The sequence below is a fragment of the Mobula hypostoma genome, chromosome 3, assembly GCF_963921235.1.
Source record: "Mobula hypostoma chromosome 3, sMobHyp1.1, whole genome shotgun sequence".
Taxonomy (NCBI): Eukaryota; Metazoa; Chordata; class Chondrichthyes; order Myliobatiformes; family Myliobatidae; genus Mobula; species Mobula hypostoma.
This window is the reverse complement of record NC_086099.1, coordinates 135,474,200-135,546,288: the sequence shown is the minus strand read 5'-3', so window position 1 is coordinate 135,546,288 and position 72,089 is coordinate 135,474,200. Positions and strand designations below refer to the sequence as shown.

The 72,089-nt window shown below is 40.7% G+C and overlaps 1 pseudogene; it reads right to left on the bottom strand.

Moving 5' to 3' along the window:
• Positions 1 to 38,483: 38,483 nt before the first annotated feature.
• On the bottom strand, positions 38,484 to 52,987 carry LOC134343557 (anterior gradient protein 3-like; annotated as a pseudogene).
• Positions 52,988 to 72,089: the final 19,102 nt, after the last annotated feature.

The window sequence follows — 72,089 nt, the reverse complement described above, 5'->3', positions numbered from 1 at the left end:
GGAGCCTCAAGACCAGCTATTACCCCTGAACCATCAGGCTCTTGAACCAAAATTGATAACTTCACTCAACTTCACTTGCCTCATCATTGAAATATTCCTACAACATATGGACTCACACTCATGTCATATTCCCAATATTTATTGTTTATTTATGTATTATTATTTATTTATTTTAATATTTGCACAGTTTTTGTTGTCCCTTGCACATTGGTTGAATGCCAAAGTTGGTGAGGTCTTTCATTGTTTCTGTTATGGTTATTATTCTATAGATTTATTGAATATGCCGCAAGAAAATTAATCTCAGGGTTGTACAGTATATAGTGACTTATGTGTACTTCGATAATAAATTTCCTTGGAACTTTGAAAATTTTAACTGAAGTGACTGTCACTTCCGATGTGAAAGCCCAGATTGATACTATTTCCTCTGCTCTAGTGTGCAGAGAAATTCACACCATGGTCAAGCTGTACATAAAGAGCTTTTCCCCTCTGTTTTTGCCAAACACTTCAAATCAGAACATCCAATAACTGGAAAAAGTGTACTTGAACCATCTCATTCAATAATTTACAAGGTTATTGCTTACTAAAAGGAAATCAATACATATCAAAATCCACATATACGTGAACATTGTGTTGAATACAAAATGAAGGTGAAAATCAGAAACAGGTCTGTCTAGTTTGAGTTTGGCAATCCTGTAACCTGACCTCAGATGCTTGACTTGAAGCCTAGGGGTTTTTTTTTTATTAACATTTCTGGTGTAGGGCTTCATTTGCAGGATTGGGGGATCTGCTTTGTTTTTCCTTCTGAACATCCGGTCTCTGCTCCAGGGTGTGAAGTTCTGTGTCAAAAGAAGGAAAAGTTGAAGTTTATATCAACTCTAGCTAAGTTGCATTAACTATTTAAAATACATTGTAGTACTTTTAAATCATGTTTCTGCTAGTGTCAGATTACTGGTTGCTGAATGATCTTATGTAATTATAATGTAGTGGAGAAAAACTTGACGTTTTGCAAAAGGTTACTGTTGTAGTATAGAGCCAGTGAAGGGACCTGTAAGTATAGTTTTCAGTTTGCACTTCCTGGTACTTTACCATACAAATGCAAATGGTTACAAATGTCTTTTTATCTGAATCTGAATGTGTTTTGACACAATATCCATTTGAGTGCTATTCTTCATTTAATAATTTTTTACGAATAATGGTGAAAACCTAAATGGTTGAGTGCAATATTAATCCTGCTTATTTTATTTCATTCTTGGTTGCATAATAGAAAGAGGCCATTTGGCCCATCAAGTCTAGGTGCTCTCAGAGCAATCCCATTTGCCCTCTTACTTCCTTGTAACATCTTCCATCTCAAATATCCATCAACATTCCTTATTCTCGTCCCAATCTCTAGAGGTAATTTACGGTGTCCCGTTAAACTACATCACTGGGATGAGGTGGCAAAGCAGAACGGTCGAGAGAACGTACAATTTTCGCACAGGTGGTACTGAAAGTCAAGATGGAATCCAGGTTACTGAAGATGCTATTCCTGGTGTGGCACTGTGCTGCCCTTCTTTATGGCTCACTATAATAACCATTCTAAGTAAACAGTCTTGTGTGGTTTCTTTATAGAGAGTGGGGTTTGGCAGTTAACCGTTGCAAGACAGGCCCATTCCTGTCTTCACCTACCATCCAAACAAAAAAGTTTTTAGCTGAAGATTTTGAGTAGTACCTGATACTTTTTTTCAAATCCTGTGAATCCTGGAGCCAATTAAAAGGCATAAAAATGGATACATCTATGTAATTACTAATTTTCTATCCATTGAAAAAATACATCAGAATCAAATGTTAAAAAAAAATATTCTGACTGGAACACAATATTTCAAACAATATTCTCAGTCATGTATGTTCTACATCATGAACAGGATAAAAGTGCCCAGAGTTAAGCATCAGATATTCTGTGCCAGATTAGCAGTCACCTGTCATTGACCATCTTTGGGTTTTAAGAGCTTACTGGAACTACTTGATTTGTTCTTGACTGGTCCTATGACACCATGATCATAAATTTTGCCAAACTCCTTTGTGGCACTAACATGGCCACGGAATTCCAGCCTATCTAGTGTTAGACTGACAGGTATGGGATGAGTGAACAAGATGACACAGGACAAAAATGTGAGAAAAATGCCACTTCAGATCCTGAAGGCTTCATTTACATTGACCAATATCTGGTATCTCCCTTACACCGAACTGACACCATTTCAGATCAAGCTGTTAGATTGGAATAAAAAGATTTAGGTGCCAGAGACTGGCTTTGTGATTGCAATGAATAATGACAAATAATGAAGAGGCAAGTTGGTACATGGAAAAGTATTTAGGAGGACCACCATCAGTAGTATCTACAAGAGGTGCTGCTTCAAAAAAGTAACATCCATCATTAAGGCAGGAGATACAGAAGCAGGATGTTTCACACCACCAGTTTCTTTCCTTCAATCATTCAGTTCTTGAACTAATTGACAGAACCCTATTCACTAACTGTACAGCAATCCTATGACCTCTTTGATCACATTGTACTTAAATAAATGTTCTATGTTCTTTCCTTGTAAAATTATGTATAATTTATGTTTATTTCCTTGTGAACGCCGTTTATAAGATATTATGAGCCTGTGACTCTGAGCAGGTTGACTCTGTTGTTAAGGAGACCTACGGTGCATTGGCCTTCTTCAACCGTGGGATTGAGTTTAAGAGCTGAGAGGTAATGTTACAGCTATATAGGACCTTGGTCAGACCCCACCTGGAGTAAATGTACTCAGTTCTGGTCACCTCACTACAGGAAGCATGTCGAAACAATAGAATAGGTGCAGAGGAGATTTACGAGGATGTTTCCTGGATTGGGGCTTATGAGAATAAGTTGAGTGAACTCGGCCTTTTCTCCTTGGAGCGACGGAGGATGAGAGGTGACCTGATAAACGTGTATAAGATGATGAGAGGCATTGATCGTGTGGATAGTCAGAGACTTTTTCCCAAGGCTGAAATGGCTAACACGAGAGGGCACAGGTTTAAGGTGCTTGGAAGTAGGTATAGAAGAGATATCGGGGATAAGTTTTTTACGCAGAGAGTGATGAGTGCATGGAATGTGCTGCCAGCGATGGTGGTGGAGGTGGATACAATCGGGTCTTTTAAGAGTCTCCTGGATAGGTACATGGAGCTTAGAAAATAGAGGGTTATGGGTAACCCTAGGTAATTTCTGAAGTAAGTGCATGTTCGGCACAGCATTGTGGGCCAAAGGGCCGGTTTTGTGCTGCAGGTTTTCTATGTTTCTATGTGATGCTGCTGCTTGTGCATACATGCACAAGAAACTCGACTGTCTTTGATGAAATTATATTGTATTGAGACCTTCAGTTCTTCCTTTATTTGCTAAAGACGGTTTGAAAGAGCAAGAACAAAATCACAGATTTAAATGAGAGTTAGCATTGAAATATGCCATCGATGATATAATGTTCTTTGGGGAAAAGAAACTTCTTTCTACTGAAAATGTGATTTTTTTTTGTTATTTTTGCTGAGTTAAACTTTAAGGTTCTCATTTTACCTATCCAGGCAGCTAAAGAAAAATTGGAATACTTATTAGGAGTGCAGTAGAAGGCTTCACTAAAACTATTGATGATGCTGTCCTTATTCATGATGGAAATAAGTAACCCTCATGTAACAAATCTTCTGACATATCACCAGAATTTCAATATAGATAGATACCATTGACCCACAAATACCAACAATCACAACTGCTTCCAGGTTACATCTGTTGATGCATTCATGTTGTAGAACTGGGGATCCCAACCTTTCTTATGCCATGGACCCCTACCATTAACCAAGGGGTCTGTAGACTCTAGGTTGGGAACCCGTTTTCTAGAATGAAGTGGCTGACCCCCCACTAACGGGATGTATATTCACTGAAGGAAACCTGAACATGAAATCTGGACAAGTTCAATTCAGATTTTTCCTGCAGAATTCTTAGTATTAAATACATCCTGGATGTGTGGTTGACGATATTTCCTGTCACTAGTGTAGTTGATTAATTGAGAACGTTAGAAAGAAAAGAGGCATTTGATATGGAATTTCATACCTGCAAATATCAGACGGGATGAAAATTCAGAGTGTTTGATAATATTGATGGACACTGGCAAGACAAACCCTTAGTAGAAAGTGATTAGAAAACCTACAGCTCAATACAGGCCCTTCGGCCCACAATGCTGTGCCGAACATGTACTTACTTTAGAAATTACCTTGGGTTACCCATAGCCCTCTACTTTTCTAAGTTCCACCTATGTCACCAGCAGACAATTCCACGCATTCACCAGTCTTTGTGTAAAAAACTTACTCCGACATCTCCTCTGTACCTACTTCCAAGCACATTAAAACCGTGCCCTCTCGCACTTGCCATTTCAGCCCTGGGAAAAAAAGCCTCTGACTATCCATTGTTGATCTGTTGCTGACAGCATGAATTTCTCAGTTCCTGTGCTAGGATCAACACAATGCTGGGAAAAGACCAGATAGTACTTCCTCAATCACGCTCTGGTGTGGATTTTGGATGAGCTAGCTGTTGTCTCTGTACACAATATTATGTTTTAGATGTGCATAATTCTCCTCCATGTCAAAAAGTGGCAATAATTGTATTTAAAATATACCTGAGAAAGATATTCTCCCATAGTAGGGGTCACAAAAACATATTAGATCATAGGTTTAAGATGAGAAAAAAAACTGTTTTAAAGCGGATTTGGAGGAAAAGATTTTTACATAGAGAGTGCTTGATTTGGAAAATTGTCAAAAGAGGTGGTGGAAGCAGTTACCATTGTTACATTTAAGAAACATTTAATGATTACCTTAATGTTTGTTTTCAAAATAATTTGGATGTTCCATAAACCTAAAGAAAAATTAAGGTGTTGTTAGGATTGAATTTTACAACTCTCTCAAACTATAGCTAACAACCCAGCTCTTTTAATTAAGTTCACGCTGGGAAACTTTATTGACATTTCTGATCAGACTTGATTATACCTCTTGCCCATCACCATCGCAAACCATTACCCATCCCCTCCTCAACCCACTTCCATGGCATTTCACTCCTTTCTCCTTCAAAGATTCAAAGTACATTTATTATCAAGGTACGAATGCAGTATACAACCCTGAAATTCATCTTCCCTGCAGACAGTCACAAAACAAAGAACCATGGAAACAACCCATTCAAAGAAAAACATCAAACATCAAATCCCACCTCCTCCCACAGAGATAAACGTGCAAACAGCAACAAAAAAAAAACACAGATTATAAAAACACAAAATCAAAAGGCATACAACAGGAATTCTGCAGATGCTGGAAATTCAAGCAACACACATCAAAGTTGCTGGTGAACGCATCAGGCCAGGCAGCATCTCTAGGAAGAGGTACAGTCGACATTTCAGGCCGAGACCCTTCGTCAGGACTAACTGAAGGAAGAGTTAGTAAGAGATTTGAAAGTGAGAGGGGGAGGGGGAGATCCAAAATGATAGGAGAAGACAGGAAGGGGAGGGATGGAGCCAAGAGCTGGACAGGTGATTGGCAAAAGGGATATGAGAGGATCATGGGACAGGAGATCCGGGGAGAAAGACGGGGGGGGGAAACAGAGGATGGGCAAGAGGTATAGTCAGAGGGACAGAGGGAGAAAAAGGAGAGTGAGAGAAAGAATGTGTGTATAAAAATAAATAACGGATGGGGTACCAGGGGGAGTTGGGGCATTAGCGGAAGTTAGAGAAGTCAATGTTCATGCCATCAGGTTGGAGGCTATCCAGACGGAATATAAGGTGTTGTTCCTCCAACCTGAGTGTGGCTTCATCTTTACAGTAGAGAAGGCCGTGGATAGACATGTCAGAATGGGAATGGGATGTGGAAATAAAATGTGTAGCCACTGGGAGATCCTGCTTTCTCTGGCGGACAGAGTGTAGGTGTTCAGCAAAACGATCTCCCAGTCTGCGTCGGGTCTCGCCAATATATAGAAGGCCACATTGGGAGCACCGGACGCAGTATATCACTCCAGCCGACTCACAGGTGAAGTGTCGAAAGGCATATTTCAGTGCAATGCCTTAACAGGAATCTTTCAAAGAATTAAAAGAACACAAGAGGCTGCAAGTGCTGGAATGTGAAGTATCTGCACCAAAACCTGAGCCTGATTGAAGGTAGATTCCTTGGGCATTTATTTGTTACCAACTTGGAATACTTGTGGCACAGTCTTTCAAAAAGTTACTTTGTGATTGTCAATAATATTCTTAATATGTGTTAGTCATAGTCATAGTCATACTTTATTGATCCCGGGGGAAATTGGTTTTCGTTACAGTTGCACCATAAATAATTAAATAGAAATAAAACCACAAATAGTTAAATAGTAATATGTAAATTATGCCAGGAAATAAGTCCAGCACCAGCCTATTTGCTCAGGGTGTCTGACCCTCCAAGGGAGGAGTTGTAAAGTTTGATGGCCACAGGCAGGAATGACTTCCCATGACGCTCTGTGTTGGATCTCGGTGGAATGAGTCTCTGGCTGAATGTACTCCTGTGCCTGACCAGTACATTATGTAGTGGATGGGAGACATTGTCCAAGATGGCATGCAACTTGGACAGCATCTTCTTTTCAGACACCACCGTCAGAGAGTGTAAATATTTTGATTATATGAAGACGCAATATTGACCAGTGCAGATGGAACTGGCAATATAGTTGTTTTAAACCACTGAGATTCAATGACGACTATGCTTGTTCACCTTTTGAATCCATTGTCGTTGGGATTGCTTTCAGTTATTTGCAATTTTGTTTTGTTTTACCTGATGAAAGATGCTACAAGCACTGCGAGTGTGCTGAGAATTTCAGCAATTCCTTTGTTGGTAACTTCATTTTTAGATGGGACTGGGGCACTGATTTCAACTTTTACCTTGGATACTAGAAAATCAGATGTTTCCAGTTTTAATATGTAGATGTTGAACCTGGAGCAACAAACATCGGCTGGAGAAACCCAGTCCTGAAGGAGGGTCTTGGCCCGAAATGTTGACTGTTTATTTAGAAACATAGAAACATAGAAACATAGAAAATAGGTGCAGGAGTAGGCAATTCGGCCCTTCGAGCCTGCACCGCCATATATTATGATCATGGCTGATCATCCAACTCAGAACCCAGCCTTCCCTCCATACCCCCTGACCCCTGTAGCCACAAGGGCCATATCTAACTCCCTCTTAAACATAGCCAATGAACTGGCCTCAACAGTTTGCTGTGGCAGAGAATTCCACAGATTCACCACCCTCTGTGTGAAGAAGTTTTTCCTAATCTCGGTCCTAAAAGGCTTCCCCTCTATCCTCAAACTGTGACCCCTCGTTCTGGACCTCCCCAACATCGGGAACAATCTTCCCGCATCTAGCCTGTCCAATCCCTTTAGGATCTTATACGTTTCAATCAGATCCCCCCTCAATCTTCTAAATTCCAACGAGTACAAGCCCAGTTCATCCAGTCTTTCTTCATATGAAAGACCTGCCATCCCAGGAATCAATCTGGTGAACCTTCTTTGTACTCCCTCTATGGCAAAGATGGCTTTCCTCAGATTAGAGGACCAAAACTGCACACAATACTCCAGGTGTGGTCTCACCAAGGCCTTGTACAACTGCAGTAGTACCTCCCTGCTCCTGTACTCGAATCCTCTCGCTATAAATGCCAGCATACCGTTCGCCTTTTTCACCGCCTGCTGTACCTGCATGCCCACTTTCAATGACTGGTGTATAATGACACCCAGGTCCCGTTGCACCTCCCCTTTTCCTAATCGGCCACCATTCAGATAATAATCTGTTTTCCTATTTTTGCCACCAAAATGGATAACTTCACATTTATCCACATTAAATTGCATCTGCCATGAGTTTGCCCACTCACCCAACCTATCCAAGTCACCCTGCATCCTCTTAGCATCCTCCTCACTGCTAACACTGCCACCCAGCTTCGTGTCATCCGCAAACTTGGCTATGCTGCATTTAATTCCCTCATCCAAGTCATTAATATATATTGCAAACAACTGGGGTCCCAGCACTGAGCCTTGCGGTACCCCACTAGTCACCGCCTGCCATTCTGAAAAGGTCCCGTTTATTCCCACTCTTTGCTTCCTGTCTGCTAACCAATTCTCCACCCACACCAATACCTTACCCCCAATACCGTGTGCTTTAAGTTTGCACACTAATCTCCTGTGTGGGACCTTGTCAAAAGCCTTTTGAAAATCCAAATATACCACATCCACTGGTTCTCCCCTATCCACTCTACTAGTTACATCCTCAAAAAATTCTATGAGATTCGTCAGACATGATTTTCCTTTCACAAATCCATGCTGACTTTGTCCGATCATTTCACCGCTTTCCAAATGTGCTGTTATCACATCCTTGATAACTGACTCCAGCAGTTTCCCCACCACCGACGTTAGGCTAACCGGCCTATAATTCCCCGGTTTCTCTCTCCCTCCTTTTTTAAAAAGTGGGGTTACATTAGCCACCCTCCAATCCTCAGGAACTAGTCCAGAATCTAACGAGTTTTGAAAAATTATCACTAATGCATCCACTATTTCTTGGGCTACTTCCTTAAGCACTCTGGGATGCAGACCATCTGGCCCTGGGGATTTATCTGCCTTCAATCCCTTCAATTTACCTAACACCACTTCCCTACTAACATGTATTTCACTCAGTTCCTCCATCTCACTGGACCCTCTGTCCCTTACTATTTCTGGAAGATTATTTATGTCCTCCTTAGTGAAGACAGAACCAAAGTAATTATTCAATTGGTCTGCCATGTCCTTGCTCCCCATAATCAATTCACCTGTTTCTGTCTGCAGGGGACCTACATTTGTCTTTATCAGTCTTTTCCTTTTTACATATCTAAAAAAGCTTTTACAGTCCGTTTTTATGTTCTCTGCCAGTTTTCTCTCATAATCTTTTTTCCCCTTCCTAATTAAGCCCTTTGTCCTCCTCTGCTGAACTCTGAATTTCTCCCAGTCCTCAGGTGAGCCACTTTCTCTGGCTAATTTGTATGCTACTTCTTTGGAATTGATACTATCCCTAATTTCTCTTGTCAGCCACGGGTGCACTATCTTCCTTGATTTATTCTTTTGCCAAACTGGGATGAACAATTGTTGTAGTTCATCCATGCAACCTTTAAATGCTAGCCATTGCATATCCACCGTCAATCCTTTAAGTGTCATTTGCCAGTCTATCTTAGCTAATTCACGTCTCATACCTTCAAAGTTACCCCTCTTTAAGTTCAGAACCTTTGTTTCTGAATTAACTATGTCACTCTCCATGTTAATGAAGAATTCCACCATATTATGGTCACTCTTACCCAAGGGGCCTCTCACGACAAGATCGCTAATTAACCCTTCCTCATTGCTCTGTTACGAGAATACACATAAAATTAAGATGTTTGCTGGCCTGGGCTAGCATCAGTGGCATCAGCAGTTGGTCTGCCACCTGCCCTCAGGGGAAGGAGAGATAAGGAACAATGGAGCAGCGTCTGGAGATGTGTAATGAAGGAATGTGGGAGAGGGAGCTGTCTGGAGCGGCTCCCCCTTTGAACCCTGAACTGTTTGAAGTGATGTACAGGCGATACCCCAGCAGGGGGATAAAAAGGGACAGGTTCGCTAAGACAGACACGCACGCCACCCGAGGTAACGAGACCCTGGAAGCGGTGCGCTTCTCACGAGTGGGTGAGAAGTACCAGACAACGACAAGGGTGGAAAGGTACGATCAGCAGGAACCCGGTGTGTGTCCGCCCTTGCCTGGGTGCCGGGTTCACTGCAGAGGATCGACCGCATCTGGAGGAGGGGTCACAGTCGGTGACCTCAGGTGACATCACCAAGGACCCGCCCAAATGCTGTTTGTGAGCCATCCCGCTGGTCTGTGAGTGAAGCCGTTCTGAATGATCAGTTGTTCCTATTCTATCTCTCTCTTCCCCCACGTTGTCCACCGCCATGGCAATGATTACTGCGAACTGAACTACTAACTGGACTGAACTTTGAGTAATTTTGAAATTGGTCATTTACCCCTAGACAACGATAGAGCTTGATTGATGCTGTTATCTTAATTCTGTGCACATGTGTGGTTATCATTGTTGAATTGTTGCATTTATTATCCTTTCGATTACTGTGTTGCTTGTTTCTTTAATAAAACTTTCTTAGTTCTAGTACTCCAGACTTCAACTGAGTGATCCATTTCTGCTGGTTTGGCAACCCAGTTACGGGGTACGTAACAGCTCAAAACCCAGTCCAGAATAGCCTGCTCTCTAGTTGGTTCCTAGTTTATTTCCATAGATGCTGCCTGACATCTGTTCCTCTGGTATTTATGTGTGTTGATTTAGATTTCCAGCATCTCCAGACTTTCTCATGCTGGGAATGCTCAGTGGGTTCAGCAGATTGAGTTCTGATGCAAGGTATCAACCCAAAGCATTGACAATTCTTTCTGTAGATGCTACCTGACATGTTGTGTTTCTCCAGCAGATTATTTGTTGCTTCTGTTTCGATATGTTCGCTATGTCTTCTTTGCTGTCAAAGCAAAACTTGTGGCTGATTTGTCTTGTTGTTTTGTGCATGAATTTGCATTGTTTTTTTTTGTGAATTGTTCCAGTCATGATCTTGGCATTCAGCCAAATGACCGTGGTACCAGCTGTAGAAGGTACAGCTGATAAAACCGGAAATCAGTTGAGCTTATTGTATAATGGTGCAGTCTAATGTTTATATACCTGCAATATCCGGGATGAGCTCTAAATCCTCTGGCTGTTTCTCTATATGTAAATTATTGTTCGATTCAACTGCCAATTACAGTACCTACATGTTAGCCCTTGTTTCCCAATTTATGAATTTGTTCATGTTGCATTAATTTTTTATGCTTTTCAGTGAACAACTTCAAACTGAATGGAAAACATTTCTACTTTTGGCATCCCATGTGAAATTTATCATTCACAGGTGTAAAGCAGCCTGTTGTGGTGTGAAGTTGATAACTTTAATAATTTTTAGTTTCTCATCCATATCACCAAACTTTGATGCGATATTCATTGAATTACAGTACAGTAACAGAGCATTCAGCGCAACTGTTCCATTCTTGTGATCATGATTCCCACAAATCTTCTTCCACCAATCATCTTTGAGTTTTTTAATCTCTTTTCCCTCTTATGATCATCTAGCATCCATTTGGATCTATACCATGCTGCTTTGCTGATCACTCTGTCCGAAACACTCTATTGCTGCTCTGATGAATGGAACGGCAGTGGGACAAGGATCACTGAATGGAGTGAAAATGGAACAAGTACCTATGAATGATCATCGGCTAAGTCCCACAACTCTGATTATAATTTTATAGTTATACTATAAAAACTATAGTAATTATAGTTTTTGTTCAGTTTATATCCAGTTTTCCTAACTCTGAAATAAGCAATCTGTTGAAGTGTGCTCATAGCCTTTAACACAAAATATTCAGAGAAAGCAATTGGGTCCTTATAACGTTCCTTATTCATTGAGGTTATTAACATTTCCCTAGGACTGAGTTATAATTTGTGGGATGACTGAGACTTCCCTAACATTGGACATACTGCTTTGGATCATCTGCTTTAGAGGCCAACTCTGCTTTGGTCTTAAGTCGAGCCATCCTTCTCTGTCTTAAGCAGGCAAATGATAATTCTTCCATTGTCTCTGCATCTGATCTAGTACAGACCTCTAGACACCTTCACTTCATTCACACTCCTCCATCTTTCATATAAAACTTTTCGGGTGATACTTGGCAGTTAAAGATGTTCTACCAGAGCGTATAACAGCATAACAGAGTGTATCTTACTTCATGCTTTTAGTCAGAACCTCCACTTTTCAGATGTATAAATCTCAGTAAACCCTAAGACCTGAAGAATGTACAGGCAAATATGGAATTCCAAGATTTACTGAGTAGCAGATACCAATCCATGTTTCAATTACTCTTTTTGATCATTGGACAGTTGAGTCCCTATAATTTCATAAGCAAATGTTTCAGTAACAGATGCCACTGCTCCTGTTACTCATTTGGTTGTTGGGCTTTGTGAAAATGGATGGTTTTAAACTAAAGCATTACAAACTGGTAAATTGATTTCTTATTGTCACATATAGATGGATGCTTTATTGATCCCAAAGGAAATTACAGTGTCACAATATCGTCACAAGAGCACAGATATACAAATATAAAAATATTAGGAGAGAAGTAAGAAAGAATAAAAAATAAGTTACCTCAAACAGTCTAACAGGAGGGGTTCATCACTTCCCTGGCTATAGGTTGACTCATTATAGAGGCTAATGGCTGAAGGTAAGAATGACTTCATGTAGTCTTCTTTGGAGCAGTGCAGTTGTCTTAGTCTATTACTAAAAGTGTTCCTCTGTTCAGCCAAGGTGGCAAGTAGAGGGAGAGAAACATTATCCAGAATTGCCAGGATTTTCTGTAATATCCTTTGTTCTACCACAGACTCAGTGTGTCCTACAACAGAGCTAGTCTATCTAATCAGTAAATTGAGCCTGCTGGTATCACCCATGTTGATGCCATTACCCCAGCACACCCACCGCATAGAAAATTGTACTGGCATCAACAGACTGGTAGAACATGTGAAGGAGAGGTTTGCATACTACAAAGGACCTCACTCTCCTCAGGAAGTAGAGGTGATTCTGGCCCTTCTTGTACACAGCCTCTGTGTTGGTGCTCCACTCAAGTCTGTCATCCAGGTGCACCCCCGGGTAGTTGTAGGTCCTCACCATGACAGTGGTGAGGGAACAGTGCAGGCTTAGTCTTCCTGAAGTCCATCATCATCTCCTTTGGACCGAGGTACAGTGAAAAACTTGGTTTTGCATGCCATCCCTACAGATCATTTCATCACATCAGTGCATTGAGGTAGCACAATGGGAAACAATAACAGAAGGCAAAATAAGGCGTTGCAGAGAAAATGCAGTGCAGTCAGACAATAATGTGCAAGACCATAACTAGCATGGACAAAGCAGTGGCTGATTGGCAGGAGGCAAAGAGTGGTAAAAAAGGGAGCCTTTTCTGGTTGGTGCTGGTGACTAGTGGTATTCCACAGGCATCTGTGTTGGGACAGATTCTTTTTACGTTATATGTCAATGATTTGGCTTTGATGCAAAGTTTGCAGGGGATACAAGGATAGGTGAAGCGGCAGGTAGTTTTGTGGAAATAGAGAGGCTACTGAAGAACTTAGACAGATAAGGAGAATGTGGCAGCTGGAATACATTGTCAAGAAGTGTATGGTCATGCATGTTGGTAGAAGAAATGAAAGGGTTAACTATATTCTAAATGGTGAGAAAATATGAAAATCTGAGGAGCAAATGGATTTTGGAGTCCTCGTGCAGGGCTCCCTAAAGGTTAATTTGCAGGCTGAGTCAGTGGTGAGGAAGGCAAATGTGATGTAGGTTTCATTTCAAGAGGACTAGAATATAAGAGCAAGGATGTAGTTTTGAGACTTGATAAAGCACTGGTGGGCCTCACAGAGTATTGTGAGCAGTTTTTGGTCCCTTATCTTAGAAAGGATGTGCTGAAACTGGAGACGGTTCAAAGGAGATTCACAAGAATGATTCCAGGATTGAAAGGCTTGTCATACTCTATGAAAACCTAAGCCCATTGTAACCTATTGAAGAGCTTTTAATGATTGCGGGCCTGGATTCACTGGAATGCAGAAGAATGAGGGGTGATCTCATTGAAACCTATCGAATAGTGAAAGGCCTTGAAAGAGTGGGTGTGGAGAGGATGTTTCCTATGGTGGAGGAGTCTAAGACCAGAGGACACAGCCTCAGAATAAAGGAGTGTCCTTTTAAAAAGGAGACGAGGAAGAATTTCTTTAGCTAGAGAATGGTAAATCAGTGGAATTCAGTGCCACAGGCAGCTGTGGAGGCCACGTCTTTATGTATACTTACGAGGGGAGATTGGTAAGTTCGTGGCCTAAAGTAGAAGGAGTCAATTTTAGAAAACCTAGCACATTTATTTTTCCTACATTTACACACTTAGTCCAGCAGTCGTGGAGCATACAGATTCCTTCTTAGTAGAAGTCAGCATCTAGGAACTCCAGAAGTGGTCCACAGCAGGGGTGATTGATAAGTTTGTGGCCTAAAGTAGAAGATGATGAGGAGAAACTTCAAACTTTCTGCATTTTCACTCAAAGAGTTGAACTGCACGTGCATATAACAAAAGCTGTATAACTTATCACCTTCTACCTTAGATCACGAACTTATCAATCACCCCTGCTGTGGACCACCTGGAGGTCCAAGACGCTCTTGTTACATGCACGTGCAGTTCAACTCTTTGAGTGATAATGCAGAAAGTTTGAAGTTAATAACTCATGTCATTCTACCTTAGGTCACAAACTTATCAAACACCCCTGCTGTGGACCACTTCTGCAAAGAAGGGATCTGTATGCTCCATGACTGCTGGACTAAGTGTGTAAACGTAGGAGGGGACTATGTTGAAAAATAAATGTGCTAGGTTTTCTAAAATTGACACTTTCTACCTTAGGTCACAAATTTATCAATCACCCCTCGTAATTGAGGTTGATAGATTCTTGATTAGGCAGAGCATGAACTGATATGGGGGGATATTGGGGGAAGGCAGGAGATTGGGGCTGAGAGGAAAATTGAATCAGCAATGATGAATCGCAGAGCAGACTTGATGAGCCAAGTGGCGTAATTCTGCTCCTATACCTTATGGTGTTACGGTCTTATAACGAAGTAGATTGTGAGATTAAGGGTTCATCTTGTCATACTAAGAGACCACTCAATAGTTTTAGTGGGACAGGAGCTGTCCTTGAACCTAGTTATGTTCAGGACAGAATTTCAGTGATAGCCATTTAAATGTTTATCCTTGGAAGGCAGCACTGTACACATCATACTGCAGCTTTCAATCAGCAGGGAATAGAGGAGAAGATAATGCTCAGATTGTGTTGGGTTGGTTCAACCAGCCACAAGCACCCTCACAATCATCCAAAGCCCATTTTTTATCTGATGCAGAAGATCTAATTCACTGACCCTGAGAATGAAGGTATTGGACAGGTGCAGGGACCCAAACAGCACATTGGAGGACTGCAGTCCACAAAATCTTTGAGAGTCAGTGCAGATCCACTGCCAACTTCACTCACTAGCTTTCTGAATGTCTCTGAGATGGCGGAGGTAAAACTGAACAAATGGCCCTATTTTACAGTTACATTTTTCCATGAAATTCAAATTATATTTGGGTAGACATACGCTGCAACTATTGCTGCATTAAGGCCTGATTAAACTTTGCTATGACATCTGTGATATGAAGTGTTTAATTACTCTGGAATAGAAGTTAAATTGACCTGCATTGTCATTTTAAGTCAGTCTATTTGAATAGGCATATGCAAGCTTCAAGTCTCATCTGTCCTTCTCTGAAATCTGTGAAGTGCCATTGACTCTGATGACCAGCAATGTGAAAGCAAGATTCTGGGTTCTGGGAGATTCCCATTCTTTTATTAGTTGGTCCAGGAAATATCATACAATATTCATTCATCGAAGATCAAATTCACTCAATGAAGAAAACTGCTGGTGGTTTGCAGTTGAAGTGTTAGAGAAGTAAGTTATTAGATTGGATGGATAGTGTTGCCTGCTGCTAACAAATTCACATACTTACCAATGATTTTGATGCGAAATTTAGTGCAATTACTTCAGATAATGTTTATATGTGAATATGTATGTTTATTATATATAGATCTGGATTAGAGAGCATGTCTTATGTGGCTAGGTTGGACAAACCAGAGCTTTTCTCTTTGGAACGAATGAGGATGAGAGGTGACTTGTTAGAGGTGTACAAGATGTTGAGAGGCATAGATAGAGTGGACAGCCAGCACCATTTTCCAGGGTGGAAATGGCTAACATGAAGGAGCATAACTTCAAAGTGCTTAGAGGAAAGTGTCGGGAAGATGTCAGAGGTAAGTTTTTTACTCAGAGTAGTAGGTGCATGGAGCATACGGCCGGGGTGGTGGTAGAGCAGATACATTAAGGACATTAAAGAGTATTTTAAATAGGCACATTAATGAAAGAAAATGGAGAACTATGTGGGAGGCACGTGGCCAAGTGGTTAAGGCATTCATTTAGTGATTTGAAGGTCGCTAGATCGAGCCTTGGCTGAGGCAGCATGTGTGTCCTTGAGCAAGGCACTTAACCACACATTGCTCTGCAACGACACCGGTGCCAAGCTGTATCGGCCCTAGTGCCCTTTCCTTGGACAACATCAGTGGCATGGAGAGGGGAGACTTGCAGCATGGGCAACTGCTGGTCTTCCATACAACCTTGCCCAGGCCTGCGCCCTGGAAACTTTCTAAGGCACAAATCCATGGTCTCATGAGACTAACGGATGCCTATATAAATGTGGGAGGGAAGAGTTAGAGAGTGGAGCAGTAAAGGGGCAGTTCCTCATGTGACAGGCAGCTGTAGTGTAAGCCACCATTGCTCTGAGTGCTGGTGCGTGTTTAGAGGAATGCCTCATTAATTTTGGTATTTAATTGAGCCAGTGCATTCTTTTCCTTCAATAACACATTAATTTTAATATGATTTATTTAGTTTAAAACAAGTAGGGCAGTAGAATAAGTATATAAAATGCATAAAGCACTTGGTGACAGCACTTACAGTATTAATCAAAATGTATAAAGATTTGATATCTATCTGTCATGTGAAGGTTGCCATTTGTAGATTTGCCTCAGGCCTTCAACTGACATGATGTCAATACTGCTTGGTAAGCTTACTCGTTTCATTTCCAAAATGAAAGGGCCTTGTATTTTGACAAAGCTTCCTTGCATGAATCACCTTTAAAAATGCTGCAGGAGGAGGATGGGGTATCCTGGACATGGTGGTAAATGAATAAGAGTATTGTGCAGTGTGCAATCAAGTCTAGCTATTAGCTTGACAGTGTAAAAGGAACTTTTGACCCAAATTAAAACTGGTAAATGCACAAATGCTACATTATCCTGCATAACAATTGACTTACATCATTTGTGGAAAGACTCCTAATGACTGTCTATTTTTCTTTCATGATGCTGAGCTAACACTCACCTAGGTAAGATTCACAAAATGTATTAGTTCCTTGTCAATAAAATCACAAGTATATCAAGGCATTTTGAATAATCAACAGACATTGGGGTAGCATCATTACATCACATATATATTACAAACAAGAGAAAATCTACAGATGCTGCATAGCCAAAGCAACACACACAAAGTGCTGGAGGAACTCAGCAGGCCAGGCAGCATGTAAGGATGAAAACACATATACATTATCAGAGCATTTGTGGAATTATGTGTATTTTGATGAAATTTCTTGAATCAAGATTCTTAAGACTTCCTATGATAATATTATAGTTTTAGTAGAAGTTATGAGCAAAGATGACGTTTTCCTGTGTGAAGTGACAAGTACCAACCCAATTAAACTTACTAGAGTCATAGTCATAGAGACATAGAAAAATACAGCACAGAATAAGGCTCTTCATCCAATCTAGTCCATGCTGAACTATTTAAACTACTTACTCCCTTTGTCCTGCACTCATATCCCTACCATCCGTATACCGATCGAAACTTCTCTTAAAGGTTGAAATCGAGCTCACATGCACCACTTGTGCTGGCAGCTCGTTCCACAATCTCAGGACCCCTGTGAGTGATGAAGATTCCCCTCATGCTCACCTCAAACATTTCACTTTTCACCCTTAACCTATGATTTCTAGTTGTAGTCCCACCGAACCTCAGTGGAAAAAGCCTGCTTGCATTTTCCATATATTTTCATACATTTTCCTATACGCCTCATAATTTTGTATACCTCTATCAAACCTTCCCTGAGTCTTCTACATTCCAAGGATTAAAGTACTGGAAAATATAAGTGATCAGGGGACTTGAGCAGAATTTGGAAAATTAATATTCTACAAATTCAGCGAAGAGCATAGAACCTCTTGTAGCAGAACATTTTATTCAGTAGAGTGAGTTAAGGTCATTCTCTAATCCAGGCAAAAACCTGGTAATACTCTTCTGCAACCCCATTCCAATTCTCCACATCCTGCTTATAAAGGAACAACTGGAATTGAATGCAATACTCCAGATGTAGCCAAACCAGAGTTTTATACAGCTGCAACATAACTTTCTGAGTCTTGAACTTAATTCTTTGATTAATAAATGTTATTGACCTTCTTGATCAACTTATAACCTGGGCAGCCAGCTACTTCCAGGGATGTGTGGACTTGGATTACGTGTCCCTCTGTACAACAAAACTCCTGTTTATAAATTGGTATAGAAGAAGAGGACTTGGCAAAGATTACAGATGAATGTGGGAAGAGAAAGGACAATGACGTGATTGATTTTCTTCCTTTTTCTCTTTCTGTGTCCTTTGACTTGCCTTATTTATTGCTTTATTCCAATTCTTGTCATTGATATAATGCTTCCCATTTGACTAGCACTGATGCATTTTACCTTGGCAGTCATCCAAGATATATTTTCCTACTTGCTTAGTCCATCTATGAATCTTTTGTCTCTAGCTAAGATAATATCACATGTTAATTTTCACTAGAATATTGTTCAATTTGATCACAACTTCTCCTAACTTAATGAAGTTAATGAGATAGAGGACAATAGTTATACTGTTGAGGACAAGGAAAATTTTGGCGGATAACCATACATGTATCTTAAAACAGAGGCCTCACATCAAAAATTTTCCTCTACTTATCTCCCATTGATCATTCTGCATTTTCTACTAAAGAATTATTACAAAACAAAATGGTGGAAATCCCATATATATTTTAGTATCTATGCTATTTAAACTGATTAAATTACACATACTTTTTACCACTTCCAAAATTTCTGTCCCAAGAGAGTCATTGACTCATGAAAAGAATGTTTTGCTCTTGACTTTCAATTTTTCTGAATATATGTTCCTTACAACTTTGTATTCATTTTATGTGAATATCTGGTAATTTAATGGAGAAAATAATCTTTAAAAGGCAAACTAAGTACAGAAATCAAAGCCAAAGGGAGAATATTTGTTAAGTGAAATTACATAAATTGTAACAGCTAGTTATCTGGGTACGTTATAGTCTACGATATCTTATAGCGAAAATTCTATACGTGTCAAAGATCCCAAAGATCAGTACTGTCATAGTGACAAAGTATAAGTTAAATATTTGTAAATTATTATTTTGATATTAGTATTAACACAATTCATCTGAAGGCCAATTAAAACTATATGCAAATAGCTAAGAAATTTAATTTATTTTAATGCTGAAGCAGAAAGAATAATATTGCACTTGCTTTTCCACTACAGCTATTCTTTTTTGTGCAGAATGAGAACACAATGGTGACCTTCCTGGTGCAATTCTGTCCTCAACCCAAAGGGGGGAGGTAGTTGCATTGGAAAAAAGGGAAAGAGTTTAGCAGTAAAATTTGCTTGATTGCATTAAATTTATTGTTATATATCTGCTTATGTATAAAGAAAAAAAATTATACACATTGCTTTTCTTCTAATGATTTTATAATTCTCTAAAATATAAATAACACTTTTGAATGTGAAGGGTTAATAGTATAACAAACTACTTCAACTTTTTGAAGCAGAAATGTAAATACGCAGAGGCGTATATTTTTCTAACGCAATGAAATTAATTGCATAGGAGTCCTGCTCTACATCTGTCACAGATGCCCTTAAAACCAAGATAAAGCACATCCGTAGATAAAGGATGACTGTCCTTAACTATTCATGTGATTGGTTAAGTTTGTTCCCATATCCTACTGGTTGATTAAAATTTAAGGTGTGTTGTTACTTGCTGCTGGATTCCTGCCAGATTGAGATTGAGTAATAAACAGAAACTCCTTTTTTTAAAATGCATTTGGTTCTAAAGATTAAATTACAATTTGATTTCCTGGTTATTTGCCTATTGCAAAGTCATACTTTACAGAAAAAGGTTATCTAACCTTAGATATCTGCATGAACCATCAATCATCCATTAAAACTAATTTATTTTGTTTTCCCCAAATTCCACTTCCTTCAGATCCTATACTTATCGACACTGTCAGAAACTGGAGCACCTAGAAGAAGCCTGCAGAGCCACAGGGAGAATATGCAAGCTCCTTGCAGCCAGTCTCTGAGGTCAGAATTGAACCTGGGCAGCTTCATTGGCTCTTCCATTGTGTTATTTTCCAAGAAATAACCTAGACCATAAAACCATAAGACCCTTAGATAGAGGAGCAGAAATAGGCCATTCGGCCCATTAAGTATATTCTGCCATTTCATTATGGCTGATCCATTTCCCTCACAGCCATAATCTTCATAACTCTTCTTGCCCTGACTAATCAAGAATCTATCAACCCCTGCCTTAAATATTCCTAGTGACTTAGCCTTGACAGCCACTTGAGGCAAAAAAAATCCACACATTCAACACTCTTTTGCTAAAGAAATTCTTCCTCATCTACATTCTAAATGGACGTCCCTCTATTCTGAGATTGTGTCCTTGTTCTTAGCCTCATCCACCTTAGGAAGCATCCTCTCTGCATCGTCTCTATTGATGCCTTTCAACATTCTGGCACTTGTGCAGTGAGATCCCTCGGGCACCATTTTCAGATAACTAGTCTCTTCAATCATTTCACTTTTTCTATGCCTTCTGCTTGTTCTTTTTGTCTTGTTTGTGCTCCAGAAGCTGTCGAGGCATGTGACGTGTAGTTTGGAACTCAATCCAATGATCTAGCGCTCTGCTGTGTCTGAAGAGCTGCCTCATGGAGATCAGAGACAGGGAACTGAAAAGGACCGAGAACATGAGCTGATTCCTGGGAAAGACCAGAGATGGGGCTGGTTCATGAACGACTCCATCTTGAAGCAGCGAGGAAGATTGAACCAGGAGGCCATCACCACCGGGGCGACGATGATCAGCAGCCAGGTCAGAGGCACTTGGACCCGGGCTGGCGGCGTTCAGACCTGGTATGGTTGCTCTTCACGGAAGGATTGAGTTCGTGTGGCCACTCTCCTCATATGCTGATGGAAAGATATTTTCGATATCCTGAGATTAATGTGATTATTGGACTGTACTTTAAATCGATCTCCTTCAGTTTTTCGACATTCCGTTCCTTGAGGCCAATTGGCAGGCGGCTGATCTGTTGGTTTTTTGTTTGTGTGAGAGGGTTTGGGGGTTTTGATGCTCGTGAGGGAGTCAGGAATTGTATTTGTCGCTGTTTCTTTTCTGCGGGGGAAGGGTTGAGGATTTGTTGCTATTGTGCTGTTCTTTTTCTGCAAGCGAGAGGTTTGTGAATTGTTATTGTCGCTGTTTTTTCCTGCAGGGAGCAGTTGGGGATTTGACTATTGTCATTGTGTTTTCTTTGGGGAGGGGGTGGGGGATTTTGGGGTTTATGAATTTTGTTTCTTTTTCTTTTTCTTGGCGGGGGGAGATGATTCTGTCTCTTTCAACAACTCCCATGGTCTTTCTGTATTGCATGGTTACCTGAAGAAGACAAATAACAGAGTAGTATTGTAACATACACACTTTGACAAAGGAAAATTCTTTGAAGCTTTATTTGATATGTTTCAATGAGACGTCTCCTCGTTCTTCTGAATTCCACTGAGTACAGGCCCAGAGCTACAAGTGCTCCTCATATGATAAGCCTTTGAATCCCAGAATCATTTTTTGTGAACCTCCTTTGAAACTTCTGTAATGTCAGCACATCCTTTCTTAGAAAAGGGGCCCAAAACTGCTCACAGTAGTCCAAATGAGACCTCACCACTGCCTTATAAAGCCTCAAAATTACGTTCTTGCTATTATACTCTAGTCCTCTTGAAATGAATGGTAACATTACATTTGACTTCTTCACCACCAACTCAACCTGCAAAATAACCTTTAGGGAATCCTGCACAAGGATTCCCAAGTCCCTTTGCATCTCGGATTTTTGGATTTTCTCTCCATTTAGAAAATAGTCTGCATTTTTGTTCCTTTTTCCGAAATGCATGACCATACACTTCCCAACACAGTATTCCATCTGACCCTTTTTTGCCCATTCTTCTAATCTGTTTAAGTCATTCTGTAGCCTCTCTACTTCCTCAAAACCACCTTCCCCACCACCTATCTTTGTATCCTCATCAAACTTGACCACAAAGTCATCACTTTTGCCATGCAAATCATTGACATATATTGTAAAAAGAAGTAGTCCCAACACAGACCCCTGTGAAACATCACTAGTCGCCAGCAGCCAAACAGAAAAGGCTCCCTTTATTCCTATCCATTGTTTTCTGCTAATCAGCCCTTGATCTATTCATGCTAGTATTTTTCCTGGTTTTCCATGGACTCTAAATTTGTTACACAGCTTCATGTATGGCACCTGGTCAGAGGCTTTCTGAAAATCCAAGTACACAACACGCCAATTCTCCTTTGTCTATCCTGCTTGTTATTTCGTCAAAGAATTCAAACAGATTTGTCAGGCAAAATTTCCCCTTAAGGAAACCATGCTGACTTCTGCCTTTTTTATCATATGGCTCCAAGTATCCCGAAACCAATTCCTTAACAATTGACTCTAAAATCTTCCCAACCACTGAGGTCAGGCAAATTGGCCTATCATTTCCTTTCTTCTACCTCTCTGCCTTCTTGAGGAATTGAGAGATATTTGCAATTTTCCAGTCCTCTGGAATCTTGCCAGAATCTATTGATTCATTAAGAATTATTACTGAAGCCTCCACAATCTCTCAGCCACCCCTTTCAGAACCCTAGAGTGTAGACCACCTGGTCCAGGTGATTTATCTACCTTCAGACCTTTCAGTTTCCCAGGCACCTTGTCCTTAGTAACTACAATTTTACTTATTTTCCCCCGACACTCTTGAACTTCCTGCATACTATTGGTGTTTTCCATAGTGAGGACTGATGCAAAATACTTGTTCAGTTCGTCTGCCATTTCCTTGTTCACAATTACTACCACGCCAGCATCATTTTCCAGCAGTCCGATGTCTACTCTTGCCTATCGTTTACTCTTTTTATACCTGACGAAACTATTGGTATCCTCTTTAATATTTGCTTGGATAATCTCATTAACAGAGGATAGAATGGAAAATGCTGGCCCATGGACATGATCTCATCCTAATTAAGCAAATTTACAAATGACTAGAAAAAATGTTGTACTTAGGAGCTTAGCTTTCTATTCCATAATTTCCTTCTTTACAACTTGTAATTACCTTCTTTTGGTTTTTAGGAGCTTCCCAATCCTCCAACTTTCCATTAATTTTTGTCCCCTCTTTGGCTTTTATGTTGTCTTTGACTTCTCTTGTCAGCCATGGTTGTGTCATCCTGCCTTTAAAATATTTCTTCATCTTTATGATATATCTATCCTATACCTTCCGAATTTTTCCCAGAAACTCCACCCTTTGCTGTTCTGCCATCAATTCCATCAATTTTGGGCGGTTCTTCTCTCATGCCTCTGTAATTCTCTTCACTCTACCGTAATACCGATATATCTGGCTTTAGCTTCTCCTTCTCAAGTTGCAGGGTGAATTCTATCATATTATGATCACTGGCCAAGAAAGGCTCCTTTACCTTAAGCTGTCTAACAATTCCAGTTCATTACAAAACACCCAATCTGGAACAGCTGACCCTGCCACGTGTTTGGCCATAAGCTGCTCTATGAAGCTATCTTGTATGCATTCTACAAATTCTGCTCTCGGGATCCAGCACCAACTTGATTTCCCTAATCTACCTGCATATTGAAATCCCCATGACAATCATACCATTGCTTTTTTGACATGTATTATCTATCTCTCTTTATAATTTGCAGCTACATCTTTGCTACTGTTCAGAGGTCTGTATATGACCTTGACGTTTCTAGCTAATGTTGTTGTGGAAAGGTGTAGGGAGAAACCAATCTTTAAAATACAGAGATTATTTTAGCACCTGTTCTTAAGATTAATGCTCAAACCCAGACAGAAAATGTATTTTTCATTGGTCCAGATAATTGAATGCTTGATTGACACTACAGTATATATCAAATAATCATGAGGTTTGCCAAATGATTTGCTTAAGCTTCTAAGTCATTTCCATTACTCCAACACTGGCCAATCATTTATTTAATAACTGTTTATGAGAATTTACATGACTGATGATTTAAACTGTTTTTTTAATACTCAATGGAGAAAGATGGTGTAAAGTAGTTTAACAGCAGCATACAATAAAATGATAATCTGTCAGACACCAGGATAGAGGCTTTGGACAAGTTACATAAAAAGGCAAACAAAAATATCTTTTCTAACCTTGAAAGAAGAAGTTTTTTTGAAACTTTATGGAATTTTAAACTTTTTTATGATGATGAGCAACATGCACAAAATGCTGGAGGAAATCAGCAAGCATCTATGGAAAGCAATAAACAATTGATGTTTCCATCAGGACTGGAAAGGAAAGACAAAGACACCAGAATAAAAAGTTGGGGGAGGGGAAGGAGGACAAGGTAGAAGGTGATAAGTGAAGCCAGGTAGTTGGACAGGGGTGATGAAGTAAGAAGATGAGAGTTGATAGGTGGAAAAGGCAAAGGCTGGAGAAGAACGAATTTGATAGGAAAGGACAGTGGACCATGGGAGAAAGGGAAGGAAGAGGAGCCCTGAGGGAGGTGAAGAGAAGAAGGATGAGGTCAGAATAAGTAACAGAAGAGAAAAGGGGATGGGAAAAAATTACCAGAGAGAGAAATCAATTTTCATGTCATCAGGTTGGAGGCTACCTATATGGAAGTTGAGGTGTTGCTCCTTCACCCTGTGTTGCCTTAAGCCATGGGAATTAGTAGGTTTATAAAAGATATTAGTAGACAGTATGTCTCCAGATATGAAGACAGAGATGTCAAGGAAGGGGAGAGAGGTGTTAGAAATTGACAAATTGAATTTAAGGGCAGGGTAGAAGTTGAAGGCAAAGTTGAAGAAATTGATGAGCTTAGCATGGATGCATGAAGCAGCACCAATGCAGTCATCATTTTAGCAGAGTAGGAGTCCATGAGCATTACCAGGGAAGGCTTGGAACATGAACCGTTCCATGCAGCCAATGAAAAAGCAGGAAGTGATGATGGGTCTCAGCCCAAATCATTGACTGTTTATTCATTTTCATAGATGCTGCCTGACTTGCTGAGTTCCTGCAGCATTTTGTGTGAATTGCTTTGGATTTCCAACATCTGCAGAATCTCTTGTGTTTGTGCTTATCATGATGAATCCTTACCTACAAAGAACGTTAGACCAACCACCCAATTAAACCTTTGAGTGTCACAGTGTGTCATCTGCCCTGGATGAACTCAGGCACCTGGACAGACAGCTGCTAGTGCTTCATTCTGGTGTGACAAATAAATGCACACAGCACTGGAGTGTCTAGATACACCTGTTGCTCCTCATACACTGTGTCCCAGCAATTGCTGAGGACAGTCACAGGAGACATTGTCATAGTGGATAGAGTTAGAGTGGAGATTCTGAAGCTTTAGATCTTTGAGGCTTCAGTCAGGGAAGACAAAAACAAAAAAACTGTTGTTAGAGTGTTCTCCCCCTTCTTTACATTTGATCAGTTAGAACAGTAGAGATGTCAGACAAGATAGTGGAATGCTCCTCTTGTGGGATGTGGGAAGGCAGGGAGACCTCAAGTGTTCATACAAACTACACCTGTAAGAAGTGCTTCCTTTTGCAGCTTCTAACACTCCACATTAAGGAGTTAGAGCTGGGACTGGATGAACACTAGATCATTTGGGATGCTTGAAGGGGTGATAGATAGAACGCATAGAAACTGGGTGACAGTCAGAAAGGGGAAAGGAGTTCAGGAGCCAGTGCGGAGTACCCCGCGGCCATTCCCCTTAGTGACAGGTATATCACTTTGGATACTGTCAGAAGCGGATGACCTAGACAGGGACAGTCAGAGCGGTCATGTCTCTGGCACTGAGTCTGACTCTGTGACTCAGAAGGGAAGGTGGGGGGCGGAAGAGGCGAGGAGTAGTGGTAGGAGATTCATTAGTTAGGGGGACAGAAAGGTGGTTCTGTGAGAAAGAACAAGTTGCCTTCTGGGTGTCAGTATCTGGGAAATCTTGGATTGAGTCCTCAGCATTTTCAAGTAGGAGGGAGAGCAGCCAGAGGTCATGGTTCATATAGGTACCAATGACATGGGTAGGATGAGTGAGGAGGCTCTGCAAAGGGAGTTCAGGGAGGTAAGTTCCAAGCTGAAGGACCTCTGGGTTGTGATCTCAGGATTGCTACCCGTGCTACATGCTAGTGGGGCCAGAAATAGGAAGATTATACATTTTAACATGTGGCTAAGAAATTGGTGTATGAGAGAGGACATGGGATTTTTGGATCATTGGACTCTCTTCCAGGGAAGGTGGGACATGCACAGAAGAGACAGTTTGTACCTGAACTGGAAGGGGACTAATATTCTAGTGGGATGGTTTGCTAATGCTGCACTGTGGGGTTTAAACTAGAGTTGCAGGGGGATGGGAACCAGAGTGCCAGAGATGTTATTGGAGAGGTTGTAGAGACGGATGTTGGTAGGACCTCAGACAAAGTCAGGAATCAAAAGGTTGAGCATGGTGTGTCTAGTGTCCTGAGTTGCCTATATTTCAATGCAAGAAGCATTATAGGAAAGGCGGATGAGCTTAGGGCATCCATCAACACCTGGAATTATGATATTGTAGCTATTAGTGAAACTTGTTTGCAGGAAGGGCAGAACCGGCAGCTTAATATTCCAGGATTCTGTTGTTTTAGATGTGACAGAGTGGGAGGGATTAAAGGAGGAGGGGTGACATTACTAGTAAGAGAAAATGTCATGGCAGTGCTTAGTCAGTATAGACTGGAGAACACGACTAGTCAGGCATTATGGGTAGAACTGGGAAATAAGAAAGGTACGACCACATTAATGGGCTTATATTAGATACCACCCAACAGTCTGAGGGATTTAGAGGAACAAATTTGTCGAGAGTTTGCATACTGTTGCAAGAAACATAAGGTAGTTAGAGTAGGTGATTTTATCTTTCCACATATTGACTGTCAAAGGACTAGATGGGATACAGTTTATCAGATGTATTCTGGAAAGTTTCCTTAATCAATATGTAGAAGTCCCAACAAGAGAGTTTACGATACTGGATCTGCTATTAGGCAATGAGCCGGGACAGGTGACAGAAATTTGTGTAGGGGAATGCTTTGCATCCAGTGACCACAATGCCGTTAGTTCTACAGTAAGTATGCAAAAAGATGGGTCTTTTCCACAGGTTGAGATTCTAAATTGGAGAAAGGCCAATTTTGATGGTATCAGAAGTTGTCTAGCAAGTGTGGATTGGCACAGGCTGTTTTCTGGCAAAGGTGTACTTGGTAAGTGGGAGGCATTCAAAAATAAAAATGTAAGAGTACAACGCTTGTATGTGCTTGTAAAGATAATAAGTGTAGGGAACCTTGGCTTTCAATAGATATTGGTGTCCTAAGAGAAAAAAGGATGTGCATAGCAGATATAGGCAGATAGAAACAAATGAGGTCTTATGGAATATAAGAAATGCAACACTTGAGAAAGAAATCGGGAAGGCTTAAAGAAGTTGTGATGGTGCTGTGGTCGACAAGGTGAAGGAGAATCCTAAGGGATGCTACAGAACCAAAAGGATTGCAAAGAACAAAGTTGGTCCTCTGGTAGATCAGAATGGTAATTCATGTTGTGGAGCCAAAGCAAATGAGGGAGATCTTAAATATTTTTTTGCATCTGTATTTACTCAGGAGACAGACACAGAATCTACAGAAGTGAGGCAGAGTGGCATCAGCTTCGTGGACCAATACAGATTACAGAGGAAGAGCTGTTTGCTCTGCTGAGGCAAATCAGGGTGGATAAATCCCTTGGGCCTGACAAGGGGTTCCCTCAGACCCTACAGAAAGCAAGTGCAGAAATTGCTGGGGCTCTTGTAGATATATTTAAATCATCCTTAGAGACAGGAGAAGTACCAGACAATTGGAGCAGAGCTAATATTGTTCCATTGTTTAAGAAAGGCTCTAGACATAAAGCATGAAATTATAGGCGGTGAGTCTGATATCATTTGTGGGAAAATTATTGGAAGATATTCTAAAGGACCGGATATATATGTATTTGGATAGACACGGACCGATTAAAGATAGTCAGCATGGCTTTGTGTGTGTAGGTCGTGCCTACCAATGTTATAGATTTTTTTGAGGAAGGCAATGGTTGCTGTCTACATGGACTTTAGCAAAGCATTTGACAAGGTCCTGCATAGCATGTTGATTAAGATCATTCAGTATTCAGCTTTCAAGATGAGATAGTAAATTGAATTAGACATTGGCTTTGTGGGAGAAGCCAGAGAGTGGTAGTAGATGATTGCCTCTCTGACTGGAGGCCTGTGACTAGTGGTGTGCCACAAGGATCGGTACTTGTTCTGTTGTTGTTTGTCAACTATATCAACAACCTGGATTATAATGTGGTTAACTGGATCAGCAAATTTGTAGATGACACCAAAATTGGAGGTGTAGTGGATAGCGAGGTAAGCTATCATGGCTTGCAGAGGGTTTTGCATCAGCTGAAAAAATGGGTTGAAAAATGGCAGATGGAATTTAATGCAGACAAGTAGGAGGTGTTGCACTTCATTTGGACCAACCAGGGCAGGTCTTACACAGTAAATGGCAGGGCACCGAGGAGTGCGGTAAAACAAAGAGATCTGGAAATACAGGTCCATAAGTCATTGAAAATAGTGTAGCAGGTAGATAAAGTTGTAAAGAAAGCTTTCTTCACTTTGACCATAAATCAATTTATTGAGCACAGGAGATGGGATGTTATGTTGAAGTTGTATAAGATGTTGGTGAGGTCTAATTTGGAGAATTGTGTGCAGCTTTGATAACCTGTGACAGGAAAGATATAAATAAGATTGAAAGAGAATAGAGAAAATTTACAAGGATGCTGGAGGAGCTGAGTTATAAGGAGAGATTGAATAGGTTATGACTTTATTCCTTAGAACATAGAAGACTGAGAGTAAATTTGATAGAAGTATATAAAATTATGAGGGATATATATAGGGCAGATGCAAGCAGACTTTTTCCACAGAGGTTGGGCGAGAATATTACCAGAGGTGTTGCATTAAGGATGAAAGATGAAATATGAGGGGTAACAACTTCACTCAGAGGGTCGTGGGAGGGTGGAATGAGCTGCCAGCACATATGGTGCATGCGAGCATGATTTCAGTGTTTGATAAAGTTTGATAGGTACGTGGATATTAGGGGTATGGAGGGCTATGGTCCTGGTGCAGGTTGATGGGAGTAGGCAGGTTAAATGCGTTCGGCATGGAATAGGTGGGCCAAAAGGCCTGTTTCTGTGCTGTACTTCTCTAAAACTCTATAACGCTGTATTCCCCTATTACCTTACAACTTACAGGAGCTCCTTTTAGACCATCAAGTCAATGCTGACTCACAGAGCAATACCTTTCCCTACTAATTTTCTCTACAAAGTATTCTACATATCCACCCCTTCTAGAGGTGGTGAGGGTGCCCAGAGTTTGCCACTGCATCCTTCAACATTGGGTGAGAGAGTGTGCCTTCAGAGCTATGCTGGTGGGCTATTTAGTGCAAACTTTTCATAAGCACACTTGTGTATTTGTTTTTAGTGAATATGAGCTGAAGAGTTATGTTGATTAAATTAATTACTTTTATTACTGCACAGAAAAGTCTGTTTATTGTTTATGTAAAGTTTTAAAACTTTTTATACACACGGTATTATCAATTAGGTGAACGGTTGAAATGAGAGGGATCATGTCTCTATTACTTGATCTCATGCACATCACGGCACTGTATCAGGTACTGGTGGAGAACATACAAAAGGGCCCCAGGCTTCAGCAGGACCAAAAAAGACTGTTGCAGGTTGTTAAGTTATGCCAACAATGGTTGTGTCATCAGCAAATTTATAGATGGCATTTGAGCTATGCCTAGCCACACACCCGTGGGTGTAGAGAGAGTAGAGCAGTGGACTAAACATACATCCTTGACGTGTGCCGGTGTTGATTTTCAGCAAGGTGGAGATGTTATGTCCAATCTGCACTGACTGTGGTCTTCTGGTGAGGAAGTTGAGGATCCAGTTGCTTTTTGAGGTACAGAACCTAAAATTCTGGGGCTTTTTGATCAGACCTGTAGGAATGATTGTGGTAAAAGCTGAACCATAGTCAATAAACAGCAGGCTGACATAAGTGTTAGAATTGTCCTGATGATCCATGGCTGTGTGAAGAGCTGATGAGATTGCATCATCCACTGTAGATCTATTGTTATGACAGGCAAATTGCAGTGGGTCCAGGTCCTTGCTGAGGTAAGAGTTGATTCTAGCCATACCCAACCTCTTAAAGCACTTCATCACTGTAGATGTGAGTTCTACTAGATGATCATCGTTAAGGCAGCTCATCCTTCCCTTCCTGGGCACTGGTATGATTGTTGCCCTTTTGACGCAGGTGGGAATTGTTTTAGATTAGATTAGATTAGGTTATGAGGACACTCAGTCCTCATTTATTGTCATTTAGACTTTAGAATTTAGAATTTAGAATTTCTGACTATACCAATGAAAGATTGAAAATGTCTTTGAACATCCCTGCCAGTTGGTTGTCACAGGTTTTCAGAGCCCTACCAGGTATATTGGATCATTCCTGCATTTTAGGCTTTCAGTCTCCATTGCCATGCAACATTATATTACTCCTTGGCCTCAGAGCCTCATAAGTACCATCACTACAAGAGCGGGTCTGAGTCTATGAGTTAGTAACCTCTTGTTACCTGAACATATATTCACAATCTACAAGATACAGCACAAACAAGGAGTTTGATGGAAGAATCTCCACATGTCTGGATGATTGAAGCACCAGCAATTCTGAAGAAGCACAACACCATCCAAAACAAAGCAATCTACTTGAATAACATCCCACTTATTGTACTAATCATTCATTTGCTCCACCACTAGTGCACAAAGGCTGCAGTCTGTATCATCTGCAAAATACATTGCAGTTTCTCATCCACGCTACCCCAACAGCACTCCTCAAATCTGCAATATTTACCATGAGGAAGGAGAGGGGCAGTAGAGAGCACCAATGCCTGCAGGTGACCTGGTCCTAAATCATCTTGACTTGAAAATATATCACTGGCCCTTCACCAGCTCTAGGTCTAAATCCTGGAAATTGCTGCCCAACTATCCTGTGCAAGTATCTTTACGAGATCGACTGTGGCATTCAAGAAGGCAGCTCATTACAACATTCTGAAGGGCTATAAATTCTGTCTTTGTTGATGATGCCCAAATCCATAAATGAATATGATAAAGGCATAGTGAAACACGTTCATTTCTATTCTGTGATAAACTTTGATATAAACAAATTCTGATACGGTGGCATAAAGTATCGGACACAGTTACTGGTCTTTGGGAGAAGCCAAGGAGGGGCATGCAGTGAAGCGCAAAATGTCTCAGTGGTGATAAGAAACGAAATAGGTTGAGGAATGTATAGACATCTAGCTGTTAAGCATTGACTGAAGTTAGGGTTCTTCAAGATTTGAACAACCACTGCCTGATATCTACTGTAACATTACAAAAAAGGTAAGCAGCAGTTGTGATGAATCACCATAAAGATGCAAGAAACAATAATTCAGCAGATGCTGGAGGATGAGCCGGAAAGCTATAAGCTACAATGCAAGTATTAGTAATTTAATATTTACAAAGAAATGTCAGGCACTTGGACATTAAGCCAATACATACATGACATGTAGACTTAAAGCCCATGAGTAATTCCTCACTGCACAAAGAAATGATTGCGAAACACAAAGCTGCACCTTGTTTTAGGGCAGCAGAATTCCACAACTGTGGGAAAGGTCACAAACTGAATATATTGCAACTTTCTAAAGCAATTCCTATACTGTTACCAAGATTTTCTTCAGCTGTCACTGCATTTAAGTTCCATCCTCAATTCTTTAAAGCCGAGTGACCTGTCTGAACTTGATGCCTAAATTGTTTAAGACCACTTTAAACAGAAATTTGAAATCTATTTCAAATTTGTACCAAAATGCAGCATGAGTTTCATTTTTTTCAATGGACATTAATGTTAATATGCTAAGTCAGATCTAATTGTCTTGATAAAGGACCCCTTAGGGGCCATAGATCATAATATGTTTGAATTCACCCTGAAATTTGAGAAGGAGAAGCTAAAGTCAAATGTATCAGTATTACAGTGGAGTAAAGGGAATTACAGAAGCATGAGAAAGGAGCTGGCTAAAATTGATTGGATGAGACGCTAGCAGGGCTGATGGCAGAACAACAGTGATTGAAATTTCAGGGAGCAATTCAGAAGGCGCAGAATAGATACAGTACATCCCAAAGAAGAAGTATTCTAAAGGCAGGATGACACAACCGTGGCTGACAAGAGAAGTCAAAACTAAAGAGAGGGCATATAATAGAGTAAGAATTAGTGGGAAGTAAGAGAATTGAAAAGCTTTTAAAAACTAGCAGAAGGCAATTAAGAAAACCATGTAGAAAGAAAAGATGGGGATACGAAGGTAATCCAGCCAATAATATTAAAAAGGGCACCAAAAGTTTCTTCAGATATATAAGGTGTAAAAGAGAGGCAAGAGTAGCTACTGGACTGCTGGAAAATGATGCTGGTGAGGTAGTGATGGGAGAGAGGGAAAAAATGGATGAACTGAATAAGTATATTGCATCAGTCTTCACTGTGGGAAATATGAGTATCTTTTACTCTTGAGTAGAAGACACAAACCCTAGAGAATACATACCATCAGGTCCATGAACAGTCTCTACCCTGCTGTTATAGAACTATTGGATGAACTCTTGATCTCCCAATCTACCTCATCATGGCCATTGCAATGCAAGTTTTTTTTCTGTAACTTTGCCACGATATTCTGCATTCTGTTTTGTTTTCCTATCTGTGCTGCCTCAGTGTATGTGTGTATGGACTGACCTCTTTGGATGACACACAATCAATAGCTTTTCACTCCATCTCATTACATGTGTCAATAATCAATCTATTCCCAAATACCAATTGCAGCTTTGCCGACTCGATATCAAATTCTATAGCATTTCTACATTGGGCTGCATATTAGCGTGGCAGTTAGCATAATACTATTGCAGAGCTAGTGACATGACTTCAGATCTGCTGTTGTTTGTAAAGTGTTTGTACAATCTCTCCATGCCCGTGTGGGTTTCCTCCAGGTGCTCTCGTTTCCTCCTGCTTTCTAGCATACAGGTTATTTGGTCACATGGGTGTGCTTAAGTGGTACGTGCTCACTAGGTCAGAAGGACCAGTGCTATAAATCGAAATAAAAAGACAAATAACAATTTGAGTCCTGACGAAGGTTCTTGGCCCGAAACGTCGACTGTGCTTCTTCCAGTGGATGCTGTCTGGCCTGCTGAGTTCCACCAGCATTTTGTGTGTGTTGCTAACAATTCTATAATTCCAGCTGATTTGCCTTCTCTGTTTGTGTCAGGATAACAGACATCCCACCCTACAAAAAACTCATTTCAGGGAGGTAGCACCATCAATTTGCGGGGGACTGCTGGAACTTCCGGGAGAGATGGGATGTCTGCAATAGAGTAGCTCCTTAGCAGCTAGCCAGCAGTTTAAATAATGTTAGCTATGCTAATGAACGAATGACACCTGTTAAACTCACCTCAACATGTCTTTTACAGTCTTAACCCACCATGGGCAATAGAAAAGTCACTGTTGCAAACAGTGCAGCGAGCAACACTCTCATTATTTTTGACCCCTATTAGGCAGGGGTACACTTTAGGGTAGTCTGGGGTGATGTACGTTTTATATTTTATATTATACGTGCCTCTGGTGAAGAGTAAACCTGCAACCTCGAGGACAGTGAGGAAATGGACGGAGGAGGCTTATGAGGCGCTCCAGGGTTGTTTTGAGGTGACAGACTGGCAGGCACTCTGTGAGTCACATGGAGAGGATATTGATGGGCTCACAGAGTGCATCACTGATTACATCAACTTCTGTGTGAACTGTTATGTTCCGACAAAATCTGTCCTTTGTTATTCAAATAACAAGCCATGGTTAACAAAGGACATTAAGGACATCCTGAACGCTAAAAAGAGGGCGTTTAGAGATGGAAATAGGGAGGAGCTGAGGGCAATACAGAGGGACCTGAAAGCCAGGATCAGGAGGCTAAAGATAGGTGCAGGAGGAAGCTTGAGTGGAAACTCCAGCAGAACAACATGAGAGAGGTCTGGAGTGGGATGAGGACCATCACTGGGTTCCGGCAAACTAGCAACAGAACAGCTGAAGGCAGTGTGGACAGGGCCAACGAACTTAACCTGTTCTTTAACATATTTGACATTATGGCCCCTGCTCATCCCCCACATGAGTCATCTGTTGTCGGCCCCCAACCAACACGTATTCCACTCTCCCCTCCTACCCTCCTCACAGTCCCCCACCCTTCTCTCATGACTATACCCCTTCCCTACATGAAACCACCACAGTGCGCTTCACAGCTGAACAGGTGAGAAGACAGCTGAAACGTCTCAACCCAAGCAAGGCTGCAGGACTGGATGGTGTCAGTACCAGGGTGCTCAAAGCCTGTGGCCCTCAGCAATGTGTACTTCGCCATGTCTTCAACCTGATCCTGAGTCTCCAGAGGGTTCCTGTGCTGTGGAAGACGTCCTGCCTTGTCCCTGTGCCGAAGACGCCGCGCCCCAGCAGCCTCAATGACTACAGACTGGTGGCTTGACCTCCCACATCATGAAGACCCTGGAGAGACTTGTTCTGGAGCTGCTCCGGCCTATGGTTAGGCCACACTTAGATCCCCTCTAGTTTGCCTACCAGCCCCGACTAGGAGTTGAGGATGCCATCGCCTACCTGCTGAACCGTGTATTCGCCCACCTGGACAAGCCAGCGAGCACTGTGAGGATCATGTTTTTTGACTTCTCCAGTGCGTTCAACACCATTCGCCCTGCTCTGCTGGGGGAGAAGCTGACAGCGATGCAGGTGGATACTTTCCTGGTGTCATGGATTCTTGATTACCTGACTGGCAGACCACAGTACGTGTGCTTGCGACACTGTGTGTCTGACAGAGTGATCAGCAGCACTGGGGCTCCACAGGGGACTGTCTTCTCTCCCTTTCTCTTCACCATTTACACCTCGGACATCAACTACTGCACAGAGACTTGTCATCTTCAGAAGTTTTCGGATGACTTTGCTATAGTTGGATGCATCAGCAAGGGAGATGAGGCTGAGTACAGGGCTACGGTAGGAAACTTTGTCACATGGTGTGAGCAGAATTATCTGCAGCTTAATGCGAAAAAGGCTAAGGAGCTGGTGGTAGACCTGAGGAGAGCTAAGGTACTGGTGACTCCTGTTTCCCTCCAGGGGGTCAGTGTGGACATGGTGGAGGATTACAAATACCTGGGGATACGATTTGACAATAAACTGGACTGGTCAAAGAACACTGAGACTGTCTACAAGAAGGATCAGAGTCATCTCTATTTCCTGAGGAGACTGAGGTCCTTTAACATCTGCCGGATGATGCTGAGGATGTTCTACGAGTCTGTGATGGCCAGTGCGATCATGTTTGCTGTTGTGTGCTGGGGCAGCAGGCTGAGGGTAGCAGACACCAACAGAATCAACAAACTCATTCGTAAGGCCAGTGATGTTGTGGGGATGGAACTGGACTCTCTCACGGTGGTGTCTGAAAAGAGGATGCTCTCCAAGTTGCATGCCATCTTGGACAATGTCTCCCAACCACTACAGAATATACTGGTTGGGCACAGGAGTACATTCAGCCAGAGACTCATTCCACCAAGATGCAGCACAGAGCGTCATAGGAAGTCATTCCTGCCTGTGGCCATCAAACTTTACAACTCCTCCCCTGGAGGGTCAGACACTTTGAGCCAATAGGCTGGACCTGGACTTATTTCCTGGCATAATTTGCATATTATTATTTAACTATTTATGGTTTTATTACTATTTAATTATTTATGGTGCAACTGTAAGGAAAACCAATTTCCCCCCGGATCAATAAAGTATGACTATGACTATGACTATATTTTCTTTTTTTGGAACACTGCCATGGCGCGCTCTCTCTCTCTTGTTCTCTCTCTCGTGGTCTCTCTTGCGCTCGCTCTCTCTCTCTTGTTCTCTCTCTCGTGGTACTTTTTTGCTTGTGTTATACTGTTATCTGCTCATGTATTTGTGGGTCACCCTAACTGTATCTGGGGTGTGTGTTGGTCACCTCCCCCATCAGTACGTAACTGAGTTGTTCTCTCTCCGGGTCTTGGTACCTGGTCTGTTTTGTGTTTACCACAATAACAGCCGTTGTTGAGATTAAAGAGCTTCCTCATCTGTCATTATGGACCAAATGCTTGCCACAATATGAATTCTTATTGTCTCTTTACTTCTTTCTGTGGGATGTGTTTTGGATTTTCGATATGTGGACCGTGAATTCTAGGTTTCCGCGAAAAGAAGGAGGAGGGAGCATGCACAATGTGAATGAAAATGTTATTGACTGTGTGGCTGATGCCACCATGCTCAGGAGAATCTTACTGTGGAGTATTTAGACTCATTTCCCTGTTGGCCCTAATTGACATAGGTCTGATCATTGTTCAATGGGAAAAGCAGATACTTACACACAAAAATCAGCATAAATGCATAAGGTTTTAAGACATCACATAAATGATTTTACTTCTATAATCTGCTTCTGGTGATTATCTCTGAGGATCTAACCTGGACCCAAGATATCAACGCAGCTACAAAGAAGGCACTACAGTGGCTATATTTTATTAGGAGCTTGAGGAGATTTGGTATGTCCCTAAAGAAACTCGCAAATTTCTGCAGATGTACCGTGGAGAACATTCTAACTGGTTATTTCACCGTCTAATATGGAGGGGGCCACTGCACAGGATTGAAATAAGCTGCAGAGGTTTCCTCCAGGTGCTCTGGTTTCCTCCTGCTTTCTAGATGTACAGGTCAATTGGTCACATGGGTGTGTTTAAGTGGTATGTGCTCAGTAGGTCAGAAGGACCTGTTACTGTGCTGCAATTTGAAGTTAAAAAAAAAATAAAAATTCTATAATTCAGGCTGACTTGCCTTCTCTGTTTGAGCCAGAATTGGACATTTCTGCTATGAGTCATCATGTCTGTGAGATTGGCTCAGCTTTCCTCTCTTCATTCGTGCAGTCTCACCTGCTTGAGCATGGCTCAGAACCAGGCTTTGAACAACCTTTCATATTCTATTGCTTGATTTCCCATCGCTGGCCACCCCCACATTACAGTTTTCGTTCATTTCTTCTTCTCTATTTGCTGTCCATTGACCAGATGATCTCTCCAATTAAGCCCCTGGAAATCTTGGCCACACCTAAAAATGATTTATTTTGTTCTATCCATCCCTTCACATGATACAATGAACCAGTTTGTGTTTTTATTTTATTTCCATTCGTCTGCAAAGGATTTTCAGCGTGAAATATTAGCTCTGTATCCCTTTCCAAGGATGTTGTCTAAACTTTTGAGTGCTTGTGGTACTTCATGATTGTATTTCAGATTTCCAGCAACTGATTTTTTTTCTATTTTTATTTACTGTTGAATTCACTACCACTTGTTTCTTGGGAATCCAAACCTCGAAGGCAATCTTTTTTTACTTCTACTTTTTTTAGCCTTGTTTACCCTCACTGGTTACTCGTTCGCTTCTTTGATCAAAAAGCACTTTTACAGCCCCATCTCTTTCCTTAGCAAATGTTTCTACCCCCAAACAAACCAAAATGGATTTCTACTCACATTCCACCCATCAAAATTCAGACCTCTTCAGGATCATAGAAACTTTTCAAACTGTTCAACATTTCTTGAGGTAATATTCTCATTTCTTTACTGAATTCCACAGTTCATGCCACAGGCTGGTAGATGCCTGTTCTTGTTGATTCTCTGCAGCAACATCCACTCTATTTATTGCTGCATTTTGTGTTGCCACAGATGACAGCTTTTCCTTCCTTATGGAAGTCAAAGATCGGAAGCTTAAATTCCAATACACTATCTATCCCTTCCCCGTACGATCTCTCCCTATCCCAACCCCTGCCATGTTTTCACAATCCCAATATTCCCTTCTCTGATCCTAAACAATTAGTCCTGACCAGAGGCCTCAGCTTTGTCACCCCAAGTTCCCACCATCATGAGCTCAACATGACATTGGATGTTTCTTCCACCACCTTTGACTCGTGTACAATAGTTGACCAGGAATCTTTATGCAAGTCTGTGGACCCTGTGTCTCATCTTCATAAGCACCAATCCACCCGCCCTGTGGCCTCTTATCCGATCCAGACCAATACATTGCTAACAGTTGATATTGACCTCTTTAATTTTCCACTCGTTTCACTCATTCTAACTTAACTACTTCTGGACCTGCTCATTGAAAACAAATGTTTCTCGTGATCTTGTACATCATATATTGAATGTAAAAAATAAATAAAATTGATCAAATTATTATTCAAATGTTTATTAATCATCATGTACCTTCTGTACCAGAAATGAAAATTAAGGCATTGCGTACATTCTTGCAGATTGACTTTGAGTATTAATCAGCATGAAGCAGTAACTCAGATTAACTTGTATGTACAAGGAAATAAAACCCTCTTTCCTCTCTCTCACATTAGAATAAGTAGCATTGCTCTTCTTCTTTATATCTCAGATGTTAGCAAACGTTTTGCTTTCTTCATGTTACTAATCACTGGAAATAGAAAAAAATATAAAGGGATTTTTTATCAGTTCAGTTCAATGGACCCAATTGCTAGAATCTTAAATAATTTTTCTAGAATCGAAAAAGATTAACAAAAGCAAGACACAGAAGATGCCGGAGGAACTCAGCAGGCAAGGTAACATCTATGAAAATAAATAAACAGTCATTGTTTTGGGCCAAGACCCTTCTTCAGGTCTGAAAAGGAAGTGGGTAGATGACAGAATAAAAAGGTGGGTGGATGGAAAGGAGGATAGCTGGAGGATGATAGATGGTTAGGAAGGGGGCAAGGCTGGAGAGTAAAGAATCTGATAGGAGAGGAGAGTGGAGAAAAGGAGAAAAGGAAGGAGGAGGGGACCCTGGGAGAGATGATAGAGAGGTGAGAAGAGGGAAGAGACCATAGTGGGGAATAGGAAAAGAGGGGAGAGGGAGGGAGTATATTTTTACTGGAAAGGGTAATCGGTAAGAGAAACAAAAGCCGTGACTATTCTACTTTTCAGTATAGTAACAACATAGCAGTTTTAATTTGCCATCTCAATATTTATGCTGAAATAATAAAATCCTGAATTTTCATGGACTTTTTGAATTTGATGTGCTTTATTTACAAATGATTGTTTGTTTGGACCTTATTTAACCTCCAAAATCTAAACATCATGATGATTTTGGAAGGTAAAGTGGAATAATTCCAAACAGTTTTGATTTTTGCAATTGCTTGCTGATTCTGCAATGCTTATTAACCAATTAACAAAATAATCTGTCATAAAGTAAATTTGAAGAACTTACAAAGATAAGGGTTACTTCAGGCCATATTCTTGCAAGAATGTTTGGAATTGTCTTACCTGTTTCTTTTATGTTATTTTACAAGATATATGGATGGAGCCATCATATTTATCAAATAATACCAAAGTTTTAGAAAAGGCGACTGATGTGCTTTGTAGGAATCAATGCTTTTGCAGAACATTAATAAATATTCAGAAAATAACTTCACTGTTTTATGAACTTTCTCTTTCAGTATTTAAGCATGGTCTGAGATTCACAACCTCCTATGACTTTGCAAGGTTTTTATTTTGCAATATGTTGAAAAAACTGATACATAATCTTCTGCAGATAAATTACAAAAAAAAAAGACTTCTGTCAATGAATTGACAAGACATAATTCAAATTAGGACCACAGGTTTCGACTGAAGTGCTTTAAACTTACACAGTTGAACGTCTTGAGGTTCATATGTATAGAGACGGTTTGTGTACCTCCCTGTAATATCAGCTCTCACAGTCATAGAGGGATCTATGGAAAACAAAGTGCACAACAACGAAGCCAGTCAAACTGGAGCAAAAGACAAACTGCTCGAGGAACACAGTAGCTGGAGCAAAATCTGTCTGTGCGTTGTGGGTGCGAGGGTTGTGGGGAACGGCATTGTCAACCTTTTGGATCAAGTCCCAGGCATGCAGACCCAACTCACATCATTAGTTCCAATTTAAACCAATCTGCCTTAATATGATGCACGCACATCAGGCAATATCTAATATCTAATGCATTATTCTGTTTTACATAACATTAGTCAATAATTCCTGTTAATATTAATAATTAACCCCAGCCTTTGGTGATTCTTTCAACAGGATTTCCAAGTTGATTAAGGAAGAAACCAGAATAGAGTAGATGTGATATCTGGCTTGGCATTTGATGAAGGGTGCAGGTACTAAAACTTGAAGAATACTTTGTCATTTCAAATACATTTGGAGAACGTATTCAAGAGAAATCATGCAAATCCAATCCTTGATATCTTTTCTTGTGAAGTCACAGAGCGGGAATATAGAATTTCCTGATGCTGTCTCCTAGCACATGCTGGATTCAACACGGTGAAAGTTTAAGCCAATGTTGACAATTCTGGTAGTAAACCATACTGTATATTGTTAAAGTTACTTTGTGCCATTGTACCAACAAGCGCTGAGTGCATTAATGCACATATTCTCCAGCTACAGCTAAAGAGCAACACAATTGAATTCACGATCTTGCATAAGTATTTTGAAATTAATTAATTAATTTATTGAGCTATTGTGTGGAGTGGGCTCTGCCAGCCCTTCGAGCCACTCTGCCCAGTAATCCCCCAGTTTAATCCTAGCCTAATCACGGGGCAATTTACAATGACTAATTAGCCAGCCAAACGGTACGCCTTTGGACTGTGGGAGGAAACTGGAGCAAAGAGAGGAAATCCACATAGTCACGAGGAGGACGTACAAACTCCTGACAGACAGCGGCAGGAATTGAACCCGGGTTGCCTGTACTGTAAATTGTTGTGCTAATCATTACCATGCTGCCTGGTAATGCCATAGAATCATGGCAGGTCATTGAACGGCAACCCTTCAAATGTATTCATGAGCAGATCTGAGTGGCTACAATACCTGACACAAGAACCACACTGCTAAGGTAGCTTATTGCCTTGAATGGAATTGCTAGACACTAGATACTAGACACTAGAATACTACAGCACAGTACAGGCCCTTCGGCCCTCAATGTTGTGCTGACCAATATATTCCTTAAAAAAAAGTACTAAACTCACACTACCCCGTAACCCTCTATTTTTCTTTCATCCATGTGCCTCTCCAAGAGGCTCTTAAATACGCCTAATGTTTTAGCCTCTGCCACCATCCCTGGCAAGTCATTCGAGGCACCCACAACTCTCTGTGTAAAAAACTTACCCCTGATGACTCCCTTAAATTTCCCTCTCTTAACTTTGTACATATGCCCTTTGGTGTTTGCTATTCGTGCTCTGGGAAACAGGTACTGGCTATCCACCTTATCTATGCCTCTCATGATTGAAATTGAAAGGGATGTGAAAGGCACTTTGTCATACGTGTCTCAGTTCAGTGAAGTTACACTGTACTTCTCATCAATATCTTTGCCAGCTAAATAACAGTCGATCCTTTAATAGTGGTAAACATGACGTTAAAGAAAGTAGCCGATTCTTGTTCTTCTCCTGCAGTCTCAGACAATTGAGGTCTCCTGCTGATTATTGAACTCCTGTTCATCTGCAATATGCCCAGCTCGTACACCCGTGTTTTATGTGAACAGATGGTTCTTTATGGAATGTGGGGTGCTACTCCCATAGAAGGCTCCCTGGTCCATATTTGATTGCTTGGAAGGTGGAATTGAGAGGGAGGAAGAGAAGTCCAGAAAGGAGTGGGGTACAACATATCATAAAGAACAGCTTGTTCACATAAAATACAGGAGCAATAGCTGGACATTTTGCAGATGAATTCTGGTAAGATGGTGGTGTGCTTGGCTGCAGCAGCCTCTCTCGATGAAACAAAAGGTGCAAGTGTTCGTCTTATACATTTTCCTTGTGATTGCAAGATCCTGATGGGCATTGATAATCCAACATTCTGCAAATCCAGTTCATTGGTTCATGGCAAGACTGCATGACCACACCATCATACCACGGCATCGCCTGTGACAGCCATCCGGGAAGGAGGGGCCAGAAGCGGTGTGGGAGTGAACAGAGGCACGGCGGCTGCGCTGGGATGCGTGTCTGAGGACCAGACTTCATGCTGCAGTTTAGCGTGTTTCAGACACCAAGGGTAGCAGGCACCGGAGGTGGAGTGGGAGCAAGCAGAGGTGAGGCAGGCCGGCTGGAATCCATGCTGGCCCTTGCAGGCTGGCTGTGCCATTGGTGCTGCTGTCTGGTATTTTCTCACTGGAAGACAAGCTGCATTGTCTTTGGCTGCGTCAGATGAGGAATAAGGAAGGATGCTAGTTCTTCATTTCAGGGTCACATCATATGAACCATCAACCTTCAGGCCACATTACTCAGGGACCTGTGCTAATATTATTTTGTGACCATATGTGCTATCCGATGTTCTCTCTAAACTGCATGGCTGCATTGCCATTCAGTAACTGCAATGCTTCTGCTCACATAACCTCTGCTGCTGTGCAGCTGGAATTTTCTTTTATATAATGTGCCACGCAGTTTTCCGGCCACGTAAAAATTTCCTGCTCAGGGTGATAGTTGGTCTGCACGGCTGTAAAAAAATTGGAGGGAACTTTGGTGCTGTCGTAACCACATGTGGTCTATGTTGTGCCTGACTGTGTCTATGGTGCTTTGCTCCTTGGCCCTGGATGAACAGAGTTTCATTTAGCCGTATGCATGTGTCTGGTAGCATGACAATTATACTTGAACTTGGAAAGATATGGCTGAGATGTATAACTTCACTGAAATGAGACATGTATGACAAGCTCCTTTCATATCCTTTTCAATTGCAATTCATTTCAAGGCAGAGGTGCTTTTGTAGTGCAATTCTTATGAGTGTCTTTAGCTCTCAGACCAGATCTCAGATATTCCTTCTTGAGAACTGTGCTCGACTTCCTTTGACTCCTTGATGATATCTTTAAAGATCTACCTCTTGGGCAAGTTTTGCATCATGTGGTCTGGCATTTTTTTTAATGCAAGTAGTCCTGCTATTGTCTATATTTATTACCTCTGGTACGTTATATAAATTTGAATTATTGTTGCTGCAATTGAGAAACTGTAGCGGCAAATTTACACAAAATAATTTTCCATAAAGTGTGAAGGTCTTAATGAATTTTCTTTTTAATGATGTGTAAGGGATAAACATTGGCCAGAACACTAATGATAAATCCCACGAGTTTCTTTCAAGAAATGCCCAAAGTCCTTTAAGTTCTGCTGAAAGAGAAGACGCTTTGGTGGCAAGAACAGGAAGGCAGATTACTATTTGAATGGTGTCAAGTTAGGAAAAGGGGGAAGTACAACGAGATCTAGGTGTCCTTGTTCATCAGTCACTGAAAGTAAGCATGCAGGTACAGCAGGCAGTGAAGAAAGCTAATGGCATGTTGGCCTTCATAACAAGGGGAGTTGAGTATAGGAGCAAAGAGGTCCTTCTGCAGTTGTACAGGGCCCTGGTGAGACCAAACCTGGAGTATTGTGTACAGTTTTGGTCTCCAAATTTGAGGGAGGACATTCTTGCTATTGAGGAAGTGCAGCGTAGGTTCACAAGGTTAATTCCCGGGATGGCGAGACTGTCATCTGTTGAAAGATTGGAGCGAATGGGCTTGTATACACTGGAATTTAGAAGGATGAGAGGGGATCTGATTGAAACATGTAAGATTATTAAGGGATTGGACACGCTAAAGGCAGGAAACATATTTCCGATGTTGGGGGAGTCTCAGAACAATTTGAGAATAAGGGGTAGGCCATTCAGAAAGGAGTTGAGGAAATACTTTTTCACCCAGAGAGTTGTGGATCTGTGGAATGCTCTGCCTCAGAAGGCCCTGGAGGCCAATTCTCTGGATGCTTTCAAGAAAGAGTTCGATAGAGCTCTTAAAGATAGCAGAATCAAGGGATATGGGGAGAAGGCAGGAACGGGGTACTGATTGTGGATGATCAGCCATGATCACAGTGAATGGCGGTGCTGGCTCGAAGGGCTGAATGGCCTACTCCTGCACCTATTGTCTATTGTCTATTGACACAGTTTCAGTTTAGCATCTCATCCAGATGATGCCCCCATCGTCAGTGGAATTCCCTGAATAATGAAGGGATATCAGCCTGTGTATCTGTGCTCAAATTTCTGGAATTGCCTTGAACCTGGAAACTGCAAGCGTGGAGATAAATGTGTTATTTGTAGCTGGGTTCATTTTTTTATAACCTGCCCTGCAGCTAATAAACAAAATTAAAGCAGTACTCTTCTGGTAAATTCCCTCAAATACTATGTCATTTTACTAGGTCAAATTCACTGTTGTTCATTATCCAAGGCATGGGTAGCCTATGAATTAACACCTGCCCCAACTTGGGAATCAGTACAGCATTCAGTCTTCAAGCCAACCATTGACACTTGTTTTACCTGTTCGGGAACATCTGTTATTACATGAATGTTCACTGCATTGTAAAAGAATTTTTTGATAAGGAAGTAAATAATAGCAATCAACAGAGATCATATTGGCTCTTGGAAGTTACGGTATTGATACAGTGGATTGCTTAGCATTAAGTGATGAATCTACAAAAATGACCAGATGCCTACCTACAAATAAAATCCGGGGCACATATTTACCATCTGGTGCAAGGTTCTTGTCTGTGGTTTCATGCTTGTAAAACAAATAAAAGAACAAAGATATGAAAATGCATATTGTAAACTTTACTGACAGAGAAATGAACTGTAACAGACTACCCAAATGTTTTCTTTAACCTATGTACCTCTAATTGAAGTCATAGCTTCCTGATGTGGGGGGAGATAAATAGAGATGAACACAAATTTTAACTCAAGGGCAGTAGATTAAGAAATATGTTTTACTTTTAATCCTTTGTTTTTCATGAAGGTGTTCCCTATATTATCCCTCAACATTTATTCTCATTTAGATAAGTTTATTATTCATATGTTCGTGGCAAAATCGCCAAAATTTGGAGTGGTCCCGTTAGTTATTGTCCACACTAAGAAAGTTGTCATGTGGAACAGATCATCAGCATTATTTTCTGTTACAGACAGTTAATCCGACTGTCTAAATGCAATTGTATTAAACAATCTTGCGTACGAGAAAACTGACAGTTTAGAATCAATTTTTTAAAAATCCCCTAAAAAAGTATATGCAAGTTTAGTACATTTTTTTCTCATTATCCGAGTTACAGATGTAACTTCTTAAACAAACCCTCTTGATGCAAGGTTGGATATTTGGACTATCAGGGTTGGGCCAAAGTGACTGAATACCTTTTTGCATTCTGAGCTTTTGAAACGCTGATATTCATCCGCACAATATCACCTTTAAGTTGAATTCTTAATGTGCACCCTGTATTAGCAAATGAATAAATGGCAAATCCAAACATATTAAAGGATTCCTTCAGTAAATAAAACCCAATTAAAACTTACCATAAGATTTAACATGATGAAATCTTTGCCATCTCCTGGATTTCTTGATTTGCAGCAAAAACTTGTTTCAGTGCTGAAAAAGATTGATAGTCATTTTTGCCTTTTTTATAGTAAAGAAGAAAGCACTGAAATTCACACTTTGTCTTCCTTCAAGCAATAAATTACTTTTGTTGTGTAATTATTGTTATAACATGGGCAAGCGTGACAGCTACATTTTGAACTTCAGTTGGTAAAAAGAATTTGTAGGATTACTTCAAGTATGCAGTATAGAAACAGAAATTCAACTCAATCTATGGTGGTAGCGATGTTCCATTTAAATTTTCTTTGAGCTTTCCTTACTTAAATCTATCAGAATATCTTTATTTTCTCCTCCTTCATATATTTGTCCCCTCATCCTCTTACTTGCTTCATTGCGGTAGCAAGCTGCATGTTCTCACTATTCCCTGAGTAATGCAGTTCCTTCTGAATTCCCCATTTGATCATGTCATTGTATGGGAAAGATAATTTATAGGGATGGAAGAATGGAACAGGGAAGTGCAAAGGAAACAACCCTTTGAAATACTGAAATGGGAATATTAGTCTGGTGGTGGAATCTTTTTGAAGGGGTGGGAATTGCAGAGCATACTTTTTTGAATATGGAGCCTGATTTGATAGAAGTTGTGGACTGGGGGAAAATAACTCTGGCTGGGTGTATAAAGTTGCAGGAAATAGATGAGAAGCACCTCTGAGATGTCTTATATGTGTTTTTGCATTTCAGGTAATTATTCTTTGCATACTCTCCAACGCTCCCAAATCCTTAATGTGATTTTGAGGCCAGAACTATACACAGCACACTAAATGTGGTGTATTATGAAAATTTCAGCAAGAGGTGGGGAGGTGGGTGAGAAAGTTTCTAACATCAAAGAGGAAGAATTATGACACTTGCACACCATGTATGCTCTCTGTCAGGACGCTGGAGCAGGGATCCAATTGCAGACCCAGTACTGGGCATACAGTAATATTAATTGAGTAACAAATCCCAACGTACAAACAAAGTCAGTGTGAAAGGACAGACAGACAGACAGACAGACAGACAGACAGACAGACAGACAGACAGACAGACAGACAGACAGACAGACAGACAGACAGACAGACAGACAAGCTCAAGAAAGTTCACTGGTACAATCTGGCAACAAACAGTTGAAAACACAGGACTGAAATACACTGAGCAATGAACAGAGAGGCAGATGATAGGTGGAGCACAATGAGACACAGGTGGCAGCAATACAGGTAATAATGAGAAACAGGTGAGAGACGGAGTACTCAGTAATACAGGGGCCAGAGTAGAGCAGGAGTGGGGACAGGATCACATAGCAATACAAAACCACAGAGTGACAGCTGGGGGGAAACACACAAAAAAATAGAATTCAACTGGAGGTACTGATACTTTCAGCCTTTGGACCTATAGTATTTAATGTATGGCCACTACCAGGAGCAAATCAATTGAGAATTGTGAAATCTTGGATTGCATGGGGACACTAAGTTAATCATTAGGTTAATTTAATCTCCTCAGAGGAAAAAAAAAACACCTCCTGAATTAACTTGAGATATCAAACTATTTTTTATAAAGATGATTCAAATAAGTTTTTACTGCTTTTAAAGGAATATCAATGAAGGTATGCTCATTCGGCAGAGATCCCTCCTCTCTCAGACATATTCAGGACACAGTCTATAAGATGCTAAATGACTATGCCGCGTTGACAGGGTAGAAAATGAAATGAAATAATTCTGACTGTGAAACTGAAAAACATGAGAGCTTTACCGTTACAGTATTTACAGTCTTCCAAGTGGTGGATAATCATTAATGGCTTGTTGCTGAAATAAGAACAGATGTATGGATTAGAAGAGATAGTCAGAATAGAAACATAGAAAACCTACAGCACAATACAAACCCTTCAGCCCACAATGCTGTTCTGAACATGTACTTACTTGAGAAATTACCTTGGGTTACCCATAGCCCTCTATTTTCCTAAGCTCCATGTACACTCTTAAAAGACCCTATTGTCTCCACCTCCACCACCGTTGCCGACAGCCCATTCCACACACTCACCACTCGCTGTGTGAAAAAACTTATCCCTGACATCTTCTCTGTGCCTACTTCCAAGCACCTTAAAACTGTGTCCTCTCGTGTTAGCCATTTCAGCCTTGGGAAAAAGCCTCCGACTATCCACACGAACAATGCCTCTCATCATCTTATACACCTCAGTCAGTTCACCTATCATCCTCCGTCGTTCCAAGGAGAAAAGGCCGAGTTCACTCAGCTTATTCTCATAAGGCCCAATCCAGGCAACATCCTTGTAAATCTCTTCTGTACCCGTTCTATTGTTTCGACATCCTTCCTGTAGTGAGGTGACCCGAACAGAGCTCAGTACTCCAGGTGGGGTCTGACCAGGGTCCTATTTAACTGTAACAGCTGTAAATAATGGGCAAAATCTGGTTCGTGCGTTCGCTGCTGACTATCAGTAAAAGTGATTTGGTTATGTTCCTTTTTCTTTCATTCTTGTGGTAAGATGTGTGCTTGGCCTGCCAGATTTCTGATGGCGGTTGGGTGTGGGACAATGGTGGAAAATTAGCTGTAAATCAGGGAGAATAGTTCACTCGAGGGTTGAGTACAAATGACTAGTGGCCATAAACAGAGAAAGATGCCTTTGCCAGAGATTGCTGGGGTGTATGAGAGCAATCTGCTGTGCTCATGGAGGCACAGAGCTCAGCATAATGCTGTTACAAGTGTCAGTGAGCATTGGGATTCAATTCCCGCCACTGCCTGTAGGGAGTTTGTATGTTCTCTCTGTGGCTGCATGGGCTACCTCTGGGTATTCCGGTTTCTCCCACATTTCAAAGATGTACAGGTTAGGGCTGGTGAGTTTTGTGCATGTTACATTGGTGCCAGAAGCATGTCAACCCTTCCAGGCTGACAAGATCAATCCTCACTGATTTGATTTGACACAAATGATGCATTTCACTGTCCTTTTTGATGTACATGTGACAAATAAAGCTACTCTTTAACAATCCTTAAACCTATTAACCACAAGCATCAGGGAGCAATCAGCAGGTAAGTTCAATGGTTTTTGAATTACGGTTTTATTTCCAAACTGGTTGATTGGTTAAAACAGAACCTTTGCACTATAGTTCGTAACTTAGCTTGGAGTTTTATGGTAAATAATGTAAATTTCAGAACGGTTTCTTTGCTGTAAAAGTCTTGTCCTTCCAGAGGCTGAGCTTTCAATTTCTTCCTTCAGCTTTTAAAAGTTGGATATTTTACTGGGTTACAGATAACAACATCTCATCAGAGTAGTCTTCAAATCTTCAAAAGCTCCAGTGTTAGTTATGTAGGAGATTAATTTTTTTTGTACTCCCAAAATGGAGGACATGTTTCTGCAACTGTTCTGGAATTTCTACATTCATCCTGATTTTCATCACATTGCCAGTGAGGATAAAAATGTGTTTAGGATGTCACCTTGAACAGTGGCACAGCTAATACACCTGCTATCTTACAAGTCCAGAGATTCAGCCTGAATCCTGACTTCTGGCACTGTCAGTGTGGAGTTCGCTAATTCTCCTGACAACTGCATTGGTTTTCTCCAAGGTGCTCTGATTTCTCCCATATCTCATGGTTGTGAGAGTTAGAAGAGTAATTTGCCACTGTAAATTCTCTCTAATTGCTCTGAAAGTGACAGACTGCTGGGGTGATGATGGGAAATTAGGGGGAATAGAATTGAATTAATGCAAATGGATGTTATTCTACGTGGACTGAGGGATCTGAATGGCTTGCTCTATGCTGTGTGATACCTTGTGAATATATCAATTTTTACTGAGGGAAGCTAGAATCTTGGGAAAATTATAGTTAGAAGTAGAAAAATTTCCTATTAATAATAAACTTTCCTCACTGAAACACTTAACACATGTTAAGCTACAAATACAGTGCTTCTGTGATCTTCTCATAAAAAAGAAGGCTGAGTTTAAGAATGCACTGTCAACTCTTGATTTAGTATCCAAGCAGCACTTTGGAGAGAGCTACCAAAGCAGTTACATGTCTACAGTAATTAGGACAAAATAATCTGTTTACAGCATATCTAATCACTGAGGGCAGTTTTAACACTGCACTATGAAAGAGATTTGCCTTTCTTTAAAATTTCCAATCTTTATTCCTGAGCAGCTTCTGTGGTCTTGCTATAACTTTATTCTACCTAAAGTAGAATCAATTAGTTCTGAAAACTTAAATATGCTTCTCTAATGCAAAATATTGATATGAGTGGATTTTATTACCTTTTCCTTGCCTTGAATAGCCCTTCTTCATAGGTTTGAACCCATGTTAAATCGTCTCCCCAACCTGAAACAATGATAAACATAACAATCTGCAGTTTTCTGATATTGCTGGTGTTCAATTTTCATTTTAATCTGTTGGGCAGCATACAGAAGAGTGCACTGTTCATTTTCACAGAATTACACAAAATTTATGATATGTGAACAAACTATTTGGTCCATTGTATATGTAGAATTTGTAAAAGATACCCAGATTAATCCTACCTTCTCACCTTTCAGCACCTAGAAAAACCAGCACATCCTTGTAATCAAGTATTACCTACGTATGATAAGGGCCTCTGCCTTTACTAACTTCTGTGAGTTCCAGATTGCTATCTTCCTCTGGGTTAAATTTTTTCCCTATTTCACTCTTTAAACTACTTTAAATCCATATACTTCTTTTTTAAACCTCAAACAAGGGAAATAGGAACATATTATTTATTCTGTCCAGGCCCCAAATGATTTAATTGTCTTAACCTTCTTCCTTCAGCTCTTGTGTTCCGAAAAAATCAATTCCAATGCAAGGTTTGTTCGAATCAGAATTGTATACTGTTCTAGCCTAATCTCAATGCTTTTATACTGCATAACTGGACTAATAATGGAAAACATTCCAAGTTTTCCTTTCTAATTGACCTGTCCTACTATCTTTAGCAACCTGTGGGTATAAATGCCAAAATCCTTCTGTTTGCCCATATCACTCAATGTTCACTCATTTATTGCACGATATATTCCCTTACATTCTGCACTCTCCAAAATCCATACCCCACGCTTCTCTGGAAATTAAATTCCATTTCCTATGTTTCTGCTCAGCCGACTAAACTTCTACTTCTCTGTTGTGTTCCTCACTGTCAAACACAAGGCCAATCTGTGTGTCACTTGCTAACTTCCTTATTTCAAAGCAGTGTTATTAACTTAGCTACACACATCAAAGTTGCTGGTGAACACAGCTGGCCAGGCAGCATCTCTAGGAGGAGGTACAGCCGACGTTTCAGGGTCTCGGCCTGAAACGTCGACTGTTCCTCCTCCTAGAGATGCTGCCTAGTCTGCTGCTTTCACCAGCATCTTTGATGTGTGTTGCTTGAATTTCCAGCATCTGCAGAATTCCTCGTGTTTGCGTTATTAACTTAGCTATTAATACTGACACAGATTCTGCCATGTCAGGGAACTTAATCTTGTATGTGCTGATTTAGTTTTACAATTTTTATAGAGCAAATTAGGTAGTGTGATCTGACTATACCATAGCTGCAACTTGAGTAAATAGAGAAAGCAGGTGTGTTTGTACAGAAAAAGTAGGATAAAATGATTGTGACAAAAAAGAATCAAGAGACTGAGAAAGAATTGTAAGTTGGGATAGAAGAATTCCACACCAAATCAGGCACAGAAAAATTATGAGTGTGAGTGAGTGAGTGAGTGTGAGAGGGGGGGAGAGAGAGAGAGAGAGAGAGAGAGCTAAGGTATCTGAGGTTTTGAACATAAAATCAAAGACAAAAAGAATACGAGGCCAAGAGATTCCATACTTTTCATAGTTGATTTTTAGAATCTAGGAAATATTTTGCAAATTCATTTCTTGGCTATCAAGCAGATAGAGGAACTTCACTATACTAAATGTACTTCAACGTTGCAAAAGACAATAAAATGCTTATTTTGTAAATAATGGCTGAATAGTAAAAACCTAGTTGAGTAGCTTTGGTATATTGATTGTGGCACATATCAATCCATTACTAAATGAAACACAGAAAGAAAAATACCAAGAAGGAAGAAAAAGTATAATTGGAAGGAAGAGGAACATTGAAAATGAAAGAAAGTTTTTTTAAAAAATTGACAGAAAATAGTTGGAAATTACAAAATAAGCATCAACACATGATGATTAATTGCATAGCTGTAATGATTGGAACTTACAATGTGAAGTAGAACTTTAAATGACTTCACATTTTTGTTCCTACTTTGTGTGAAGACGTAGGAACTTCACTCCATTTTAGCGTGGAAGGCGAAAATAAATCTGCAGTCATTTGAACAAATTTTTGCCAGTTGTTTAAGAAATGTTGAAGTATTGTGATGTAGCAGTTAGGATTTGCAGAAAACTCACATCAGAACATAAATCTACTGTGTTAGTAAAGAAAAACAGATGTAAAGCAGGGGCATGTTTCTTAAGACTTCTATTAAGTCTTTTGTTGGTGGAATGCTCACTTTCTGTATTTAAGATTACTCAATGGTAACTATAGGCTCTGCTTATTAAATGCCTTTTACTCACCAATGCTGGGAGAAATCTAAGCATTATTCACGATGTAATCTGGATCCTAATTTGATTTTAGCTGTCAGATACAACTTTGAAACCAAAATGATTTTATTTTATCTATCATCTCTTAATACAGAAAGGTCAAAACTGACAACAAATCTTTGCTGAAACACTTCCTGTACTCTGGTTAATCTCACAAAATGATCAAATTCAAAATCTAACACTGTTACATTTCCAATCTGTATTGTTCCAGGATCTCACAGCCGGGATTTGATATCATTAAAATGTACTTGAATGAGACCTTGCAGAAAAAGGAATTGCATAGATCTCTTCACTGATCCAAATAACAATCAGCTAGACAAAAATTCTTCTACTTATTTTGTGCTGAGGTGTCTCAATTGAACAGCACATGACTTTCTTGGGGTGAAGCCTTGCTTTCATCCATGCAAAACATTTGGAAAAAAATAATTATTTTTCTACTCAAGGAAAATGCAGTAATATTCAGAATAAATGCTGAAGCCAATTTCAATGCAGTACATGAACAACAGTGTTGAAACATTACAGAATTAATTAAGTAAATATCACATACCTCTTGACAGGGTTTGAGGTTGCCTTTTTTTAATTGCTGTGGTTGGGCTGGATATAAGTACAGCCAGGAGGAAAACAGCAGAAACAAATATCTGAAGCATTGTTTTTAAATAAACTGTAATTATACTCTTGAAAGCTACACAAGCTGAAAGAACAAGTTAAACAGAATTACTTGTACAAGTATTTTCTGTGTCAGTTTGAATGACCTGCTTCATGGAATGAGTCACTGATAGGAAACTTTCTGAAGTGATTATATACTTAACGAAAGTAGGGGTAAGATATCCCTCATAAAACAATAGTTCCCATGACAACGTAGTGACGTTCACCTGGAGCATAGTTCAAGCTTCATTCATTCCAATAAATGCTTGGAGTATTTCTGTTTTATTTTAATAACTTTTGGAATGATGATTTCTCTAACTTTAAAGAAATGAGGATATCAACACAAAGTTGGAAGAAGAAAAAGGATGTGTTACCTCTTCATCAAATATCTTAACATGTATTAATTTCCATATAACATGAGAATAAAAACATATTGAGAATGTTGTGTGCACAGAAAAAAATCCACCAATAGAAAACAGTACAGTCATTCTAAACTTTATACTGGTGACTGGGCTCAATCCTATTCGTACTGGAATAAAGCCAATAATTCAATTTAACTCATCCTGCAGAATGATTTAACTTATTACACCCAGCAATACATCTAACTTTTAAGTTGGAACTGACCTAAATCACTTCGTGCAGTTTTGCCTCATTTATTTCAGTATCTGTTGTATTAAAGCTTCAAAGTCGCTGTTCTTCCACTAAGTTTACATTATCATAGATGGATTAAAAATTTGCATATTATAATGGAAAAGCAATACTAAACTAATTCATGATAAAGTAGAAAGGAACAATTGAATTAAGTAATACAACAGGCTATTGAGGTAAAAATGACATGAAAGTAGATAGATGTGTGAAGTAGAAAGATGCAATCATGGTAAAAGTTTCTGTCTGGTTTGCTTCATACAGAAATCAAGGAGTCCCTTTAAATCAGTGATTCTCAACCGCTTTTTGGCCACGGCCCCCTTAGGAGCTCTTCTCTGGTTCCAGGGCCCCCCTTTCAAACAGGGATACAACATGAACAGATAGACAGAAAATCAGTTATTATTGGACACCAAGAAAACTTTAGCATTCCGACAAACTGGACAAAACTTAAAAAAAGACTGTATGAAATTAAACATCTATCAGGCCTAATGTGATCCTGGAGCTTGGTGCTTTTCTGCAAGTTTCATGATATCGGGCTCCAAATTAGACAATGACAGTCAGAGGTCACCTCTTGTTGCAACATCGATTCTATTCCTGGATTTTGTCAAGGAAACTACCTGGCAGAATCTGCTCTCAACCAAATATATTGGGTCAATAAAAAATCTTCGGGCTTTTTCCCATGGTGTGGTAAATTTATTCGGCAGATCATTCTTGATCCAAAAATCTTTTTGAAACTGACTGAACTGACGACGTGCAGTTATATCACTCTGAAGATCATTCAAACTCTCTTGAATTTCTGGCTCAGTTTGGGTGGGTTGTACTTCAAATGGTGTGTTGGAAAGATATTATAAAGAGGGGGGAAACTATTGACTCCAATGAAGGTTGCGGCTTGGGTATTTCATCCGTTAAGTTACCAGGGCCCCCATATACCCTTGGGGCTCCCCTTCTCACAGTTTTCAGTTGGTGGCCCCCTTCAGATGTGCCAGGGCCCCCAAGGGGGCCATATGGCTCCGTTGAGAATGGAATGCAGCAATTCCACTTGAGGATAGGGTGATCAATATGGAGCATACTAACATACCTGGGCATTTCAAAATGAAGAAGCAAGTAATGTTGAGTCATTATCTGTTGAGTAAATGTCTAATATGTTGAGTGCAAGGTTGTCACTGCAACACCACTCAGCCATCTGATCTATCTAACACACAGAAAATGATGGAGGAACTCAGCAAGCCAGGCAGCATCTATGGAAAAGAGTACAGTCGACATTTCAGGCTGAAACCCTTTGGCAGGACTGGAAAAAAAAGCTGAGGAGTAGATTTAAAAGGGGGTGGGTGAGGTATGAGAGAAATACCAGGTGATAGGTGAAATCTGGAGGGGGAGGCTTGAAGCAAAGAGCTGAGATGTTGCTTGGTGAAAGAGACAGAAGGCCATGGAAGAATGAAAATGGGGTAGGGAGGTGAAGGACGGGCAAGGGATAAGGCGAGAGAAGAAAAAGGGGATGGGAAATGGTGAAAGCGGGGAGGGAGGGTTGGGGGCAATACCGGAAGCTTGAGAAATCAATGTTCATGCCATCAGGTTGGAGGCTACCCAAACAGAATAAAGATGTTGTTCCTCCACCCTAAGTGTCCTTATCATGACAGTGGAGGAGGCCATGGATGGACAAATCAGAATGGGAATGGGAAGTGGAATTAAAATGGGTGGCTACAAGGAGATCCTGCTTGTTCTGGCAGATGGAGCATAGATGCTCAGCGAAGTGGTCTCCCAATCTACGTCCATTCATATCAATACATAGGAGGCCACATCGGGTTCACCAAACACAATAAGTGACCACAACAGACTCACAGGTGAAGTGTCGCCTCACCTGGAAGGACTGTTTGGGGCCCTTAATGGTAGTGAGAGAGGAGGTGTAGCACTTGTTCTGCTTGCAAGGATAAGTACCAGGAGGGAGATCAGTGGGGAGGGACGGATGGACAAGGGACTTATGTGGGGAGCAATCCCTGTGGAAAGCAGAAAGTGGTGAGGAGGGAAAGATGCACTTGATGGTGGGATCCTGTTGGAGATGGTGGAAGTTTTGGAGAACTATGTGCTCGACGTGGAGGCTGGTTGGGTGGTATCCCTGGTAGTGTGGTGGTGAGAGCAAACATGCATGAAATGGAAGAGATGCAGTCGAGGGCAGTGTTGATGGTGGAGGAAGGGAAGCCCCTTTCTTTGAAAAAGGAGGACATCTCCTTCATTCTAGAATGAAATGCCTCATCCTGAAAGCAGATGTGGTGGAGACGGAGGAATTGAGAGAAGGGGATGGTGTTACTTGGATTTCCAGCATCTGCAGATTTTCTCTTGTTTGTCAACTGATCTATCTCACCTTCGTATGCCTCCTCATTACCATCTGAAATTCTGCAAGCTGTAGATGTGTCATTGGCAAATGTATAGATAACATTTGAGCTGTAGAGAGAGTAGAATAGTGGGCAAAGCATGCATCCTTGAGGTGCACCAGTGTTGATTGTCAGTGAGGAGAAGATGTTATTTCTGATCCACACTGACCGTGGTCTCATGATGAGGAAGTCAAGGATCCAATTGCAGAGAGAGGTACAGAGGCCCAGGATTCGGAGTCTATTGATTAATACTGATGATCTTGAAAGCTGAGCTCTAATTGATGAACAGCAGGCTTGACGTAGATATTGCTATTGTCCAGATGATCCAAGACCAAGTGGAAAGCCAGTGAGATTGCATCCACTGTAGATCTATTGTGGCGGTAGGCAAATTACAGTGGGTCCAGATCCTTGCTTAGGCAGGAATTGACTCAGACTGTGGCCAATCCTTTAAAAACACTTTATCACTGTAGATGTGAGTGCAACTGGTGATAGTCCAAAGACAAGAAAATCTGCAGATGCTGGAAATCCAAGCAACACACACAAAATGCTGGAGGCGCTCAGCAGGCCAGGCAGCATCTATGGAAAAGAGTAAACTGGCAATAGTCATTGAGTGAGTTAACTTGGTCTCAAGCAGCAAAATCGCTGTGAGATTCTGTGACAAGGAGGAGCTGTTGAAAAACTGCTTCTCCACGGATGGAGAATGGCTGGTAGCCACTGGTGTGATTTCATCTAGACTTTTAAAATGTATCTGATTTCATTCAAACGTATATATCTTTTGCAAAATTAAGAATAATATTGGTAGCATTTGTTATTTTGAAAAAAAAATTGTATGTTTTAGATATAAGAAAGGTTTGGCTTGTGTTAGCTTTGACAGCTGACGAAACCAGAGAGATTGACACATAGAGCCGTGTCCTCTTTCCGAAGGGAAACACATCACATCTGATCAGTGCAAACTTTTTCAGAGGCCAGAGCAGTGTATGGCACACTGCTGATCTCACCTTCAGGCTCAAATTGAGGAGAAAATATTCAAGGAAGTCGACGCCTGATGTAAGATTACAATTCAACAATTGATTCCTTATTGTTAGAAATTGCTTTTTTTTTTACTTTGATTTTGAATTACAGCTTTGTAAGGAAATTCCCTCGAAGGCACAGAACATGTGTCTGAGAAATTGTGAAGAGTGCCCTCTACTGACAAATACATCGCAAGGCATACTTGCCGTGGTTTATGAGCCTTGCCTATTGGACACCTATCCATAGGAATAAACTCCCATAAATATTAGTTGATTCAGACAAGTGCCAGTTTTCAAGAAATCTTATTTACATAATACTTTTCTGCTGTACCATTGTCGCTGAAGAGACTGCTTGTTTATCTGCAGGAGGACATGATCACCTGGTGATCTCCATTTCAGTAACATGGTCTAGAGTTATGCCACAGGTGGAAAACTATGTTCATGGTGAAAGGAAACATGAATGAAATCTAACTGTGTCTACTTGTGGCTGCAGTTTTGGATTAAAAGCAAGCTGGTTATAACCTGAAATGTTAAGCCTGTATCTTTCCCCACAGACGGAGTCTTACCTGCTGAATATTTCCTGCATTTTCTGTTTTAGTTTTAAATTTATATCATTTACACTTTTTTATTTTCACTATTATAAAAATAAAGAGGTTATTTTGAGAAATTAACTGTTACAATTTCTTGAAGAGCTTTAGAATCAATGCATGAAATTGAAGTATAATTGTACAGCAGAAATGAGTAACACTGATTTTCACACAATAAACTCACAAAAGCAAAAGTGGGTTTGGGTGTGCAAAACATGTGTTGCAAAAGAAATCACTGACACTTATTCAGATCTCTTGACAACATTTCTATGAAATTGTGCAAAAAGCAGTCCGACAGTATTCACCACACAGAATTGTGTACTGACATGGGATCCATACAGTTGCCATTGGGAAACATATGAGCTGCTTCATCAACATGTTGACTGTGAGAAAGCAAGTCAGCATTTAAAGTACATGACTGATGAGGGTCTTAACCTGATAGGTGGACGATCCCTCTGCTGCCACATATTCTGCTTGACACTTTTTAACTCTTAGAGAACTCTCTATATAGATGAAGGAAAGAGATACATGTGGCCTCGGTGTGATTGGAACAACTCCCCCATCCCACTACCTGAAGAGATGCTCTGATTAACTCCCAAGTGGCCTTTACCACTCGAATGGAGGTACATCAGGGATGGCTGATCACAGGCTGCAACTCAACATTGATTCTTTATAAAAATCTTATGATTAGTGAAGGAAGTTCCAGAGATTAATTCTTCACAGTGCTGATCACATGATACTGAGACTCAGAGATACTATATGCAAAACATAGCAATCATAATATTGTGAAGCTCAGGGGTGGGGAGGGGGGACGCCTGGTTGACAGCTGTTCCTTGCATTTCTAATGACCGGCACGGTTTATGGTTCTTGTGTTAAAATGCTGTTGTGGAATTACGGTGGGAAGTTTCAGTTCATTTATTGTTACATTCTGGCTTGGGTTATACCATTATCTGCTTGTGTATTTGTGGGTCACCCTAACTGTATCCAAGGTGTGTGTTGGTCACCTCCCCCATCAGTACGTAACTGAGTTGTTCTGTCTCTGGGTCATGGTACCTGGTATGATTTGTGTTTACCACAATAAAAACCGTTGTTGAGATTAAAGAGCTTCTTCATCTGTCATTATGGACCAAATGATCGCCATAATATGAATTCTTATTGTCTCTCTACTTCTTTCTGTGGGATATGTTCTCGATTTTCGATACGTGGACAGTGAATTCTAGGTTTCCGCAAAAAGCTTTTGCCATCAGTGGAGGGAGCATGCACAATGTGAATGAAAACGTTATTGGCTGTGTGGCTGATGCCACCATGCTCAGGAGAATCTTACTGTGGAGTATTTAGACTCATTTCCCTGTTGGCCCTAATTGACATAGGTCTGATCATTGTTCAATGGGAAAAGCAGATACTTACACACAAAAATCCGCCTAAATGTATCAGGTTTTAAGACATCACATGAATGAGTTTACTTCAATAATCTGTTTCTGGTGATTATCTCTGAGTATTTAACCTGAAACTAAGATATCAACGCAGCTACAAAGAAGGCACGACAGTGGGTGTATTTCATTAGGAACTTGAGGAGATCATAGTCATAGTCATAGTCATACTTTATTGATCCCAGGGGGAAATTGGTTTTTGTTACAGTTGCACCATAAATAATAAACAGTAATAGAACCATAAATAGTTAAATAGTACTATGTAAATTATGCCAGTAAATTATGAAATAAGTTCAGGACCAGCCTATCGGCACAGGGTGTCTGACCCTCCAAGGGAGGAGCTGTAAAGTTTGATGGCCACAGGCAGGAATGATTTCCCTTGACGCTCTGTGCTGCATCTTGGAGGAATGAGTCTCTGGCTGAATGTACTCCTGTGCCCACCCAGTACATTATGTAGTGGATGGGAGACATTGACCAAGATGGCATGCAACTTAGACAGCATCCTCTTTTCGGACACCACCGTGAGAGAGTCCAGTTCCATCCCCACAACATCACTGGCCTTGCGAATGAGTTTGTTGATTCTGTTGGTGTCTGCTACCCTCAGCCTGCTGCCCCAGCACACAACAGCAAACATGATAGCACTGGCCACCACAGACTCGTAGAACATCCTCAGCATCGTCCGGCAGATGTTAAAGGACCTCAGTCTCCTCAGGAAATAGAGACGGCTCTGACCCCTCTTGTAGACAGCCTCAGTGTTCTTTGACCAGTCCAGTTTATTGTCAATATGTATCCTCAGGTATTTGTAATCCTCCACCATGTTCACACTGACCCCCTGGATGGAAACAGGAGTCACCGGTACCTTAGCTGTCCTCAGGTCTACCACCAGCTCCTTAGTCTTTTTCACATTAAGCTGCAGATAATTCTGCTCACACCATGTGACAAAGTTTCCTACAGTAGCCCTGTACTCAACCTCATCTGCCTTGCTGATGCATCCAACTATGGCAGAGTCATCTAAAAACTTCTGAAGATGACAAGACTCTGTGCAGTAGTTGAAGTCTGAGGTGTAAATGGTGAAGATTTGGAATGTCCCTAAAGACACTTGCAAATTTCTACAGATGTACTGTGGAGATCATTCTAACTGGTTATTTCACCGTCTAGTATGGAGGGGGCCACCGCACAGGATTGAAATAAGCTGCAGAGGTTTCCTCCAGGTGCTCTGGTTTCCTCCTGCTTTCCAGACGTACAGGTTAATTGGTCACATGGGTGTGTTTAAGTGGTATGTGCTCAGTAGATCAGAAGCACCTGTTACTGTGCTGCAATTTGAAGTTAAAAAAAAAACAATTCTATAATTCAGGCTGACTCGCCTTCTCTGTTTGAGCCAGAATTGGACATTTCTGCTATGAGTCATCATGTCTGTGAGATTGGCTCAGCTTTCCTCTCTTCATTCGTGCAGTCTCACCTGCTTGAGCATGGCTCAGAACCAGGCTTTGAACAACCTTTCATCTTCTATTTGCTTGATTTCCCATCTCTGGCCACCCTCACTTTACAGTTTTTGTTCATTTCTTCTTCTCTATTTGCTATCCATTGACCAGATGATCTCTCCAACTAAGCCCCTGGAAATCTTGGCCACACCTAAAAATGATTTATTTTGTTCTATCCATCCCTTCACATGATACAATGAACCAGTTTGTGTTTTTATTTTATTTCCATTCGTCTGCAAAGGATTTTCAGCGTGAAATATTAGCTCTGTATCCCTTTCCAAGGATGTTGTCTAAACTTTTGAGTGCTTGCGGTACTTCATGATTGTATTTCAGATTTCCAGCAACTGATTTTTTTTCTATTTTTATTTACTGTTGAATTCACTACCACTTGTTCCTTAGGAATCCAAACCTCGAAGGTGATCTTTTTTTACTTCTACTTTTTTTAGCCTTGTTTACCCTCACTGGTTACTCTTTCCCTTCTTTGATCAAAAAGCACTTTTACAGCCCCATCTCTTTCCTTAGCAAATGTTTCTAGCCCCAAACAAACCAAAATGGATTTCTACTCACATTCCACCCATCAAAATTCAGACCTCTTCAGGATCATAGAAACTTTTCAAACTGTTCAACATTTTTTGAGGTAATATTCTCATTTCTTTACTGAATTCCACAGTTCATGCCACAGGCTGGTAGATGCCTGCTCTTGTTGATTCTCTGCAGCAACATCCACTCTATTTATTGCTGCATTTTGTGTTGCCACAGATGACAGCTTTTCCTTCCTTATGGAAGTCAAAGATCGGAAGCTTAAATTCCAATACACTATCTATCCCTTCCCCGTACGATCTCTCCCTATCCCAACCCCTGCCATGTTTTCACAATCCCAATATTCCCTTCTCTGATCCTAAACAATTAGTCCTGACCAGAGGCCTCAGCTTTGTCACCCCAAGTTCCCACCATCATGAGCTCAACGTGATATTGGATGTTTCTTCCACCACCTTTGACTCGTGTACAATAGTTGACCAGGAATCTTCATGCAAGTCTGTGGACCCTGTGTCTCATCTTCATAAGCCCCAATCCACCCGCCCTGTGGCCTCTTATCCGATCCAAACCAATACATTGCTAACAGTTGATATTGTCCTCTTTAATTTTCCACTCATTTCACTCATTCTAACTTAACTACTTCTGGACCTGCTCATTGAAAACAAACGTTTCTCGTGATCTTGTACATCATATATTGAACGTAAAAAATAAATAAAATTGATCAAATTATTATTCAAATGTTTATTAATCATCATGTACCTTCTGTACCAGAAATGAAAATTAAGGCATTGCGTACATTCTTGCAGATTGACTTTGAGTATTAATCAGCATGAAGCAGTAACTCAGATTAACTTGTATGTACAAGGAAATAAAACCCTCTTTCCTCTCTCTCACATTAGAACAAGTAGCATTGCTCTTCTTCTTTATTGCTCAGATGTTAGCAAACGTTTTGCTTTCTTCATGTTACTAATCACTGGAAATAGAAAAAAATATAAAGGGATTTTTTATCAGTTCAGTTCAATGGACCCAATTGCTAGAATCTTAAATAATTTTTCTAGAATCGAAAAAGATTAACAAAAGCAAGACACACAAGATACCGGAGGAACTCAGCAGGCAAGGTAACATCTATGCAAATGAATAAACAGTCATTGTTTTGGGCCAAGACCCTTCTTTAGGTCTGAAAAGGAAGTGGGTAGATGACAGAATAAAAAGGTGGGTGGATGGAAAGAACGATAGCTGGAGGATGATAGATGGTTAGGAAGGGGGCAAGGCTGGAGAGTAAAGAATCTGATAGGAGAGGAGAGTGGAGAAAAGGAGAAAAGGAAGGAGGAGGGGACCCTGGGAGAGATGATAGACAGGTGAGAAGAGGGCGAGACCATAGTGGGGAATAGGAAAAGAGGGGAGAGGGAGGGAGTATATTTTTACTGTAAGGGGTAATCGGTAAGAGAAACAAAAGCCGTGACTATTCTACTTTTCAGTATAGTAACAACATAGCAGTTTTATTTTGCCATCTCAATATTTATGCTGAAATAATAAAATCCTGAATTTTCATGGACTTTTTGCATTTGATGTGCTTTATTTACAAATGATTGTTTGTTTGGACCTTATTTAACCTCCAAAATCTAAACATCATGATGATTTTGGAAGGTAAAGTGGAATAATTCCATACAGTTTTAATTTTTGCAATTGCTTGCAGATTCTGCAATGCTTATTAACCAATTAACAAAATAATCTGTCATAAAGTAAATTTGAAGAACTTACAAAGATAAGGGTTACTTCAGGCCATATTCTTGCGAGAAGGTTTGGAATTGTCTTACCTGTTTCTTTTATGTTTTCATACAAGATATATGGATAGAGCCATCATATTTATCAAATAATACCAAAGTTTTAGAAAAGGCAACTGATGTGCTTTGTAGGAATCAATGCTTTTGGAGAACATTAATAAATATTCAGAAAATAACTTCACTGTTTTATGAACTTTCTCTTTCAGTATTTAAGCATGGTCTGAGATTCACAACCTCCTATGACTTTCCAAGGATTTTATTTTGCAATATGTTGAAAAAACTGATACATAATCTTCTGCAGATAAATTACAAAAAAAAAGACTTCTGTCAATGAATTGACAAGACATAATTTAAATTAGGACCACAGGTTTCGACTGAAGTGCTTTAAACTTACATAGTTGAATGTCTTGAGGTTCATATGTATAGAGACGGTTTGTGTACCTCCCTGCAATATCAGCTCTCACTGTCATAGAGGGATCTATGGAAAACAAAGTGCACAACAACGAAGCCAGTCAAACTGGAGCAAAAGACAAACTGCTCGAGGAACACAGTAGCTAGAGCAAAATCTGTCTGTGCGTTGGGAGTGGGTGGGGTGTGTGGGGCATGGCATTGTCAACCTTTTGGATCAAGACCCAGACACTCAGACCCAATTCACATCATTAGTTCTCAATTTAAACAAAGCTGCCTTAATATGATGTCTGCATTTGTTTGTGAACCACGCACATCAGGCAAAATCTAATATCTAATGCATTATTCTGTTTTACATAACATTAGCCAATAATTCCTGTTAATATTAGTTATTAACCCTAGCCTTTGGTGATATATTCAACCAGATATCCAATTTGTTTAAGGAGGAAACCAGAATAGAGTGTATGTGATATTCGGCTAGGCATTTGATGAAGGGTGCAGGTACTAAAACATTAAGAATACTTACTGTCATTTCAGATAAATTTGGAGAATGTATTCATGAGGAGTCATGCAAATCCACTCCTTGATGTCTTATTCTTGTAAAATCACCGAGTGGGAATATAGAATTTCCTGATGCTGTCTCCTAGCACATGCTGGATTCAACACGGTGAAAGTTTAAGCCAATGTTGACAATTCTGGTAGTAAACCATACTGTACGTCATTGAAGTTACTTTGTGCCATTGTACCAACAAGCGCTGAGTGCACGCATTCTCCAGCTACAGCTAAAGAGCAACACAATTGAATTCACAATCTTGTGTATTTTGAAATTAATTAATTAATTTATTGAGATACTGTGTGGAGTGGGCTGTTCTAGCCCTTCGAGCCACACTGCCCTGAAATCCCCCAGTTTAACCCTAGCCTAATCACGGGACAATTTACAATGCGCAATTGGCCAGCTAAATGGTACGCCTTTGGACTGTGGGAGGAAACTGGAGCAAAGAGAGGAAATCCACGCAGTCATACATGTCTCAGTTCAGTGAAGTTATACTGTACTTCTCATCAATATCTTTGCCAGCTAAGTAACTATTGATCCTTTCATAGTAGTAAACATGATGTTAAAGAAGGTAGGTGATTCTTGATTCCCACCCGGGGAGGAGGGGCCAGAGGCAGTGTGGGAGTGAACAGAGGCACGGCGGCTGCGCTGGGATGTGTGTCTGAGGACCAGACTTCATGCTGCAGTTTAGCCTGTTTCAAACACCAAGGGTAACAGGCACCGGAGGTGGAGTGGGAGCAAACAGAGGTGAGGCAGGCCGGCTGGAATCCATGCTGGCCCTTGCAGGCTGGCTGTGCCATTGGTGCTGCCGTCTGGTATTTTCTCACTGGAAGACAAGCTGCATTGTCTTTGGCTGCGTGAGATGAGGAATAAGGAAGTTTGTAAGTGACACACAGATTGGCCTTGTGTATGCCAGAGAGGAACACAACAGAAAAGAACCAATTTAGTCAGCTGAGCAGAAACATAGGAAATGGAATTTAATCACCTTTTAAACCACAAGCATCAGGGAGCAATCAGCAGGTAAGTTCAATGGTTTTTGAATTACAGTTTTATTTCCAAACTGGTTGGTTGATTAAAACAGAACCTTTGTGCTATAGTTTGTAACTTAGCCTGGAGTTGTATGGTAAGTAATGTAAATTTCAGAAGGGTTTCTTTGTTGGGATTTGACATTTGCTGTAAAAGTCTTGATCTTCCAGAGGCTGAGCTTTCAATTTCTTCCTTTAGCTTCTAAAAGTTGGATATTTTACTAGGTTACAGATAACAACATCTCATCAGAGCAGTCTTCAAATCTTCAAAAGCTCCAGTGTTAGTTATGTAGGAGATTTTTTTTGTACTCCCAAAATGGAGGACATGTTTCTGCAACTGATCTGGAATTTCTACATTCATCCTGATTTTCATCTTATTGCCAGTGAGGGCACAAATGTGTTTAGGATGTCACTTTGAACACCTTTGAACACAGCTAATACACCTGCTATTTTACAAGTCTAGAGGTTCAGGCTGAATCCTGACATCTGGCACTGTCAGTGTGGAGTTCGCTAATTCTCCTGACAACTGCATTGGTTTTCTCCAAGGTGCTCTGATTTCTCCCATATCTCATGGTTGTGAGAGTTAGAAGAGTAATTTGCCACTGTAAATTCTCTCCAATTTCTCTGTAAGAGACAGACTCCTGGGGTAATGATGAGAAATTAGGGGGAATAGAATTAAATTAATGCAAATAGATGTTATTCTACGTGGACTGGGGGATCTGAATGGCTTGCTCTATACTGTGTTACACCCTGTGAATATATCAATTTTTACTGAGGGAAGCTAGAATCTTGGGGAAATTATAGTTAGTAGTAGAAAAATTTCCAATTAGCAATAAACTTACCTCACCGAAACACTTAACACATGTTAAGATACAAATACAGTGGCTCTGTGATCTTCTCATAAAAAAGAAGGCTGAGTTTCAGAATACACTGGCAACTCTTGTTTTAGTATCCAAGCAGCAGTTGCAGTGAGCGAATGTAGCCAACCCAAGTGCAGGATCAGGCACGGAGATTGAGTTAGGATGCTTATGTGGATGTGAACGTTGAACAGCATGTGAACGTTGAACAGCAAACAGAAGGGATCTGGATACAGAGAATTGACACGGAGCCTTGACACAGAGAGTCGGAGTTTCATAGGTAAACCTTGAAACTGGAACAAAACTTAGAACGCACGGTCCTAAGCAGCCGGGAAACGTTAATTACCACACAGGCAAAACCAATGATCTGGCGACTAGTGGTTGTAATGCCGGGGTTCTTATGCTGCAGGTGTTGATGGAAACCAGGTATGCCGTCATGAAAGAGAATTAGAAGCAAACGGGAAATTAATGGTTGGAACCGTGGCACAATCAAAGGAAATTAGGAGAAAGATAGGGAATTAACAATCGGGACCGTGACAGTAGCACTTTGGAGAGAGCTGCCAAAGGAGATACATGTCTACAGTAAAAGTCAATTAGGACAAAATAATCTGTTTACAGCATATCCAATCACAGAGGGCAGTTTTAACACTGAACTATGAAAGAGATTTGCCTTTCTTTGAAACTTCCAATCTTTATTCCTGAGCAGCTTCTGTGGTTTTGCTATAACTTTATTCTACCTAAAGTAGAACGAAGTAGTTCTGAAAACTTAAATATACTTCTCTAATGCAAAATATTAATACGAGTGGTTCTTATTACCTTTTCCTTGCCTTGAATAGCCCTTCTCCATAGGTTTGAACCCATGTTAAATCGTCTCCCCAAACTGAAATAATGATAAACATAGCAATCTGCAGTTTTCTGAAATTTTCTGATCTTGCTCGTGTTCAATTTTCATTTTAATCTGTTGGGCAGCATACAGAAGAGTGCACTGTTCATTTTCACAGAATTACACAAAATTTATGATATGTGAACAAACCATTTGGCTCATTGTATGTGTAGAATTTGTAAAACATACTCAAACTAATCCTACCTTCTCACCTTTCATCACCTAGAAGAAATCAGCTCATGCTTGTAATCAAGTATTACCTACGTATGATGAGGGCTTCTGCCGTTACGAACTTTTCCACCTGTGAGTTCTAGATTACTATCCTCCTCTGGGTGAACTTTTTCCCCTATTTCCCTCTTTAAGCTACCTTAAATCCGTATACCTACTTTTTAAACCTCAAACAAGGGAAACAGGAACATTTTATTTATTCTTTCCAGGCTCCTAATGATTTAAGCAACACACATCAAAGTTGCTGGTGAACGCAGCAGGCCAGGCAGCATCTCTAAGAAGAGGTACAGTCGACGTTTCAGGCCGAGAGCCTCCATCAGGACTAACTGAAGAAAGAGCTAGGAAGAGATTTATTTGTCATAGTATTCTTCCTTCAGATCTTGTGTTCTGAAGAAATCAATTCCAATGCAAGGTTTGTTCGAATCAGAATTGTGTACTGTTCTCACCTAATCTCAGTGCTTTTATACTGCATAACAAGATTAATAACAGAAAATATTGCAAGTTTTCTTTTCTAATTGACCTGTCCTACTATCTTTAGCAACCTGTGGGTATAGATGCCAAAATCCTTTTGTTTGCCCATATCACTGAATGTTCACTCATTTATTGCATGATATATTCCCATACATTCTGCACTCTCCAAAACCCATCCCCCACGCTTCTCTGGAAATTAAATTCCATTTCCTACGTTTCTGCTCAGATAACCAAACTTGTACTTTTCTGTTGTGTTCGTCCCTGTCAAACACAAGGCCAATCTGTGTGTCACTTGCAAACTTCCTTATTTCAAAGCAGTGTTATTTACTTAGCTATTAATACTGACACAGATTCTGCCATGTCAGGGAACTTAATCTTGTATGTGCTGATTTAGTTTTATAATTTTTATATAGCAAATTATGGTAGTGTGATCTGAATATATCATATCTGCAACCTGGGTAAATAGAGAAAGCAGGTGTGGATGTACTGAGCAAGTAGGATAAAATGATTGTGACAAAAAGTAATAAAGAGACTAAGAAAGAAGGAAGTGTCAGTTAGTGAAGGATGATATTTTCGCCCTCAGTTTGTCACACTGCCCTCCAAGCTCTGATTGTGTAAATTATTATTGGATTGTGACAATATTCCTTAACTAATTTCATCTTATTGAGGAAAAGCAAATTAATAGGAGGGCATTTTGTTTGTGAGGCTTCAATGTCCAGCCAAATTGAGGAGGGGTCCCTGCAAACCCAGTCAACCACATAAGATAAAAAGGAACTTAAATGATATTTTTTGATGTCTGTAAAATCCAGACCCCACTAGGCTACTGGGATGCTGTAACTTAAGCATTTTAATACAGGGTTTTTTTTTGTTCCAAATGAAAGAACCAAACCAGCCATTTATTTTTTAAAGTGTTTGTTGGGTGAAAATGACTGAAATCATTCGTATTGGGTAGAGCAGATATGGAAGAATGTTCATTTTCATCAAGGAAATTCGGCCAAGCCAAGAAATGGGGAGAGTGCTCCATTGCTCAAGATCCTGTTTGATTTTGTCAAATAACTGTGTAAAGTTAACTTTGAACAATTGATCAAACGTAGGTGTGATGAATATGCCTAGGTAAGCAAAACCTGCCTGTGACCATCTAAAGGAGGAAACACCCTGAGTGTCAGGTACCTGCTGCAGGTTCCCTAGAGGCTTTCTCTAACTTTAAAGAAATGAGGAAGTCAACACAAAGTTGGAATAAGGAAAAGCTGTTCATCAACTATCTCAGACATGTACTAATTTCTTTATAACATGAGATCAAATCAATGTTGGGAGTATTGAGAATGTTGAGAATGTTGTACAGAAAAAATCCACCAATAGAAAACAGTACAGTCATTCTAAAGTTTATACTGGTGACTGGGCTCAATCCTATTTGTACTGGAATAAAGCCAATAATTCAATTTAACTCATCCTGCAGAATGATTTAACTTATTACACCCAGCAACAAAGTAGTTGGAACTGACCTAAATCACTTCATGCAGTTTTGCCTCATTTATTTCAGTATCTGTTGTATTAAAGCCTTAAAATCTCTGTTCATCAACTAATTTTACATTATCATAGATAGATTAAAAATTTGCATATTGTAATGGAAAAGCAATACTAAATTAATTCATGATAAAGTAGAAAGGAACAATTGAATTAAGTGATACAACAGGCTATTGAGGTAAAAATGACATGAAAGTAGATAGATGAGTGAAGTAGAAAGATGCAATCATGGTAAAAGTTTCTGTCTGGTTTGCTTTATACAGAAATCAGTGAGTCCCTTTAAAGGCCCAGGTATCTGCAAAGGAATGCAGCAGTTCCACTTGAGGATAGGGAGATCAATATGGAGCACACTAACATGCTGGGGCATTTCAACACTACTCAGCCATCTGATCTATCTAACACACAGAAAATGCTGGAGGAAATCAGCAGGCCAGGCAGCATCTATGGGAAAGAGTACAGTCGACATTTCAGGCTGAAACCCTTTGGCAGGAATGCAGAAAAAAAAGCTGAGGAATAAATTTTAAAGTGGGGGGGTGGGGAGAGAGAGAGAAAGGCCAGGTGATAGGTGAAACCTGTATGAAGCAAAGAGCTGGCATGTTGATCGGTGGAAGAGACAGAAGGCTACGGAAGAATGCAAAAGGGGGAAAAGGGGGTAGGGACGTGAAGGGCAGGCAAGGGATAAGGTGAGAGAGGAAAAAGGGGATGGGGAATGGTGAAGGTGGGAAGGGGGGTGGGGGCAATACCAGAAGTTTGAGAAATCAATGCTTATTCCATCAAGGTGGAGGCTTGCCAAACAGAATAAAAGTGTTGTTCCTCCAACCTAAGTGTGTCCTCATCACAACAGTGGAGGAGGCCATTGATGGACATATCAGAATGGGAATGGAAAGTGGAATTAGAAAGGATGGCTGCTAGTAGATCCTGCTTGTTCTGGCAGACGGAACATACATTCTCAGTGAAGTGGTCTCCAAATTTACGTCTGGTCACATCAATATACAGGATGCCACATCAGGAGCACCAAACACAGTAGATGGCCACAACAGACCCACAGGGGAAGTGTTGCCTCACCTGAAAGGACTGTTTAGGGCCCTGAATGGTAATGAGGGAGGATGTGCGGTGGCATGTGTATCACTTGTTCCACTTGCAAGTATAAGAGACAGGAGGAAGATCAATGGAGCTGGAGAAGGGAGTCACGTAGGGAGCGATCCCTGTGGAAAGCAGAAAGTGGTGAGGAGGGAGAGATGTACTTGATGGTGGGATCCTGTTGGAGATGGTGGACGTTTCAGAGGACTATGTGCAGGAGGCGGAGGCTGGTTGGGTGGTAGGTGAGGACAAGAGGAACCCTATCCCTGGTGGTGTTGCGTGAAATGGAAAAGATGCAGCTGAGGGCAGTGTTGATGGTGGAGGAAGGGAAGTCCCTTTCTTTGAAAAAGGAGGACATCTTCTTCGTTCTAGAATGAAATGCCTCATCCTGAAAGCAGATGTGGTGGAAACGAAGGAATTGAGAGAAGAGGATGGCATTACTTGGATTTCCAGCATCTGTAGATTTTCTCTTATTTGTCAACTGATCTATCTCACTCCCATATGCCTCCTCATTACCATCTGAAATTCTGCAAACAATAGATGTGTCACTGGCAAATATATAGATAGCATTTGAGCTGTAGAGAGAGTAGAATAGTGGGCAAAGCATGCATCCTTGAGGTGCACCAGTGTTGATTGTCAGTGAGGAGAAGATGTTATTTCTGATCCACACTGATTGTGGTCCCCTGATGAGGAAGTCAAGGATCCAATTGCAGAGAGAGGTACAGAGGCCCAGGATTTGGAGTCTATTGATTAATACTGATGGTGTTGAAAGCTGAGCTCTAATTAATAAACAGCAGGTCTGACATAGATATTGCTATTGTCCAGGTGATCCAAGGCTGAGTGAAAGACCAGTGAGATTGCATCCACTGTAGATCTATTGTGGTAGTAGGCAAATTTCAGTGGATCCAGGTCCTTGCTTAGGCAGGAGTTGATTCAGACTATGGCCAATCCTTTAAAAGCACTTCATCACTGTAAATGTGGGTGCAGCTGGTGATTGTCCAAAGACAAGAAAATCTACAGATGCTGGAAATCCAAGCAAGGATTTTCTGTGAGAAGGTGGCATGCCTGAATGACTATCGACCTCTGACATCAATTGCTATGAAGTGCTTCGAGTGATTGGTTATGGCACACATCAACCACAGCCTACCAGTCAACCTTGACACTTTGCAATTCACCTACTGGAGCAACAGGTCAACGGCAGATGCCATCTCTCTGGCCCTACATTCCTCCTTAGAACACCTGGAGAATAAAGCGCATACGAAGGCTCCTTTTCATTGACTACAGCTCTGCCTTTAATACCATCATTCCAAATAAACTGATTTCTAAGCTCTGGAACCTGGGCCTTAGCATTCAGATCTACAGCTGGATCTTCAACTTCCTCACAGACAGGACCCAGGTTGTAAAAATAGGGGACAAGCTCTCCTCTACAAACACTCTGAGCACCAGTGCCCCACAAGGCTGTGTACTCAGCCCCCTGCTGTACTCACTGTACACCCATGATTGTGTAGCCAAGTTTCCATCGAAATCAATATATAAGTTTGCTGATGACACAACAATTGTAGGCCGTATCTCGGGTAATGATGAGTTTGAGTACAGAGAGGAAATTAAGAACCTGGTGGCATGGTACGAAGACAATAACCTATCCCTCAACGTCAGCAAGACGAAGGAATTGGTTGTTGACTTCAGAAGGAGTAGCGGACCGCACGATCCAATTTACATTGGTGGTGTGCAAGTGGAACAGGTCAAAAGCTTTAAGTTCCTCGGGGTCAATATCACAAATGACCTGACTTGGACCAACCAAGCAGAGTCCACTGCCAAGAAGGCCCACCAGCACCTTTACTTCCTAAGAAAACTAAAGCAATTCAGCCTGTCCCCTGAAACCCTCACTAATTTTTATAGATGCACTGTAGAAAGCATTCTTCTGGGGTGCATCACAACCTGGTATGGAAGTTGTCCTGTCCAAGACTGGAAGAAGCTGCAGAAGATCATGAACACAGCCCAGCACATCACACAAACCAATCTTCCATCCTTGGATTCACTTTACACCGCACACTGTCGGAGCAGTGCTGCCAGGATAATCAAGGACACGACCCACCCAGCCAACACACTTTTTGTCCCTCTTCCCTCCGGGAGGAGGCTCAGGAGCTTGAAGATTCGTATGGCCAGATTTGGGAACAGCTTCTTTCCAACTGTGATAAGACTGCTGAACGGATCCTGACCCGGATCTGGGCCGTACTCTCCAAATATCTGGACCTTCCTCTTGGTTTTTTTGCACTACCTTACTTTCCATTTTTCTATTTTCTATTTATGATTTATAATTTAAATTTTTAATATTTACTATCGATTTGTAATCCAGGGAGCAAGAAGCG